General features: G+C 42.3%; 1 protein-coding gene and 1 long non-coding RNA gene across 5 annotated transcripts; one reads left to right on the top strand and one right to left on the bottom strand.

Annotated features, from left to right (window-relative positions):
- Window positions 1-11,588: 11,588 nt before the first annotated feature.
- Window positions 11,589-49,050, bottom strand: DDI2 (DNA damage inducible 1 homolog 2). 4 transcript variants are annotated; one of them, XM_069078443.1, is made up of 10 exons: window positions 48,680-49,049; window positions 42,229-42,358; window positions 36,076-36,309; window positions 34,669-34,795; window positions 31,671-31,798; window positions 30,428-30,556; window positions 28,679-28,782; window positions 27,152-27,341; window positions 24,454-24,516; window positions 20,165-20,302 (listed from the first exon to the last, which is right to left on the bottom strand). In XM_069078443.1, exons 1-9 carry the CDS (start codon window positions 48,815-48,817, stop codon window positions 24,500-24,502), a joined length of 1,197 nt encoding a protein of 398 aa, XP_068934544.1. In that variant the 5' UTR covers window positions 48,818-49,049; the 3' UTR covers window positions 20,165-20,302; window positions 24,454-24,499. The 4 variants fall into 4 exon arrangements, with proteins under 4 accessions (XP_068934543.1, XP_068934542.1, XP_068934545.1 ...); XM_069078444.1 differs by lacking the exon at window positions 27,152-27,341 and having other exon boundaries at window positions 20,069-20,302; window positions 48,680-49,050; XM_069078442.1 differs by lacking the exons at window positions 27,152-27,341; window positions 30,428-30,556; window positions 31,671-31,798; ... (2 more) ...; window positions 42,229-42,358; window positions 48,680-49,049 and having other exon boundaries at window positions 11,589-20,302; window positions 28,679-28,697.
- A 170-nt stretch (window positions 49,051-49,220) lies between these two features.
- Window positions 49,221-50,992, top strand: LOC138153956 (uncharacterized). Its single transcript, XR_011166512.1, has 2 exons — window positions 49,221-49,501; window positions 50,880-50,992. It is a non-coding gene; the product is annotated as an uncharacterized lncRNA (long non-coding RNA).
- Window positions 50,993-72,089: the final 21,097 nt, after the last annotated feature.

Here is a 72,089-nt window from a genome sequence, read left to right on the forward strand (position 1 = left end):
GGCTCACTTTGAGAAGTGTTCTGTTGATTTGATCAGATGAAACTCTGAGAAGCCGTTGTCCAGGGCCCCCCTGCTTTGAAAAACCCAGATGTTGATTTGGTATGGATGTAATGGTTGGACAGTTTGGAAATCTGTCTACTTGATCTGTTTCTCTGTCTTGATAATTCTGTCTGTATACTTTGAAGTTCGGGGTACTGACCTTTTTCCCTTGAACTAGGTAAACGATACATATTTGACTGATTAAAGTAAGCTTGTTAACCCATTTTGAGTTGCTTTCCTTTATCAAAGCAGATCCAAAACCTGTGTTGGCAGCTACCCTAGAGACACTGGGGGTGCTTGCTGCTACAATATATGAGAAATTAGGCCTTTATCATGGACACTTTGTATAAAAATTTCCCCCCAGTTTTCTGTTTTCCTTCTAATCTTGGTTGCATTGGTTTTGTTTGTGCAAAATCTTTTATAGTTGAATATAACCAAAACATCCATTTTACATCCTGTAATGCTCTCTATCTTGATTGGTCCTAAATTCTTTCCTTCACCATAGATCTGACAGGTACACCATTCTGAGTTTTCCTGATTTGCTTTGGTATTACCCTGTATGTCTAAATCATTTTGACCTTATCTCAGTATATGGTATGAGATGTTGGCCTATGCCTAGTTTCTGCCGAACTGCTTTGCAGTTTTCCCAGCAGTTTTTTTGTCAAATAGTGAATGAATTCTTGTCCCTAAAGCTTGGATCTTTGGGTTTATCAAACATTAGATTACCATGGTCATTTACTCCTATGCATTGTGTATGTACTCTATTTCACTGATCCATCATTTCTTAGCCAGTAACAGATTGTTTTGATAATTACTGATTTATAATAGTTTGAGATCTGTTACAGCTAGACCACATTCCTTCACATTTATTTTCATTAATTGCCTTGATATTTGTAACTTTTTGTTCTTCCAGATTAATTTTATTATTTTTTCTAGCTCTATAAAATATGTTTTTGGTCATTTGATTGGTATGGCACTGAATAAGAAAATTAATTTAGGTAGAATTGTCATTTTTATTACATTGGCTTGGCCTACCCAGGAATAATTAATATTTTGCCAATTGTTCAGATCTGACTTTATTTCTGTGAAAAGGGTTTTGCAATTGTGTTCATATAGTTTCTGGGTGGTTTTTTTTTTTGTGGGGGGAGAGGGCAGGTAAGTTCCCAAGTACGTTATGTTGTCTACAATTATCTTAAATGGAATTTCTATTTCTATCTCTTGCTGCAGAACTTTGTTTTTAATATATACATATATATATATATACACACATATATATATGCTGATGATTTATGTGGATTTATTTTACGTTCTGCAATTTTGTTCAAGTTGTTAATTAGTTCAACTAGTTTTTAAAGTCGATTCTCTAGGATTCTCTAAGTATACCATCTTATCATCTGCAAGTGATAGTTTTGTTTCCTCATTGCATGTTCTAATTCCCTCAATTTCTTTTTCTTTTCTATTGCTATAGATAGCATTTTGAGTACAATATTGACTAATAATAGACCTTCTTGCTTCACTCTAGTTCTTATTGGTAGGGCTCTTAGCTTATCCCCATTACTGATCATGCTTGCTGATGGTTTTAGATAATTACTCCTTATCATTTTAAGAAAAGCTCCATTTATTCCTATGCTTTCTAGTGTTTTTAATAGGAATAGGTCTTGTGTTTTGCAAAAGCTTTTTCTGAATCTGTTGAGATAATCAGATTTCTGTTGGTTTTGGTACTGATATTGTAAATTATGTTAATAGTTTTCCTAATATTGAACCAGTCCTGCATTCCTGTATAAATCCCACCTGGTCATATATGTATGATCACTGTGATATATTGCCGTAATCTCCTTCTTAGTATTTCATTTAAATATTTTGCAGCATTATTCATTAGGGAAATTAGTCTATGGTTTTCTTTCTCTGTTTTTGTTCTCCCTGTTTTAGGCATCAAAATCATATTTGTATCATACAAGGAGCTTGGTTTATTGGCATATAATTGTGAAAACAGCTTCTAATAATTGCTTTAATTTCATCTTCATTGGTGATGAATTTGTCCCTTTTGTTTTTTATACTGGTAATTGGTTTTTTCTTTCTTTTTGTCTATTTTATTATTTTTTCCATAAAACCAGCTTCTAATTTTAGTCATCAGTTTAATGGTTTTCTCATTCTCAATTTTATTAATTTATTGATTATTAATGTGACTATATTTTATTATATATTTCTATTAATTACTCCTTTGATTTTCAGATTTTTCCAATTTGGTGTTTAATTAGGGATTTTTGGTTTTTTGGTTTTAATTTTTTGTTACTTTTCCTAGCTTTTTTAGTTGCATGCCCAATTAACTGATCTGCTCTTTCTCTATTTTATTGATGAAAGCATTTAGAAATTTTAGAAAATTTCCCGTAAGTACTCCTTTAGCTGCATCCCATAAATTTTTGTATGTTGTCTCATTGTTGGCATTCTTTTAAATGAAATTATTGATTGTTTCTATGATTTGTTCTTTTACCCACTCATTCTTTAGGATTAGACTGTTTAGTTTCCAATTATTTTTAGTTTTGTTTCCACAGCCCTTTATTGAATGCAATTTTTATTGCATTATGATCTGAAAATAACACATTTAATATTTCTGCTTTTCTGTGTTTGGTTGTGAGGTTTCTGTGCCTTAATACATGGTCAATTTTTGTGTAGGTGCCATCTACCACTAAGAAAAAGGTTTATTCCTTTCTATTCCCACTCAATTTTCTCCAGAGATCTATTATATCTAACTTTTCTAAAATTCTATTTATCTGTTTAATGTCTTTCTTATTTATTTTTTTTTCACTTAGATTTATCTAGTTCTGAAAGAGGCAAGTTAAGGTCCCCCCACTAGTATGATTTTACTATTTCCTCCTATAACTCATTTAACTTTTCCTTTAAGAATTTAGATGCTATAGCACTTGTTGCATGTATGTTTAGTATTGATATTATTTCATTGTCTATGATACCTTTTAGCAAAATGTAGTTTCCCTGCTTATCTCATTTAATAAGATCTATTTTTGGATGGCTAGGTGGTGCAGTGAGTAGAGTGCTGGCCCTGGAGTCAGGAGGACCTGAGTTCAGATCTGTCCTCAGACACTTAACACACACAAATAAAAACCTAGCCTTGTGATCTTGGGCAAGTTACTTAAATCCAATTGCTCTCCAAAAAGCAAAAAAAAAAAATCTATTTTTGCTTTTGCTTTGTCTGAGATCATGATTGCAACTCCTGCTTTTTTTTTTTAATTCAGTTGAAGCATAATAGATTCTGCTTCAGCCCCTTATTTTTACTTGTGCTCTGTGCTTCAAATGTTTTTCTTGTAAACATATTGTAGGATTTAGTTTTTTAATCCAGTCTATTATCCAATTCCACTTTATGAGTGTGTTCATCTCATTTACATTCACAGTTATGATTACTAACTTTTTATTTCCCTTGATCTTCCTTTTTTATCCAGTTTATCCTTCTCTCTGTCTCTGTCTGTCTGTCTCTCTCTCTCTGTCTCTCTCTCTCTCTGTCTCTGTCTGTCTGTCTGTCTGTCTCTCTCTCTGTCTCTGTCTCTCTCTGTCTCTGTCTCTCTCTCTCTCTTTCTCTCTCTCTCTCTTTCTCTCTCTGTCTCTCTCTCCTACAAACCTGTCCCTCCTCAAAATTATTTTGTTTCTGGCCACTGCCTCCCCCAATCCACTTTCCCTTGTATCAGCCTGCCTTTTTCTTTTATCCCCCTTCCTTCCTACTTTTCTGTAGCATAAGATGGATTTCTATACTTAACTTAGTGTGTATGTTATTTCTTCTTTGAACTAATTCTGATGACAGCAAGGCTCAAGCATTGCCTGCCACCCCCGACCTTCTCCTCTACTGTAAATGCTCTTTTGTAACTCTTTCATGTGAGACAATTTATCCCATTCCGCCTCTTCCTTTTTTCTTCTCCCAGTATATTCCTTTTCCCCTTAAATTTATTCTTATTTTTTATATCAGCCCATCATAATCAACAGGTACCCCTGTCGATGTATACTCCTTCTAATTGCCCTAATAGTGATAATATTCTTAAGAGTTACAAGTATTGGGGCGGCTAAGTGGTGCAGTGAGTAGAGCGCTGGCCCTGGAATCAGGAGGATCTGAGTTCAAGTCCGGCCTCAGACACTTAACACAAAAAACTAGCCGTGTGGCCTTGGGCAAGTCACCTAACCCCAACTGTCCAAAAAAAGCAAAGAAAGTTACAAGTATCATTTTCCCACATAAAGTCCTTTATGATTTCTCTTTCCTGTTTACCTTTTTATACTTCTCTTGAGTCTTCTATTTAAATGTCAAATTTTCCATTGAGCTCTGGTCTTTTCTTTTTAATTCTTTAATTTATTAATTTGTTTGTTTCCTTTTAGTTTACAGGATTCAATTCCACAATTCCTTGAATTTCACATTTTGTCCCCCTCCTTTCCCTTCCCCCCCCATGGCGTCTTATAACCAAGTATAGGATCTGTAAATACTTTCACATTATACATTGGTCAGGTTATAAGGACGGATTGTACCAGCTGGAATGAAAAATGGTAAAGAGGACATAAAACCAAATAAGAGAACAAAAAAGATCAGGTATTTTGCTTCCACCTGGATATAAACTTAGTTCTTTCTAGTTCTTTCTCTGGATGCACGTTTTTCTCTCCATCATGCGTCTTTTGGGATTGACTTATATCCCTGCATTGCTGAGAAGAGTCCAGTCTATCAAAGTTGGTCATTACACATACGTTGTGTCTGTAATTGTGTACAAATTTCTCCTGCTTCTACTCTTCTCACTCAGCATCAGTTCTTTTAAGCCTCTCCAGGTAAATATGAAGACTGCCTGCTCCCCATTTCTTATAGCGCAATAGTATTCCATAACATGCATATCCCACAACTTGTTCAGCCATTCCCCAATTGATGGGCACCCCCTTAATTTCCAATTCTTTGCCACAACAAAAAGGAGCTCTGGTCTTTTCATTAGGAATGTTTGAAAGTCCCCTATTTCATTAAGTACCCATTTCCCTCCCTGAAGATTTATATTCAGTTTTGCTGGGTAGGTAATCCTTGGTTGTAATCCTAGTTCCTTTGCCCTCTGGAATATCATATTTCAAGTCCTCCAATCCTTTAATGTAGGAGCCTTTTTGTCATATTGACTGTTGGCTCCATGATATTTGAATTGTTACTTTCTGACTGTTTACAATATTTTCACCTTGACCTGAGTGCTCTGGAATTTAGCTATAATGTTCCTGGATGTGCATATGGGTGGTGTAATAGAGTCCTGCACCCAGAGCCAGCAAAAGATTTCCTGTAATTTCTGTCTGACCTGTTTACCATCTGTGGACTGAGAGCTCCAGAAGTTGTCAATGTCAGTGGCTCACTACTGGCTGCCTGGTGCAGAAGAGATAATGATCTGAGATCATGACTGCTATCCCTGACTTTTTTTTTAACTTCAGTTTGAAGCATAACAGATTCTGCCCCAGATCCTTATTTTAACTCTATATGTTTCTTTCTGTTTCAAGTGTGTCTCTTCACTTTCAACATACTGTTGGATTCTGATTTCTAATCCAGTCTGCTATCCTCTTTCATTTTATGGGTGAGTTCATCCCCTTCAAATTCAGTTATGATTGCTAACTGTGCATTTCCCTCCATCCCATTCTCTTTTATTTATCATTATCTGTTTTTTATCCTGTCCCCTCCTTTGTTTTGCTTAGACCACTGCCTCCCTTCATCTATCTTCCCTCTTATCAGTCTCATTCTTTTTCTCTTAGCCTCTTCCCCTCCTGCTTCATTGTTGGGTAAGATGAATTTCTATACCCAACTATGTGTGTGTACACATGTGTACATATATATGTATGTACACATATATGTATATAAGTGTATGTTTGTGTATATATATATATATATATATATATATATATATTCTTCCCTCTTTGAACCAGTTCAGATGAGAATGACATTCAAGCTTCACCTGCTTCATTCCATCCATTCTCCCCTCCATTGTAAAGACTCTTGAGTGCTATTTTATGTGACATAATCCCCCCCCCCATCTAGCCGTGTGACCTTGGGCAAGTCACAACTCCAACTGCCCTCCAAAAAAAGCAAAAAAAAAAACCCTAAACAAACTGATTTTCTTGTATTACTCTCATTTCTTTTCTTTTTTTTTTTTTTTTGTTTTTTGGAGGGCAATTGGGGTTAAGTGACTTGCCCAGGGTCACACGGCTAGTTTTTGTGTTAAGTGTCTGAGGCTGGATTTGAACTCAGGTCCTCCTGACTCCAGGGCTGGTATTCTATTCACTGTGCCACCTAGCCACCCCCTACTCTCATTTCTTTTCCTAGATTTTCCTCTACTATTCTTATTGATTAAAACTTTTTTTTTGTTCTTTGTTCTTTAATTCTTCTAGAATTCTTGTACAGATTGTGTTCAATCTGTTAATTTTGCTTGTATTTTCAAGTTATCATCTTCTTTTGAAGGTTGTTGTTGGTTTTTTTTTTAAAGAGTCTTGAGCTTCCCTGTCCCCATTTTTGTAGCTTTTTATAGTAAGGTTCTTTTTTTTAGTTTGCTAGTTTTTTCAGGCTATTTCTTAACTTTGGACTTTATGTTACAATTGAGTTTTGCTGACTTCTAGGGTGAGTGGGTGGGAGTGAATGACCATCCTGAGTTTAGCCTTTTATGTTCTGCTATTTTTAAAACTGGGTCTGAGGATGTGTAAGTTTTCAGTGCTTCCAAGGTGGTATGTTCTAGGGACATCTGTCCTCTTGTTCTGTGTTTTTGTCCTTACCCAGGTATGGCCCATACTGCTTTGCAGTTAAGTCCTCCACCGTATGACTTCTACCTGTTCCCAAGAAGACCCCTACTCCCATGTGACCAAAAGCACTCCTCTCTGCCCTCGAATTACAACCAGGATCTGAGTAACGGGCAATGGAGCTGCCAAATGGTACCTAATCCTGCTCTAGTGTGAGCACAGGGGTCTCTTACGATCTCTTTTTGACCCATTGTTCAATTCCTTTACCATCTCTGGATGCCGAGAACTCCTGTTACCACTGCCACTCTTGCTGCCACCACCTCCAAGGCTCACAGTCCACTCTGCTTCCACTGCTCCATGCTACCAGTCAGCCCCAACCCCAGTGTCCACAGACCTTTCTTTCTGTCCTCTTAAGTTGTCCTGGACTGAAAAAATAACTCAGTTTGACTTTTTGTTGTTTATGTTGCTTAGAATTTGACCTGACACAGGTTTTAAATTTTTTTTATTTTTTAGTTGTTTAGAGAACTCAGCAAAAATGCTCAGCTTAACACTATCTTGGCTCCACCTCAAAGCTAGGATTCTATGAAGAAGAGGGAAGAAGGGTGAGCATCTTGGTCTTAGGAGACAACCTATGAAAAGTCAGAGAATGGGAGGTGGAATGTCATGTATGAGGGACTGTACAAAGGTCAGTTTGATCATCTTCTAAAATGTATGAATGTGTCCCAAGCTTGCAGAGTTAGGTTGGATATAGTTTGTGAGGTACTTTACATGCTGAACATAATTTATATTTCATCCCAGAGGCATAAGGAGCCATTGGAATTGCTTGAGCAGGTGAGAGACATGGTCAGAAACATCACTTTGGTAGCTGTGTGCAGCGTGGATTGTAGAGAGAAGACACTTGACCCATTAGGAGGCTGTTACAATAGTCCAGGTGAAAAGAGATGAAGGTCTGAATGGTGGCTGTATGAGGAGAAGACAAGGGGATGGATGTGAGGCATACGTAGGAGTAGAATCAGCAAGACTTGGCAACTGATAGGATGTGGAGGGATGAGGGAGAATGAAGACTGAAAGACAACTTTGAGATTTTCAACACAGGTGACTAGTGGTACTTCCCACAGGAACTGACTTGGGAATAAGGATGCATTGGGAGAAGCTGGGAATTCTGTTTTGTTTTGGACCTGTTGAATTTGTGAGACCTATGGGGAAATTCCAATAGGTAGCATTGGTGATTTCGGATTGGAACCTGGGAGCCAATTAGATACACCTGGATGGAATGAATAATTTAGTCCACGGGAGCTAATTAGAGATTCAGTCCAAGGTGGAACCTTGGAATCCATCCAGAGAAAGGGTCAGGACATGGATGTTGATCCAGCAAAGGAGACAGAGAGGTCAGACACATAGAAGAACCTAGGCTTGCAGTTCAGTAAGTGTCAGAGATGGGATTCTAAGCCAGCCCTTATTATTGAATTCCCCATTTCCATTGATGGTAGTTTTCTAACTTCTGACTCCAAATCCATTTTGTGGATTTGTAATGGAAAGTGCTCTTTCCATTACACATCACTACTTCTCATCCCTTTGCCCTTCATGAGCTTCCCAAACTGAAGTGGTACAGCCTGAGGCTTCAGGCTCCACCATACCTACTACCAATGTGAGTCTGGGTAAATCAAAACCTCTCTAGGTTTGTTGCTACATCTTTGTGAAAGGTTTGAAGATGACCTCCCAAGTCCCTTTCTAAATCTATGATCCTTTCAACCCTAGCATTACACAGTGAGGGGTTCTGTGATGAAATAATTCTAGTGACGTTTTCCCCTCTGAAATAATTATAGATAGCCAATTTTCAGCAAGAAAATAGGTTTGGTTTCCTCAGCTGTTCTCTAAACATCTTGTGATCCCTTAAAAGCTTAAGTGATATCCTAAACTGTCCTTTAGAGCCTGTGGCCCAGAATTAATAGGTTCCATCAATATACTCAAACCCTGGAGAGTTTTGCTGCAGAATAAGCTTGGAAAATGCTGTCCTGGAGGAACATGATAGTCAAACAACTTTAGGACTGAGAACTAAAACTGAAGTTCTCACCACTGACCCCCAACCAGTTTCTTAACTGCTGGTTAGTCACCTGAGTGGAATGGGGAACAAACCTTGGCTCTGGACATATCTCATAGTAAAACTTAAACTGTGATGTACATTATTTGCTCATTTGATGTAGAAACAATGGACATATGCAAGGCTACTTCTCTTTTGCCTGCAAATATGACTGAAAAGGGAAATAACTAATAAGTCTATTAAATTAGGAACAGAACTGAATATGAGCTTATTCACCTGATTGGACAATAGTATATGTGTGGGAGAACTCTGAGACAAAATTTGATCCATGTCTGGAAAAAATAAAAGGCAATACACCAGAAAAGCTAGTAAGCACCTAATAATGTCTTATGTGATCCTTTTTAAAGGTTGAGGTGATTTTACACAATGGAGACATAAATATCCATTAAGGAAGAGTGTGTTTGGGGGATATATCCCTTACCTTTGGCAGCAATATCCAGAAAGAGAATGAAATGGAGACTAATCTAAGCTCTGCCACCAATTATCCATGTGACCTTGAACTCATCATTCCCCCTAAACCTGTTTCCTTTGTCCTTGTCCTAAAGAGCTGGACAAGATGACCTCTAAGGACTGCAATCAGCTCCCACAGGTTTAATGATCATCTCCCTGCAGATGACTCCCAAAGCATCCTTTGGGGTCAACCTGTGGTTTATAAACTTAACAGAGTAATATTTAAATTCCTCTGACCTGGGGAACAGGGAGAATACATGGGTTTGAGTCACCTCAACCTGAAGGTGGCTGTGTCCAGCTATAGGGGAGATGTTTCTTCTTGTTTTTTTTGTTTTTAATTCTATGACTCCAGTCTGTTTTCAAGATTAAGTCCTCCTTTTCCATCTAATTAGGAAAGGAGGATTGGCTAAGCCAATTATTATACTCATGAGTTGTCAGTAGGGATTACTTGGTTGGTCAAAGTTCACTGGCCTGACACAAAAGGATCCAGTTTATAGTCAGGTTCTGCTAGAATTAGTAATGCCACATTCTTTATGAAGTTCTCCTATTCTGCTTTTCCTCAGCAGCTGGCCCAGTTTTTTTTTTTAATTCCTTCAGCTCTGTAATGCATCCTTAGTCAAAACCCACAACTGCCAAATTTAACTAAAGACTTTTCCTTCTGATTTCTAAAGAGATGAATTCAACTAGAGACAATGCCATAAAGGGATTAAGAGGATTTCAGTTGAAACCAGGGAGACAGACAGTGTTGACCAGAGTACTGGGTCTGGCATCAGAGGACTTTCGATCAAATCCCAGCTCTTTATCTCTTACATATGCAACTATGGTTGGTGAAGAGTCATTCACAGTAACTTTGCTAGGACTCAGTTCCCTGCTGGGTGAAATTAGTTAAGCTAGATGACAGCAAAAGTTATTCCCTCCTTCCCTTAAATCTGTGATCCTATAAATGAAATCATTAAGAGATTTTTTAAATCACAGGATTCGTGGTAGAGAAGGAACTTAAAAATCACCTAATTGTATCCCTTTCATATTGTCTTTATTCTTTTTTGCTTTTAAACCACTCATTTTGGAAAGTCTCTCCCCTACCTATTGAGCCTTTCCTTTCAAGATTAAAAAAGTTAAGCAAAACCTGGTCCATCAATCCTGTGTGACCACACACGCAACATTCCACCCCCCCCACCCCAGTCCCCACCTATTCAGTGAACGCAAGAGCATCTCCTAGCATCTAAATTTGGTCATTACAATGACACACCATTGTTGGTTTGTGACAGCGATGCAGTCACTGGGCATGTGGTTCTACTGGTTTGGTTCACTTCCCTCCTCTTATCATGTGAGTGGTTTCAATGCTCCTAAGTCACCTGTTTTCATTGCTGTCCAACACCAATATTGTTACAGTTATGCACCATTCATTGCTTATCTATTACCCAACCAATGGATACCTACTTTGTTTCTAGGTCTTTGCTACTACCAAGTGCAGCTGTGTGCATTTTGTCATACATAGGACTTGATCATCTTCAACCTCCAAGCCCAGCAATGGATCTCTAGGGCAGAGTATAGACATTTTAGTCCCTGATGGAGTAGAAGTTGGTTAGGAGTGTTTTGATAGTTTGTGGAATAAAAAAGTTAAGTTGATAAGGGAGTGACTTCCACCTTTGCTTTTGCAATACTCCAAGGAGTCTCTCAAACATCGGGACAAAATGCTTTTTTACTCCATTAAAACAACTATAAATAGTATGCGGTACTTAAGAGAGGATGAGGAAAAAAAGAGGGTAAGAAGTAATCAGTTATGAAACTACATTAAATCAACTCCAAAAACCAGGCACCACTGGCCCAATGGGGAGGGTGGGTTCCTGTAAGTCAGCCAAATGAGTACTAACTTGCCTATGCCCCTTTACTTTTCTCTATCAGCTTCCATCCCATCTCACAGGAAGGCTCAACCTCTGGGAAGGTCTGTTTAGGCTTCAGAAACTGATACTACACATCTCACTAGTATTATTTCCCTGTTGCATGTGGAATATTACCCAAAATACACACCATTTTCATCAATCAATAAGCATTTATTAGGCACCTAATTGTGCCAGGCACTGTCACTTAACAGCAATCCTTTTACAATATATATATATATTTTTAACATTTTTCCCCATGCTACACAATCTCTCTCAGAACTTAAGACTGAATGCCATGGTATCTCCATGCACAAAGACAGCACCTTAACAGGCAAAGGAGTCAAGCAAACTACACTTCGATTTAAAATAAACTAACCAAACAATAGTATCATGATAAAAGTTTTTATTGTCTTTAAATATCAAATTTTTTATACATCAACTTCATTTTCCTCAACAAAGTCCTCATTTTTTTCCTTTCTTTTTCCTTTTTAAAAAGAATCAAGTGTTTTCCCTACTCCAGGCTGACATGTATTTCATATACTGAAATATTTCAGTATTTGCCAAAAGAAACTCAAAGCCCAACTTGGCTACAGACAAAGCACATGGTCAGCCAGCCCCGAAGGTCGACAGCACAAAGGGATCGACTATGGGGTTCCTGAGCTTGGCTCCTGTAAGTTCTCCAGGAGAGTTTTTCTGACTTCTCAAAACCAAAGCATTGTGGGGTGAGAGGCTGAGCTACTGGCAAGCATGGGTGGACTGCAGATGAGCCCAGTTCTTGTAAAACACTGATGCTGTTTCAATGATTCGAAAGAAAAGTCCATAATCACCTTTGCTCAATCACCATGCTCAAGCGGAAAATTCAAGGGCAGTTGTAAAAGGGGAAGGGAAAGGAAGGAGAACATGGCAATCTCTCCTCAAGGTTCCCTGCTCCCATGCACAACCTGCTCACAGAGTTGGAAAATAATAAAAACATGCAAACAAATGTTTACATATAAGGTTGTAGTGAAGGGCAAGACCAACCACTGCTAGCCCTTGAAGCATTCTGAATACAAGTATCCCCAGAGCTTTGGGAACACAGATTGGGAATAACATTCCAAAGGAAGCAGTCATAAAGGCCAGATGACAGCTCCAATGGCCTTGAAGAACGGAGCTTAATTCATGGAAAATTAAAACAAATAACCAGAGTAGTAACCTTGAAAGACAGTAACCTGAAAATGAGGAAAAGGTCAATGGAGGTGTACCTTTTTTATGCTAGAGACAATCATTGAAAATTATAAAGTAAAATTTTGTAAACAGTCATTTCTCGGCTGGTTGAGATTTCTATGTGGAAAAAACCTGATTACCCCCATCTCCCCTTAACTGCTCCCCCCCTCCCTGTATCCCATGATAAAAAGTCATAGTTCATGCAGCAAAGCTCTTAAAAGTGTATATTTAAAGAGATTATTTGGGGGGAAGAGGGAAAGGGATGGCCAGACCTGTGATTTCACTTGTGACAAACCCTTGGTATATGAGGAAAAAACCCAAATCATGATTTCATTGCTGTAGATCTCCAAATTATCTGTAGCCTTGTCTTAAGAGTTACTTGGGGCACTGAGAAGCTAAGGTGACTTGTACCCACCAGGCCCTCCTGCCTACAAGGCTGGCCTCTACCCACTACGGCATTACTGCTTCTCTTAAAAAGGGTATTCTAATTCTGCAATGGTAGATCTCATGAAGGGTGGGGTATTTCAGGGCTGTTGGGTTTTCCCCCCTAAAATAGGGAGGTTTCAATGCTTCATTTCCTAGTATTTTGAGGTTAACTTCACTTTTTTAGGTTTGTTTTTTTAAAGCCTTACTATACCAACCCCCACAATAACCTCCAACAAACCCACTGGGTTTTTGCATTCCCAAACTCAACACCACCAGACCTGAAGCTTACTAAATGGCCCCCCACATACACACACACCCTAGGCAAATAGAGCTGGGATGGGTAAAATGAGGCCACTTCATCTAAACCAGGCTTCTTACTATGTCATGAACCCCACTTTGGAAGTCTCATCAAGGCTACAGATCCTCTTCTCACAATGTTTATAAATGCCTAAAATAAAAGGGGATTACCAAGGAAATCAATGATATTGAAATAGTTATCACAATATTGAATTTTAAAAAGTTCACTGACCTCAAGCTAGGTAAGAACCCCTGTGTTAAAGACTCCTTTAGTCAGGCTCTTCTAACAGAAAATCATTGTAGCTTTCAGGGTCTAAGCATTGCCAACTTCTCAGCGAGTTTCATCAGCTGCCTATTACAGTAATACATAGCTAATTGTATGTCAAAGCACGTCTCTTTTTGAGCTGCTGGCTTAACTCATGAATGGAAAGCCAAGACACAGAACAAGAACGCCAATTCTTCTAAACTGCTCAGCTAAGCGCCAATTATGGCCCTACTTGTTCTTTGGACCAATGGCTGCCAACTAGTCCAGGAACTTCTGGATTACCTGTTTCTATTTAAATCTGGTTTTTGAGAGTTTAGTAACATCTACAGCCTCAAATTTCTATCAAACTTCTCTACCAGTTCAAAGTCACAGAATCATGCCATAAGCCAAAGCAGACTTTGTTCCTGAGGTTAACTAGGAGGATTATTACAAGGATGTTAGGGTTCAGTCCAACTCTGGGAAGAGCAAGGACTGAACTAAGTTGGGACTATCTCCCCATCTGCCCCTTCTATATTCTACCATGTTGATTACATACACTCAATTCCTAGAAGGCAACATTCTGGGGTATGTGGGAGCTAGGGACCCAACTTGGAGCCATTTATCATGACTAGAGATGAGTATTAGTTTGTACCTCAGAAATGATGATTCGTCCTTGACCTCCCCCAAAGGAATAACTTCAATTTTTCTCCTCTACCACAATATCCTATCAAATGCCTGACTTATTTGTAGAACCATGGCACAAAAAGCAAACAAAAACTTCACCCAACCACTTCCTTCCTCCTCTCATTCACTCAGTTACCTGCCAAAGTTCCATCTCTATTTTCACTGTTGACCATTTAGGTCCACAAGTTGGACCACAAATCATATCAAATCCCTACCATTATTTCAATATACACTCTAAATATGTGTGCTGGGAGTGTATTTTAAGTCCGTCAGTGGAAAAAGAATATTTTTTTCCCTCTCCCTCAGTTAAAATTAGTTTTCAAGAAATAGCAAGGCTGTTTCATTTGCTTTTTATCCAATCCCAAATCATCCAAAGACTATCACCCTATCTGCTCAAAAAGAGAAATCAGACTTCTTAGAGAACATTTGTAGTGAGAGGAGAAGCCAACCAAGCAGTATCACAGTAAAACAAGTCTCCATTACCACAAGGAAACACAGTGCTAATAGAAATGTAAACATCTACAATGAAAACTGTAGATTGGCCTCACAAGAGTGTACAAACCATTTAGCAGCTCAATTATTTCAGTTTATACTCTATCTAGATGGCTTATGAAAAGCAAAAGGAAACTGGAACATTTGCCAATCCCCTTACATGAACTGCTGCTTATCCTTTGTAAGGTTTGCTTCTGAGGCAGAAGCTGGCATGTCACTGGTCGGCAGACTGTAGTTGGGTCATCTGTGGGTAAAAAACAAAATTTGCTCTTATTTTGTTTCACTCTTGTATTAGGATGTGGAACCTTTATTTAAATTTTGCCTCATCCTGTGTATTTATATATTACTTTATATATAATATATGGAATCATAAAGACAATCCCATGTATTTTAAATAGATATATGTGTATGCTCATATATGCATGTCTAAGTATATATACGTGTATATATGGTTTTAAAAAAAGAACATCTTATGGCTCACATCATAGGTTGGGGACTAGGGAAAGAAGGCTCCACTGTGGTCGCTGGACTCCTCAAACTGCCCTATAAACCTCCCAGACCACAATGAACTGGGGATCTGTGAATGTAATATCATGTAAGCTAAGGTTTAAGGAAAAAATAAGAGGCTACATGAACTCAGCAGAGACAGACTCATACAACTTCAAGCAAAGGTCTGTAGACAAGAATTAACGTTTTCATGGATCTCTTATCCCTATCCCTTTTCTAACCAAAAACTGGCTGGTGTTAACAGCCCAAACAAAGTCTAGCAGGGGTAGGAAACCTGGAGCAGTGAGGTCACGAGGTCACATGTGGCCTTCTAGGTCCTTGGGTGCAGCCTTTTGACTGAGTTCAAAGTTCTGAACAGATCTTTTTATTAAGGGGATTTGTTCTGTGAAATCTGGATTCAGTCAAAGGGCTGCACTTGAGGACCTAGAGGTCCATGTGTGGCTTGAGGACACAGATTCCCCACTTCTGGGAGACTGACCCCTGATGACCCAGTATTTGATACAATGCAAATGGGCTGAGGATGCCCCCTCAAGGGGTCTGCCCAGGAAAGACTGCCAGAAAGTAGCAGAAAATGCAAGTTGTAGAAGGGTTACAGGAAGAGATAGGAAGTTTCTTTTCAAATTACAGAACAGTGTACATTTAAATAAAGAGAACTACAAGGTCAGCTCTGCCCACAATTTTCCGAGTCAAGTTTTTGACCCTGAAGGTTGATCATAACCGATAAACAGTGAGCCATCATTGGCTCTACCCATCATCGGAACACTCACCTAACAGTCACACCTACGAATGTTAAGTTTGAAAGTCACTGTAGTCACTGTCCTTTCAGAGCTAACTGTACTTTAATGGATTACATAGTAAGAAAAAAAATGCAAGGTTACATTGCTAAGCTAAAATATTCCAAAGTGTCTTCAGCAAATCTGATAGGTTTCTAGTTCCTGCTGAATTAAAACACAGCACACACAATTTTAACACAAAAACATTGATGGGTTTTTGTTCACACAAATGGATTAGGAATAATCATATGTTGAAAACAAAACAAAAATTAAGGATTTTGGCAGATGCCCTTCAGGGCCAGAATTTCATTCAGTGTTCTTTAGATGAAGACCTGCATAATTGCAGGCATATGTAATTTTTCCTAAAAATCAGGCACAAAAGTCCCCTCCACCCAACCCCTCAGAATTCTCTGTGCCACTGATGGCCACTCTCGAGTGCCTTTAAGATATGGAATGTCTTTTGTGCCCCCAAGGAATGGTTTTGTGCCAAAGTTAATTTCTGCTATCCTCAAAACAGAAAATTATCTTCAAACAGAAGGCCTTTGGGAAAAAGGGTCTGTTGCCATTAATCATTGTCCCCTTTCCAGAAGTCTGTGCTCAGAAAATAGCCCATGATCACCATTTTTATTCCTTAACCATAAAGAGCAGATCCACAGGACTATTACTTGATTTTGCACTAATTACAATATAAATGACCTAGTTCCAATTACAGCTCTAGAAGGGGGGGGGGTCATGAAAAGCCTGTAAACAGTTCCATATTGCATCTCAAATCTTTGGTGTGGGGACAGGCATAGGGGTCTATAATCCAAACCAGTCTACAATTATTCAACGGTGGCCTGACCATTCTACTGGAAAGTTTCATGCTCCTCGGCTAACCATTCTTTTTGCCACCTGTTCAATGTGTGATTTATAACCCGCCCCCCCCCCTCCCGCCACTAAAGCCTCTTAAAAAGAGTAGAGAAGGGTATAGGAATGAAACAAGAATATTTCTCAAGACCCCCAAATTAAAATTTAAAATGCTCCTGAGAAAATGAATTCTCCACCTACTATACTCAATGGACTTGGGTTTGGATGGAAGCAGCAGGTCTTTAAAAATATACACATGAAGCCAAGCGACTTCAGAGTTTACAAACTGGATGCAAGGCCTCCGTTTTCATTTACAATCAAAGATCCTGATTTGTCATGTTCATAAATCTTAACAGTCAATTCCCTCTTCCAGGAGTAGAAGGACTAAGACGAGAACTCCCAAAGGGAGTGCACAGTGGGGCCCACAGGACAATGAGATCCCAGGGGCTGGTCTTCAACACAAAGGCCACAAGAAAGGTATTCTCCATGCCCTATAGCCTGCTCTGACTCCGTGCTTCCAAAACCAAGATAGCAAATTTTAAATGGGAGGCTTCTGGAAGAAAAAGATGGAAAATTCAGATTTACCAAGGCCACTTGAAGAGTCAGAAACAAATACTTCATTCACACTTGTACATTAGTGAAGAACACGGGGCTCGAATTATCACTGGGGTTGGGTCTGTGCCCTCTAAAGACCAGGATAAATAAGTGCCGAGGTTATCGCTGCATGCCTCACTCAGTTCACATAGAGCTCAGTAATTATTCAGTAACAACCATCAGCTCAGAGGGCAAACAGACCCCAGGCATTCAGGATTAGGGTGCAGTCATCTAACAAACCCAACCTCTAGGGACCCCTGGGGTCTCAGCTATTGCAGCTTCTTAGTTTAACATGTCAGCATGCTCATTGCAGATGGAATTTTAGGGCTCTTGGTTTTTAAATTTTTCTGACAGAATTTTAGGGCTCTTGGGTTTTTTTCCTTAATTAAAAAAAAATCTGGGTAGCACCAAGTTTTACTTTAAAATGAAACTCCACTCCATCAAGTATTTTTTGCAAATTGTGCAGGAGCTAATCATGTATGAATTAGTAAGTTCTGAACCTACTTTCTCATGCCCATAAAAACGTTAGGCCCCGTGCTCAGAGCTAGGGACTCCAGCAGCTACACTAGCATTGTTCTTTCATTTCCCTGCAGTATCGGTAGAAGACACCACTAAGAGTGTTGGCTAACACTTCCAAACACAGCTGTGGGGGCAAAGCAGCTTTCCCTCTAGTCTGTACCTGGACATTCTGCTTCACTGCATTCTCTGCTTTGCCTTCATCCAAACATGGACTGAGCACACCAAGGGAGGAAGCCAGTCTGCTTTCAGCGGGACAGGTGGTGGGATTTCTAATAGCTTCTGCTTTTCAACATGTTCAACTTCCTCCTAAAATGTTACACTTTATGTAAACCCATCCATTTTATTCCAGAATGCATCATTATTGAGAATAAAAAGCTCTTGTGCACACATTGCCAATACATTAAAAAGGCCCAAATTTTAAACAAGTGTGACAGACAAATTCATTAGACAAGAGATCATAAATTACTTTGGCCGAAAATAAAAATCTTAAAAAAAAATCTGGCTCAACATTCTGCTTGCAGGTTTCTACGTACACCGTCTACATATATATATATATATAGATATATATCTCTAAATCGATATTTATTTTTCAAAGGAATGGGGACTAGTCAAGTCCACCTTTTCTATGGTTATGTAGGAACGATGATATTCTTTGCCAGCAAAATGAGAAGCGCCAGGTCTACATTTCCGCCACCACGCTGCAAAGCCCCGAGAGCTTCTCGCAGAGTAAAACCCGCACGAAGGATCCGGTCCACATCTGCAGGAGGGAAAAGGTGGCTTGGGAGAAGTGAGGGGTTTGATGCTGGGGGGCTGACTAGTTGCTCAAGTCTGTGAAGGGGCCTTGTGGCTTCAGGACAGACGACACTTTCCCTGATTTCAGGCATGCCTGTCAACGGGTTCTGAGAGTCCTGAGAGAGGACTGGTGCGAAATCGGACGGCAAGGCCTCAGTTTGCTGAGAGGTCTGAAGGATGGTACCCCCCTCACCTGCTAGGTATCTGGGTGCAATTTCTGCCCCTACCGAGTTTAACTGATCCATTGTTTCTGCAGATGTCCCTGTAAAAGAACGGTTTTCCCTCTTTGATTCCTGTGACTTCCTGACATCCTCTGGGGCAGCTGCCAGGCTTTCATCCAAATCTCCACTGATCCCATTCTCTCTGCCAGCACCTGGGGACACCCGAGTCAATCTCTCAGTCTTCACTGGTAGAGATGTCAGCTGCTGGGAGGACTCTTGAGAGTCCTGCCCCTCCAGGACCGCCGGAGGATGTTGACTTGGAGGTAGCTGCTCAGAGCTCTCCCTAACGTGAGCTTGGTCTTCAGTTGCTGTTTCCTTGTGATGGAGTACTTCTTCAGATACAAGACTTCCCGGAGATTCTTGACAACTAATGACCAAAAGTTGGTGAAGTTCCTTCAAAGCAGCTGTTACAGATAAGCCAGACTCCTCTGTAGATGCTGCAGGTTCTGTGGAGACCAGTCCATCACCAGACAGACTTAATGAAGAGCCATTCTCCCTTAATAAACACGGCAGGTCCCTATCTGTTTCTGACATTTCAACATTACTTTCTGGGGGCTTCAAATCGCCGGCTGACACAGGATTACTCACTATAATAGAAGAGGAGCTATGCTTTGATGCCTCAGCTTCCAGCCAAGGATTATCTAAAGTGAGGTCGGAAACACTGGCATGCTCCATGCCAGCACTGTGACCACTAGCCAAGCTATGCACAGCTACCAAGGCCTGCTCAGTCATGTCTATCTCCATGATTGTTTCCATGTGTGAGCTCCCCGATGATGCTGATGATGGAGTCCTGTCTTCTAGACAAGGAAGGCCCAGCTTCTGTTGCTCAGTCTGGTGATTCTCGGTTTGTAAATCAATAGATTTTGGCTGGGGGGGAGGAAGGCTGGGCTGCAATGCAGTGCCAAGCCCAGTGCTCCAGGGGAGCTGTGGACCTTCCCCTTCACTCTGTGCTTCAACCTTGGGCCACTTGAGCCCTGACTGTGGGGGTTGTTGGAGGCCAGTTCCCTGACTTGGTTCTTGGTGAGGTGAACATGAGCCATTCTCACCTAGAAATGGCTGTGGATTGGGCCCCTGGGTGGTTAAGACAGACAAATCATCTAAATTTTGTTCTATATCAAGAAGCTCTTTGATGCTTTCCTTAGCAGGAGATTTCTTCAGATTATCGGCCGTGATTGCTTCTTTTGATGAATTCCAGAGAGGACAGCCTGCAGGCTGGTCTTCCATGGTGCTGTCTGATGAGGCCTGGCTAGGAAGGTCCAGGAAAGGAGAAGGACATTCTTTCTTGTCCGAGATTATCTGGGATTCAGCTTTTGGATCCACGATCTCTCGTAAACTGGGCTTGTAGGAGCAGATGGAAGCAGGAGCAGAGACAGAGCGATCAAGACTTACGGGGTGACTGATCTTAGAACTGAGTCCTAATGAATGGGCTGCACTGTCAGATCCACCAAGGGTTGGTGACGATGATGTTCCCAGTGAGGTAGTTTCTTTATCACTTTTCTCTACATGAGAAGAAAGGGAGGAGAAGCTCATTAGCACCTATTAAAGAGAAATTACATGAACCTCAAAGTGCAGATTAGGTGTAAATGTGTGCTTCCTAAAATACATTCAGTTCAATCTAATATTACGTATGCAGGGTCTCATGAACAGACGTTCAAATAATGACTAATGCCCAGTGCTGAGGTGACACCTGCCCAGCTGTGCAGCCACTGGGTGCTCAGAAGCCAAGATGAGATCTTGGCAGATCAGGGTGGGAAAACTGCAGAGAAAAGCTATTGCTCCTCTGGGGACCTCCAGAGGGCCATGTGTGGTGGAGTGGATCAAGTAAGACTAGGCATAGGGAAGCCCTGAATTACAATTTTACACCAACTCTAGCTGTGGGATCCCAGGCCAACTACCTCATCTCTGTCTCAGTTTCCTTATTCTCAAAATGGGAATAACAGCATTTACCTCCTAGGATTGTTATGAGGATCAAATGAGATAATCTATGTAAACAGTTTGGAAAATGCTACATTAATAGAAGCTATCATTAACTGTTTTATTAATCTTGGCCTTCAGCATACACTATGGCAGGAAAGAAGAGTTTCAGAGGAAATAGAAAGATGAGGTAGTCAGAGAAAATCCTAAAACCTATTTCTGCAGAATGCAGCTTTAAAGGTATCTCAGATAGTTACTTCATAAAACAACATGGAATGCACATGGGAGGCATCAAGCCAAGGTAGTCAGAGAAATCAGCCTGGGAGGCCAGCATCCAAGACTGGTATTCATGAGGGGCCTTCTATGTGCTGGGCACTGGGGGTAGAGAGACAGAATGAGGAAGTGGCCATGCTCTGGAGGAGCTGAGAGTTTACTAGAGGCCACATGTATATGTAAGTATGCACAAAATCAGTAACAGGTGACTTCTGGAGGACACAGTGAGCTGGGAGTCAAGATGCCGAAGCAGAGCTAGAAAGGAAGCTTGGAATCCTGAGAGGGCTGAGGAATGCATTCCAGGTATGGGGACAGACAGCCCATGTCACCAAAGGCAAGGCCAGGTGGGCTGGAATCCACAATGGAGCTGGAAAGGGAATGTGAAGGAAGGTTAGAATGGACTTTAAAAATGCCCAACAGAGGAGCATGGGAGCCGTGAGAGCTGACTGAATATGGACATGGCATGATGAGAAGGGGACCTCTGGAAAATCAGGGTGGCAGCTATGAAAATGGAGGGGAGACTAGCAGAGTATTCCAGGTTCAGAGGGGATGAAGGCTTGAATGAAGGTGGCAGCTTTGTGAAAGGAGGGGAGGAAATGTCGAAGAGGGCAGAAATGACAAGAATGGGCACCTGGGGGAGAAGGAAAGGTGATGGAGAGGATGACTTCACAAGGGTGTCTCAGAAGTCAGGAACCTAGAAGGAGTTTTAGATTCAACAGGATTTAGGGAGTCAAGAAAAGCAGGGTTTGGGTTTGTTTTTTTTAAATAAGTTCAGCTTTGCGCAGACTGAGTCTGAGATATCTACAAGACATCCAAATGGAAATATCCAATGGGTAACTGGTAAGGTTGGCCTTAAGAAAAAGGGATAGGATCACAGATGGAGGAATCATCAAGACAGAAAGATTTAAGCAGACAGGAGCTGAAGTCCACAACTCTTCCTCTGACATATATGCAGGCTGTGTGCCTCTGGGCAAACCACTGACCTCTAAACTCTCAGACGACTACAAATTGTAGATGAGTTTGCCCATTTCTAATTAGTGGGGAGGGTAAGTGGGTTCCAAAAACTATGAAATCACAGAACTGGGCAAAAAAAATATTGATACAAAAATGCAGGCAATTTATTAAACAGTTGTTTGGGAAAAAAAAGGATATAATCCTGCAAACATTCATGCATATGTGTGTATTTACACACTTAGATTTTTTCATTTCCTGATCACTGACAAGTGGGAGGCTTCACAGTGAACTTAAACCTGGACCAATATACAGCCTAAGTCTCTAAATAGCTTTGGTCCCACTTTTCCAACTAGATTTCCTTCCCACCGAGTCACACCCATCTTATCAGGGATTCAGTTACAAGTTGGTCTCTCTGCACTAGCTTAAAAGTTATCTACTGGGGCCGCTAGGTGGCACAGTGAATACAGCACCAGCTCTGGAGTCAGGAGGACCCGAGTTCAAGTCCAACCTCAGACACTTAACCACAAACTAGCCATGTGACCTTGGTCAAGTCATTTAACCCCAACTGCCCTCCAAAAAAAAAGTTGCCTATTTCTGTGGTCCTGAGGCTAGTCATGAGAGTTCACATACCAGCCAACCTGTTAAAGGAGGCTCAGTGGCTCAGTTAAGGTGAGGGCCAGCCTTCATCAAGCATCTCAAGCCCCAGAGGTTTAATGTCCTATTCAGGAAACCTGTTCAGGGTTCATAAGTGAAGGGGAATAAAATACCATAAGTCTGACTTGGATGCCTCAAGATGTCTCTAATGAGACCATGTGGTTAGGCTCATATACCCTGGGGGGCAGATTGTAGGGCACTAACAGCCTCCTGGCTCTGGATATAAAGCTTGGCTAGAAGCCAAAGGTGACCCTGGCCGTCAGCCTCACTGCCAGCAGCACAGAGAAAAGGAAGTGATCTCTGGCACTTCTCGGAGGCCTGGCTTTGTACTGGAGGACTCTGTGTAATGGGAATGTAAATTTTGAAGATCTTCCCTGCCCCTAGGCTAAAGTGCACCAGGAGCCTGGGGTGGGAGGCTTGTTTTTCAGTAGATACTTCTTGATTGGCCAGTGGGTCAATAAGGTTGTTACATTCTCTGAGCCAGGAGAAGGCTATATAAGCCCTGATGTGTAGCTTTGTTTTGGGGCTCACTTTGAGAAATGTTCTGTGATCTGATCAGATGAAACTCTGGAAAGCCGTTGTCCAGAGTCCCCCCCGCCCCAGCTTTGAAACCCAGATGTTGTTTGGTATGGGTGTAATGGTTGGACAGTTTGGAAATCTGTCTACTTGATCTGTCTCTGTCTTGATAATTCTGTCTGTATATTCTGAAGTTCGGGGTGCTGACCTTTTCCCCCTGAACTAGGTAAACGATACATATGTTTGACTGATTAAAGTAAGCTTGTTAAGCCATTTTGAGCTGCTTTCCTTTAACAAAGCAGATCCAAGAACCTGTGTTGGCAGACACCCTGGGGATGCTGAGGTGCTTGCTGCTATACCCTGGAGGGCAGAGGGAGGAGAGTGGGGTATCAACAATCAAATCATGACTGGTTTTTTTTGTTGTTTTGCTTTTTGGAGGGCAATTGGGGTTAAGTGATTTGCCCAAAGTCACACGGCTAGTAATTGTGTTAAGTGTCTGAGGGCAGATTTGAACTCAGGTCCTCCTGACTCCAAGGCCAGTGCTCTATTCACTGCACCACCTAGCCGCCCCATCCACGACTGTTTTTAACAGGACAGTGGCAAGGGATAAAAAACACCATGTAGCTAACTACAACCAGCCAGCAAACATGCTCATGGGACCCTGAATAGGCACTTGAAAGATGGTTTCTTTCCTGGTCCTGCTAATAGCTCCCATGTCAGGACAGGAAGAACAACATCTTTCCGGAGGGTCCTCCATGGCCAGGCTGGGATCCCAGTTAGCACTTGAAGAGGTGAAGGCGGCTGGTTCCTAGGGCTGTCAACGCCACTGACTCTGTGACCAGATGGAGGTTTGGGGTCCAAGGTGAAAATAACTCCTACCTTGGCATCTTCCAAGGAGTTATTCTGCAAGGAGGGATCAAACCAAGCACTTTTGGCTTTTCAGAGGAAAGGGACACAACAAACCCAAAGGAGAAGGTTATCACTATTCATGTTTTTTATGCTGGCTTAAACTGTTGTGTTATTCATCACTGTTAGTTGTTAAATTTTTAATTCATGTGGTAATTTCCTTGGGCAGTTCCCACAGAAGACAATGATAAAACCATGAACTGATATACATACATATATATTTACATGTATGTATGTGCGTGTGTATACAACACTCGTTTTCCAGCATACATATGCTCCGTGCAGGCTAGCTGTAATGAGATTAAACAAGGTGACATGGCGAATTAAGAAGCCTGCATATCACACCTGTGGGACACACAAGTGAGATCCCAGCTTTCCTCAGACCAATCACATGAAGACTGTATTGAAGGCTTAGAGTGATGGCTATAAATACCTGGTCTGAGGCCCATTCCAGCTGCAGTACACACACATTACATGCATCAAGGCTTCTGACGCTCTGTTTGAATTAGGAAACAGACAAGCAAACGTGGGTTAACAACTCAAACCACACTGCATGCAAGGTTACAGTTGTCACGCCCGCCATGATTTGAGCCAGGGAGGGGCAGGGACAGAGTAGGGCAGGTGTGGGGTCCTGGTCACCCGAGAGCTCTGCTGGATGGTCCATGACACCCTTTGGGCTGTTTCTCCCATCACATTGTGGCTTTCCAGACGCCCCATGTCTCTCTCTCACACACACCCTCACACACCTCTCTCTGGTAGAAGTCACAGGCACCACGGGGCAAGGAAGATCAGGTAAGATCTGCTGCCTTGGGGGATGGACAATGATTAGGTGAAACAAAGTCTGTGTGGTAGTAATGGGGAACCACCACGTGCAGTCCTAATTTCTCTTACTTTTTCCTCACCTTACATCCATCTCACAAAATAAAGCTAACCTGATCTGAATCAAGCCCCACCCTAACTTGCTGCCCTGCTTCTGGCCCTAGGATCAGGGCCAAGTCCCAGCCCCAGGGACCAAGATCAAGGCTCCCTTCCAGGCCAGGAGCCTGGCCCTCAAAACCTTTGCTTTTAGCACCAGAACTCTTAAGTCTAGTTTTCCCACCAGCAACAGGAAGTCAGTGAGCCTAAGAAAGGAGAGACAGAGGCAATGGGCAAAGCAGAGAATCAGGTCCATTTCCATCTGAGATGGATGTTATGGCTGAAGTAAACCAGCTACATTTTGCTAATAGGAGGTAAAGAGCAAATGCGATTCTCTATCCCCTTCTTTATAAATTACTGTTCTGATACACACTAAATAGGGTGTCTCACCCTACAGGAGAGTAGGGGGAAGGGGATGAGAGGGGGGATGATTGGAAGGGAGGGCACGCTGGGGGGGAAGGAAGTTGGAAGCACCCACTTTTGAAAAGGGACAGGATCAAAGTAGAGAATAGAACAAGTGGGTGGTGGGATAGGAGGGAGGGAAATGTAGTCAGTCTTTTACAATATATCTACTATGTTAATGTTTTGCATTAGCTACACATGTACAATCTATACTGAATCAGCTTATCTTCCCTGTAAGGGTGGGTGACAAGGGAGGAAGGGAATGAATCTGGAATTCAAAGTTTTAAAATCAAATGTTTAAAATTATATATACTATTATTAATACTATCTGTCATGTAATTGGGAAAGAAGATATACAGGCACTGGGGCACAGAGATCCACCATGCCCTACTGAAAAAGTCTAAGGGGGTATGGGAGAAGATATGGGAGAGAGCAGATTGGAGAAGGGGATATCCTGTGGGACTGCTATTCTGGGGTGGTGGGTGGGGGAAAAACAGGGAGAAAATTTGTAACTCAAAATCTGGCTGAAATTAATGATGTAAATCAAAAGTTAATAAAGCATTTGAAAAATGAAAAAAAAAAATTACTGTTCTGTTTGCTCTTCCCAAAGGACTTAGCCCAACTTCTCTTCAACCATTTCCCTTCACCATCTAACAGCAAGGCTAACTGGTAATGGGCTGGAAGATCAAAAACCACCATGATCATCAGCTACTGTTCCCCAAGTCAAATCGAGGGCCAAGGAAGGAATGTCTTCATAAAAAGACATAATTCAAAATGTGTGTGTGGGGGAAGGGTTTGTACAAAGTCACTTGTGCTTGAGCTATAAATTGCCTATACTTCCCCTTCTGCAGTGCCTATTCTGAATAGTTTTCCATTTGCAGCTCCTCAGAAGGCCCCACCTCTCTGCAAAACACCAATACTAGAAATATGCTCCATACAGGCATCTCTGGCCCAACCCAGCAAGAAAGAAGTAAAGCCAACAGAGCTCATCCCTCTGCTCCCACCCCCAAATGGACCAGGTTACAGTGCTGGCTAGTATTCAGTAACAAATCAGAGGAAAATCTAAAGTCACTTCACTATTAAAGTTTTCCTTTAAGACACAGGTACATCCCCTTATCACCTGTGGTCATGTGAGACACAATTCATTTTGCCCTGAAAATTCTGGCTAAGTGACTAGTTTCTAGCCTTACCAGGTCACAATGCAAAAGACTAAAAGGACAGGAGACAGTTCTGACCTGTATGTCACTGTTCAGCCATGTCTCATCAGAGGCCTCCAAAATCCCTTGAATTTTCAATCACTTCCCTTGCTATCTCTCCTTCTGATTCTGGCAGTATTTTCAGGGAAAACACAGAGGATAAAGGAAAGGGCATTCCTTTCCAGATAGAGAGCTACTCTTTTCACTGAGTCCAACTTCCTGTCAAAAGGGCGCAGGGGGGAAAGGAGAAGAAGAATGATTGCAATCACACTGGTTTGCATCTCCTCAATAAGAAGAGAGGCAGGTGTTTGCAAGACATATCACTGTTATAAAAAGGGGCTTTTCTCTGAAATACAGGGGCTTTTAGGAAAAACACAAGAAATATAAGACACCCAGTAAAAGATTCATGAGGAAAGAACTCCTTAATAGACGTTACCCCTAGCAACAAATTTCTTCTGCGTCTGACTGAACCGCTCTGCTTTCCTTCACTATATTAAGAAATGGCAGTGGGCTGTGGAGGCTGAGGAGAAGAATCAGAAGGGACCTACATTCTAAGGCCTGCCCTTTCCTGGCTCACCCATCAGTCCCCAAAGTAGGAAATGCAGCTGGCTCAAATACCTGCATCCTCGACGGACTTCTGAAGAGCTGCTGCTAGTTCCTGGTCTGCGATTTCCTCTGGCCGAATGTCATCTCGCCCTGAACCATATGCTAACCTTGCACATTCTGGGAGCTCCCCCTCTGGAAGGAAGCTGGTTTGTGTGCCTGTGGTGCCAATCACTAGCACGTTTTTCTTGAGGTCAATGGAACACTGAGAGAGAGATGAAATCAAACCCCAAATGAAAAGGATTCTGCTTGGCAATGCATAGGCTGGAGCTGATTTTGATTAAATGTCATCAGAAAAGCCCAGCTCTTCAGATGCACTTGAATGGAAATTATCATCTGCTAGAAGCAACACTTATAGGCTCCAAAGAAAGTCAAGTGAATCATTCTGGCTAAAAGGGTTAGAGCTTTGTCCTCTAAGATTCGGCTCATTAACGGAGAGTTTTCAGGTACTGGGAGTTAACAGCAATCATGTTAAGATATAAGAATAATTTGCAAAATTATTTTGCTTAAACATATTCTGCTTCAACATAAAACAGCATTCTCTGCCCTGTGTCTGCTATGCCTAGAATCCAAGCTGATGCTAAGTGGACACAGAAAACCACAAGTCTGTTTCTGATCACTCTGAAGGAGAGATGGCCCTGAGTTCAAGTGCCACCTCGAACACACAGTAGGTCTACATTCAGCACAGGGCAAATTGCTGAGCCTCTTGGGGCCCTCAGGAAGAACAGGTGCTGTTTTGAAATGGCGAACTCCCTGGGAGTTCTCTTTACCCATGGAATCATAGGGCTACCCTAAGCATTTATTCACTTGAGTAAAATTCTGTATCTTGCCTGCAGGTATCAGCTCATATACATAAGTAGGTCTGTGTCCATAATATAAAGGCAGCACCCTAAACTCATCCATCATTGCCTGCTTGCTGAGAGTGCTGGTTATCAGACTGTAAGCTCCTGGAGGGGAGGGACTAATGCCTTCAACACAGATACCCTGACATGAGCACAAGCAGTATTCAGTGAACGATTGTTGGGTTTCATCAGCAAAAGTAGAGCATCCTGGAGCCCTTACAATGTCAGTGCACCGGGGCATCCTCTGTCCCAACAAATGTATTCACATGACTACAGACGATTCGTTAATCTAAAGGCAAGGTTGACTGACGTTTTTTTTACCTAGTAGAATCTAGGAATCAGCGTTCTTAAGCTCCTAGAGCAACCACCTTGCATAAGCTCCCTACAAACAAATCGCAGAATTATTTTAATAAAAATTACAGCTTGTATGGGAAAGGATACCATTTCTACTGGATATATCCCCTTGTGCTCTAACCAGCCCGTCTTCTCCAGCAGGCTAGGAGGTCTAATCTTGGCAGGCCAGGAAGGCAACAAGCAGAGAGAGCTTTCTGGTCTGAGCCCAGCTCTCCATCTCTCCATTTCAAATACTCAATCAGGACACAGATTCAAATAAACATTTTGTATTATGAGCAGATGTTGTTATACCTCCCACCTCTGCCATGTGCCACTAGACCACAAAAGAACGAACAGCAGGAGTTACCTGATGTCTCTTGAGCATGTCTAGGCCCAGAAGCATGTCCATAGGTTGTTCCTCAAGTATAGAAAACGAACACGGCAGGAAATCCCCTTCAATCTGAACTTGAGCTTGAGCAGAGAGTAAAAAAAAATATTGCTGTTAGTTTCATAAAGGCCTAGGACACCCTTTGGAAACTGGATTGCTAGAAATACGGCCCAGCAGTTTCCTTTAGCAGATTCTGAAGTCAATGAGAGTTCTAAATGACAAAACTTTTGAGGCAATGTCTGTGATTATATATAAATTAAAGATAAATATATACAAATTATACACAAATCTCTGTGAGTATATTTAAGTATTTTGGAATCATCAATGATCATTTTTGTTTCTTGGTTTAAAAACTAATCTGGGCTCCAGCTCAAGCGATTCCTTGGGGTAAAACAAGTGATGGGGGTGCTCAGTCTAAGGTAGAATGATGGTATTTTGAGGAGATGCAGAACTTGTGGGGAAAACTGTGAAAAAAAGCCATTTCTCTGCCATGAAGTATTTTCTCGCTCATAGCTTTTAAAGTTATGCAGTAAGATGTCGATCTCGTCCGAGGCAAAAAGAAGCCTCTGTATCTTCAGACCCTCCTTCTGCTCTTCTGGTTTCCGCCCCACAACTTACCCCCTGGCATACACAAACTAGCTCTGCCTCCACAGTTTGCCTTTGGAGCAGCATGCTCGTCAAATGTAATGGATGAAATGCCTGCAAATGACAAGCCTCTTTCTGGAGCTTCTGGATTTTACAAAAATGGAACATGACCCATTCTGGAACATCCGCCCTCCTTTGGGATAGCGATGTTTCCAAAGGCAATTTATCTGCTGTTAGTCTTTTCACTTGTGTGTTTACTTAGCTATCTGGCTGAGACTCAGTAATTTTATACTTGACTTGAGTATCAGTTATCCTCCATTAAATTTAAGAAAATAGTTAACATTTTTATTTTTTAAGCAGTTTTGAACATTTAGATGAGAGAAGCTGGTCATAGGAAAAACAGACATGACTAAGAAGCCTTGGGCTTCTAGAGAGGAATGGCCCAAAGGACTGACTGGCATCCACAAGGAAACCTTTCATGTATGTAAACAGATATCTTAATCAGGTCTACTTAATCCCTTTCAACTTTCAAGAAGAAAGGCCAAAGGGAACATAGTATTTCTTAGCTGCTCCTTTCTATCAGCTTTAAATTTACTCTTGGGAAAGAAGCTTGGAGTCATGTAGCTTGGGCTTTGAGAACTAATCATTTCTAAAGCTTCTGCCTCCTCCCGCCCTCAAGCCTTCAACACAGCTTCCCAAGTAGCAAAGAATATCCTCCTAAATTTTAGAAATTTAGGAACATGGGATCTCAGCACTGGTCAGGAGGGCCCTTATCAGAGGCTGTCTCTGGAGCCTAACCCATACTACATCCTTCCCAGGAAGTCATGAAGCCTTCGCCTGGAGACATCCAGCAACAGGGACGTGCTCTTCCTCAGACTGCAAGCAGACTGTGAGATCTAAGAAGCTCACCCACCAGCTAACAGGTGATCTCTATAAACAGAAGGGTGAAGTTCTTTTCCTCCAGTGACTGGTACTGCCATGCCAATACTAGCAATGACAAAATCAATCATTCTTCTATGAAGAAAGTGACACCCCCTCCCTCATATACAGGAAAATGACGACAGATTCTATTTAGCAGAATTAGTGTATCTTAGTACCATAAGGGAAAAAAAAACCACACTAAGCTTCTGGGTCTTTACTTACCCAGATGCACTCTGCCGATGATCTTCTGGGTGCCAACACCTTTGGCAATTCCAGCCCACCGGCGATCCACAAGTCTCATTATGTTACACCTTTCTGCACAAGCTTGGCTCATAATGGTCATCTGGGCTCCTGGGAAGAGAGATCAGCACCACAAACTCTCTGAGAATCATTTAACAATCTCTATCCTTCAATTCACTCCCTAAGTCATGGTGTGCATGAAGTAAAAAGATCCATACCATCATTAAGTGGGATGGAGCACAAAGCAAAAGACACACCACACACACAGAGCGCATCCTCTGAGATCCTGACTTGGCCACTTCCTCCAAGAGCACCTTCACTAGTTCAGGCACCCCAAATCAAACCCTTGCAGTCAGTCACTAAAACCCAGGGGTTGTCCTTGGATTTCTTTTCTCCATTCCTTCTTTCCCACAAGCCCTTCCAGTACAGACTTCAGGAGCTCAGGACATTATACCTCAACTACTCAAATGTCAAGCAGTCTTACTGCGACATGAGGACAGTGGCCTACCTGCTTTCAGGTTCAGCAATCCATCTTCACAGAACCTTTTAAGACTACCCAGTGACAACTTGGAGATGTGAGGCGTAGGATCAAGCCCAAACTCCTAAGACTGGCTTTCAAAGTCTGTCACACTCTATCAACCCTACCTTGCCAAGCTGATCCCACACTACTTCCATGAGCAAATGTGACAGGTTGCCCCAGACTGTAATTCCCCTTGCTCATTCCCTTACCCTTCAGTGAAATGGCCTTTTCTCTTTTTTCTCTGAATCTCATCTTCCTGTCCTAGCCCAGGCTAAAGCTCATCTCCTACTTCCATATCTCATACCACAATAATCTCCCCCTTTCCTAAATTTGAGCCATCATGATGGCAACAATACCGACATTTCTAAAGCTCTGTAAATATTAAAGTAATAGAAAAACTGGTACAAGTGCAGTCACTCCCGTGTTACAGAAGCTATGTGTTTGCCCAATCAGACCCACTAAAGTCTGCAACCTGGATTTGAACCTAGGCCTCTCCTAAGTCTGGAGCTCTTTCTACTTTACAAACCACTGCAGCACAATCTGAGTTTGTAGAAAGTACATTCACTTAGAGGGCTTTAGGAATGGCAGTGCCTAGAGTATAGGCAGGACTTCACCGGACTTCCTCAATGCTGATGTAAAGACATCTGGGACCTTCTCATTGCTTCTATCTTGTCAAGAAGGAGGAGAGTGAGAAGGCAGGATCACCTGAATCCACGAATGCTTTCACAGGATGTCCATTCACTTTGCAGTTAATATAGAGCATAACAACTTGGCCAAAGCTCTCGGGAGCTTCCTCCATGGCTATTGTCATGTTTTCCTCAATGTTCTGTTGCCTACAATAAATCAAAATCAGGAACCAAGAGCATTATTTCCATGAACAGAAATCTAGGTCTTTGAAACAAACAGTTAAAAACAGATTTGCCCATTTCTCCTGGCCCCAAGTGCAGACCAGTTATGAGCAGCTGAGTGATGGCTTTGGAAAGGAATGCTTTTATCCAGTGGAAGGCTACTTAACAGAGTTGAAATGTATGCTGTTCACAGAGATCTCTTCATAATTTGAAGATAAAATTGCATTTATGTAAGAAGAGGCCAGATTTTATTTCTCTTGTAGAAACTGAGGCTGTAGACTACAGTAGGAGGTAGGCTGAATTTTGCAGCTAAGTGGCTTGAAATGTATTTAGGACTAAAATCTGGGGTCAAAGTTAATAGTTATTCCAAAGACCATAACTCCAATAAGAGAAGGGTCATGTAGCCTTGGGAACTTCATCTAACAGATGAAAAGATCACTTGGTGATCTGCTTATCGTCACACACCTTTGAGGGCCCTTACAGGGAAACCAGAATTTGGCTTGTCTTCAGTTTCCCAGGACAGTACTTCTTTACTGTACTCAGCCTCCATGTTGCACAGTGGCCACAAGAGGCTGCAAAACAAATACTAAGAATGGACTAGACCAAGCTGGCATCTGAGTCATCTCTTACACAGTCTTGAAGGGGAGTCTCCTCTGTAATCTTCACACCTGGATGTTTCCAGCACTCATGGCTAATGAAACCAAGCACCGTTCTAGTCACAGACACAAGATTATGAAGTACTGTATAAGTGCATTCCAATATGGCTCACTGCTTTATGGCTCTAGATACATCACGGGGCAACTCACATCCTCCAAAACTAAGAAAAGGGAATGTTTTAAGGCAACTGATGAGCTAAAAACATGTCTGTCTTTTGTGAAAATATGAGAACTGAAGTGACCTGGTGGGGAATGGTCCCCATGCAATAAAATACTCCTCTTCTTGGGCAGGCTGAGAACGGAAGGTCCCAGACACTTGATCTGACATGTGGGGTCTCTCAAGTTTCCCACAAGATCTTATGATGCCTCAGTGCCCTAAACCTCTGCAATCACCCCAGTGGCACACCCCAAAAAATCTGATGGGTGCAATGCCAGCATAAGACGGCCTCCTCACAAAGCCAAATCTGTGGGGGAAATTTAGAAAGAAAGCAAAGCGTGCTGTACAATGGTGACTTTGTATTAACTGAACAAAGATGAAGCTCTGCTTCAATCCCCTGTAAAGTAGTACTGGTCATTCACTTATTCTGTGCATGCTACACAGGAAGCTATTCAAAGCATACAAGGTTTCCTTTTTAAAGGAAGAGATGTCTTAATTTTCCTCTGGGAAGCAATATGAGCCTTACAGATACCCGTGGCTACTCTCATTTTTCTTTTTTTCCAATGGCCCAACATCATGGTGATATTTCAAGAGAACTGTTAGCAGTGCTTTGTAGCTGACAAAACTCCCAGGCCAGGCCCATGGCAGCCCAGGCCTCCCAGGGTACCCTAGGTAGGGGAGGCCTTCTGTCTCGGGCCTAATCACTACTGCCTTCCTATTTCACCTGGTCTATCTGCTAGAGATGTTTCTAAAAGTTACTTACTGGTGTCTGATAATGCTAAAGGGGACAAAACATCAAAGTCTAGAACCAAAAGTACACATACATTCCTCCTATTTCTAGCTCAATGAAAACATATGATGTGCTTTCAATTTTCACAGAAAAGTCTAAAAAATAATTTAATTCCTTGTTACATGAGCTGTGCATTTAATTTACTGCCCAAACTGCTCTCTGCTTCTGTTAGGACAAAGCTCATGAAGGAAATGAGGAATGAACTCAGCCTTGAGCACAGGCAGAAAAGCGACAGTCAAACTGGAAGCCTGATCTTCATCACTGGGGACAACACAGGAATCTGCAAGAACACAGCTGCTTTTAATGGAGTTCGCGAGGTTAAATTAACAAGGTTGACACGATAAAAGTCTTGGTACCGACTACAAAATGCCCAAATATAATGTGGCCCTGGAGAAGTCTGAGCAGGATACCTGTCATACAGTCCATCCCCTGAGGGCAGAGCAGGAAGCATGGAAGCCAAATAGATCTAAGGGCTCCAAAATATTTTTTGCATAGCTGCTGTTCTACTACACATAAGCTTCAACTAAATCACAAGGAGTCAGGCAACCTGTTGAAGGATATTCAGAATCAAAGGAGTCTATTTAATTGACCGGAGCATCCCATCAGCTGGAGAAGTTCCTCTTCTATCTCAGGGAATTCCCTTGCACATCATCTTTCTTCTTCAAAAAATAGTTTTGCAGGCATTTATTCTTTCTCCCTTTCACTGCACCCATCACTGAACAAAGTATCGAAAAGCAAAACCCTCCTAACAAACATCCATTGCTCAGTAAAACAAATTCCTAAACTGATTCTGTCTCAGCACATCTGTCCCAATGAGGGTTTAAGTCCGCTGCCTCTCTGGCAGGAGCAGGGTGGTGTGGCGTGATTCTTCTTCGAGCCCCTGGATTTGGGTTTTTTTTTTATCAGTGCATGGATCAGAGTTCTCAAGTCTCTCAAAGCTGTCTCTGTATGTGGGTACATCTGAACACCATTTTAGGGCTACTCTTTGCTGGCCACAGAGATGCTTATGGAATTATTAGGAAAGAAAATAGTCCTCAAGTTGTCATCAAATTATACGAAAGAAAGAACCAACAATTGTATTGATATTGCATCAGACAGTGGGGTAATGGAACAGGACACAAAGGGCCTGCTGGACTAATACCTCTACTGCAAGCCCTGAGACTCTGAAGAGCCCCCAGACAAGACTGTCTGCCGTCTGAGAATCCTGCCATGCGCAAAGCCTCCTTTTCCTTGGGCTGAGGCGGTTTGTTACCTTATATCTTCTTCTATCTTGGCCTGAGCTTCCAGATCAAAGGGGTCAGCCGCAAAGAGACGGATCCTCTCCTGCTCCCTCCGGGCTCGGTCCTGCTGCTGTTCTACCAGGACCCTAGTAAATTTCTCTGCAAAAACGAGAAATGTAAACGACCAAACTCCGAGCTGATGGAATTTTATGCCTTCCCACTGTTTGTTATTGTGTGTAAAACTTTTCAAAAGGCATCTGCAAGACAGACGTAAAGAGCCCATCTTAAACATGATTTGGAAAGCTCATTTTGATTTAGTCACTGCCTTGAAAGATGCACTCAGCACCAGAACTTTCAATAAAATCTATTTCTTTAAGCCAAGCATTCAGCAAGATCATTTATTCTCCTAAGAGTTTAATTATACCTGCCTCTAGTCTGATACAATGAACAGTTTGAGGTTAAATTAATGGAAAACTATTATCTGACAAATAAGTGTCTCAGGATTCTCTGGCTGGTTCTCTTCCAACCTATCTCTTGTAAATCATATAAATCACTAATAGCGTCTATTCTTTAACAACCTCTGCCCTAAATCAGAGAAATTAAATGCAAATGACAACATCAGCCAGTGTATACTGTACTACGTAATCATGTTGAGCAAGCATCAGGAGGCAGGAAGATCATCAGAAATGGTGCTTGGTTTCTAACTACAGAATCCTTACTCTGACATTTCTGAACATTTCGTTTTTTAGCCATGCAACCTTTATGATACATTAGTGCAACCTCAAACAATTAATCAGCCATGTAATCATGAGAAATAAAAACAAGTTCCTCCAAAACAAACATCTCAGTACCATGAGAGCTCTTATCAAGGTCACAAATGTGAATGGAAAGAAATATAAACTATCAAGAAAATAAAGTTTGATGAAATGATCCTTTCAAGGGATGCCTTTTAGAATGGCAATGCTTAATAACAAAGGGAGATATGTGAAAAAGGATGACATCAGTTTCCTTTGATTTCTCCGGCACTGGTAACAATATAGCTCCAAGCAACTAGACCCATTACCACCCCAAATCAAATTTGGGGGATTAAGCCAAGAAGGGGCACTCACAGCTCTACATGGTTGCCTGAGGCAAAGTCACAGAACCACTTTAATTGCCACCCCCTGGCTTGCTGGCTGACTTTCCATAAAGGCTTCCCTACTGAACAGGCCTGAAAATTGTTATCTATTACAGACACGCTAAGAACAATTAGAAAAGATGTCCAGGCTTAATGCCTACTAAGGTGCCCCTTGACACTGGCACCAAGTTGCCTCCACATCACACAGGACTCCAGGGCTGCCAGTGGGCAGCTGATTCTTCATCCCACACATGAGGAAGGCCTGACACAACTGACTTTCCCTCGAGGTCAGCTTGACAAAGTGACAGCCACACAGGCTTACCAAGGTCTCCGCTGAGCAGGGCTTCTGCCAGGGGTGGGTTTCGCTCCTTGAGCAGAGAGAGCTCATGGGGATTGGCAAGCAACATGTCTCGGAGTAATGCTGGATTGTCCAAGCCCTGTGGGGATGAAACTGTGTCTGCTGGGGATACTCGGGGTGGCTGGGCTGGGTGCTGGTGCATTCGGGGGCCTGATGTACCGGGCACAGCTATGCTGCTGAAGTCTATCCGGGGCAGGTCTGTCAGGAGAAATAATTTCAAAGTTTATACCAAATGACAACATGAAAAGAAAAAAAAAATTCAAGACAAATGAAGAAATAGCTTATTCCAAGCAAGATGGTGGGTGGGCCAACGAGATCCTGAGCCCTTCCCCTGACATTATATCTCCCCCCTTCTCAGCTACTTCTGTGGTGTGAGGATCCAGGTCAATGAAATGATTTAGCTGAAAGAGAACAAAGAAGTAAACTGTGATCCGCAAACTACTGTTTCAAAATCACCCAAGAGGGAACCTCTCTTCACACTGTTGCCTCAGCAGATACGTGGAATTTTTTTTCTAAAGCAATTATGCTGTGGATCTTCAGATACCCAAGAGGTGGCCCTAGGCAAAACCTTGGTCTGGTCCCGCCTCTGCATTAAAAAACCCCGACACCTGAAATACTCTAATTGGCAAAGAGAGACAAAGTTGTTAGATGCTAAATTCTGCAAGTCTGGGCTGGACTGCTGTACTGGCTTGGGTAGGTTTCTAACAATACTCTGGACTTACACATTCATCTGAGCCTTCTAAACACCAACTCACTGACTCACCCAATGCCCTGAGAGGTCAGAGGGTAGCAATCAGCCTCATTTTATGGGCAGAAAAAGGAGACAACAGTGAAGATACTTCACACAGAGAATATACATAAACTATAATAGGGTTCTTAAATATAACTCCCATGAGCATGACTGATCCCAAGCTGAGCTGTCATCATTCAAATTAAAGGTAAAAAAAAAGTTTAAAAAAATTTTTTTTAAGTTCAAAAGAAAACAAAGGCGTTTCCCTCAGATCATGGGTAGAGTGGTCTGGTCCACCTGAATTCAGATTCATTTTTTCCAACCATAACCATTTTTTTTAAGACTGCAGACTAATTACATTAGTCTTAAGTCTGAGGAGCTAAATTATCTAAAGGTAGCTTATGATCTCACTGAATTTCCACCAAGATCCAAAGAGGTACACATTAAAAGCAGGATTCTCTCCTGAAATAGCTCTCTCGGAGGTCACTAGGAGCCTGCTTTCCTGGTAAATCCCAACAGCCCATTTTCTGTCCTCCACCTCCTCGACTTCTGTGGCGTAGGACACTACAGCCCATCCCCTCTCCTTCAGATACCATGACAGTGCACTCTCATGGTTCTCTCCCTCAAGTTTCTATCCTAGGGCTTCTCCTTCCTCTCACTCTCTCCCTTGATCTATCACCTCTATGCAGATGGCTTCTAAACTGTTTGTCAAGCATCTTATCAGTCCCATATTTATTTTTTCCTTCTTTTAAATTTTTATTTTTTTATTCTGAATTTAACAAATAAAACCAGCATTTCCAGAAGAAGACTGTACATGAAACCACAAATCTCTTGTATGCATATATATTTTGCTTTTCATGTATATAATAAATTCAGCATGTAACTTTCAAAGCTATCTTGCTTATCTGTGATTCCTTCTGGTCTTCCACATGAAAAAAAAAAAACTTAAGACAAAAGAAGAAATAGCTTATTCCAAGCAAGATGGTGGGTGGGCCAAGGAGATCCTGAGCCTTTCTTAAGGGCCTCAATGTTTCTTTCTTTTGGCAACCTTTCCCTAACCTCCTCGATTTTCCACTTTCCAACCCTCAACATCTGCGTGGTCAAACAGAAAAGATTCTGACAGTGGCCATGTCCAAAAATGGCCATGCCTCATATTTCTCGCTGCCTGCCAGACAGCTACCACCCAGATGGCTCACTTCAACATGTCTCAAGTTAAAGTCCTCATCTTCCCCCTCTAAACATGCCCTTCTCCCAATTTCTTTTTTTCTGTTGAAGGTACCCGCACAGTCAGTCACAGTCAGGTATAATCTCAGTGTTACGTGGGATAGCTCCCCATCTTTCACTGCCCAAATCCTGTGGTATGAGAGCCCCATCTCTTGCATCTGGTCCTTCTTCTCTATTTCTGTATCCACTCAGACCCACCTTCTTGTTTCCACTCTACCTCTGGTTCAATTCACCTACTGCCAAAGCAGCGTATGTGATGTATGGCTACAAACAGTAAGTCCCCACCTTTAATGGTTCAGGTTAGACCACTAATTCTGGTATCCAAAGCCCTTGACAAATTGGCTCCAGGCTAGTTGCCCAGGTTTCTCCTTCACGTTCCCTAAGTCCCAGGAAAACTAGATCACTGTTCTCTCCTTAACTATGTTCCAGCCATTTCCCAGACAGAGCAAACAAGCCTCCTCATGCATCTGTACCAAATGAAATCCCTCTCTTCCTTCATGGCCTACTTCCTTGCCCCCATCTAGTCCATGAAGCCTTCCTTGATTTCTCCTTCCACAAAGGTCTCATGGCACTTTGCCAATGCCTCCTCTGACCCCTCACATTTATGCCGTATTGTATGTAGTATAGACATGTCACATCCCCCTCAAGCCTTTGCAGGCAGGGATTATGTTATTTTATATACAATGTCTTGCATGCTGTAGGTATTTAGTAAATGTCTGTTGAATTTTGCAGCTTAGGAAATCAGACCTCAGAGGAGTTGTGACTTGTTCTTGAACACAGGGCTCCTAAGTACCATTCAAGTGCCTTTCCCATCTGGCAGAGAAAGAAAGTTAACCTCTGCCCCCAGTGTGAGCTCATGTAACCACACCCATCAGCTGGGTTTCTGCCTGGGCCCAGGGAGAGTTATCCCCACTCTTGTATCTGCTTTATCTACCCTAACTGGTAGAACATCTGTGGGCCTTCTAGCTTGGGACAAGTTTTCTTTCCATTTTGGCCACACTCTATTTCGAAGTACATTCAAAGCAGGGCATTTTTAAAGAAAATAAAAACAAAAAACCAAATAAACAAAATGGCAAACAAGCCAAGTCTGCTTTGCTGGGCTGGTAGCTTGTGGAGCCCCTGTAAGGTCACAACCTTAGGAAGCACGAGAGGTTTCTGTATGTGTGCTGGCTGAGGACATAAAGGTTAGCCTCCACAAGACCATACAGTTCAAAAGTCCTTACAAGCAATGCAAACATGTTGTAACCATCCTCAGCAACCCACTAGCTCCCACAGAAATGGACCCAGTAAAATTAAGTTGCACTCTATTTTGATTTGCTAGCAAAAGCATCAAACAAAGTCAGTCAGTGGCTTTCCTGGAACCCAGAGAATATCAAATCAAATTGTAGAAAGACTTAAGTCAGCTGCTTCCCTCAAGCATGCTTGTATTTCCTCCTAGCCTCAGCAATGACTCTTTTGCAAGTTTAAAAAAAAAAAAAAAGGGTTACTATGCAGTGAGGAAGCTTGAGGGGCTTTCTGTCTGACGAACATTATCAAGATGTCAGCCAGCACCTGAGAGAACACCAGTCTCCAATGAGAATTTCTCAAACTGAGAGGTCTGGATGCTTTAGGTATGGATCCAGCCTTCTCCAAACCAACAGCTTCTTTGACACTTTTAAGTTCTACCACTGTGCAAGGGGTGGGGTAGTCCCCCAGAACCAAACAGGTTATCACTCCTGCCCTTGGATGAGCACCTGCCATCATTACCATCAGCTTGGGGAGCCAGGAGACTGAGAGCTTGAGCAAGCTTAAAGAAGTCTATGAATGGCAGGCAACCCTCTGGCAGCCTTTGGGGAAACCTACAGACCCCTTCCTCAGAATCGTATTTTAAAATAACTGAAGGAAATATGCTAAATTACAGTTAGAGATTAGTGAAAAGAAAGATCTCATTTCTTCCCCCTTCAAGTTCATAGGCTTCCTGAAATCTATGGGAGTCTGTGGACCCCCACTTAAGAATCCCTGGTGTGAGTTACTGGGGTGGGGGGGAGGGGGTATTGCTTGAAAGAGGGGAATAATAATAGTCCAGGAGGAAGCCCTGACCAGGGCTTCTGAGACAGATAAGAGCCCCTGCCTTGATGGGCAGAGCAGGGGTGAAATGATGAGAAACTGACCTCTGATCATTCCAAGTGGAATCATAGAAAGGGTGTGAGCTAGAGGAACTCTGGCCCCAGCTTCCCTGCCTGTCAGTAATGTGACCTCACATCAGGCCGGCATCACTACCACAAAAGGCCAAGCTTAGGGATCTTTGATTGGACTGGGCTGTTAGGAGGATCAAATGAGACCATGTCAAAGTGCTTTCAGAAATAATCAAACAGAAAATGCTGTTTGGCATTTACAATCCTCTATAACCCAACCTTGTCCTGCCTTTCCAGACTTCTTACACTTTGCCCAGCCTGCAACTCCTCAGGACCTACAGCAATGGCCTCCTTGCTGGCTGGCCTTCCCTCCTCTCCAGTGCCTCCTGGCTTCTCTGGCCTCTTTCAAGACCTGGCTCAGATCTCTCACTGCTTTTTGGGGGTGGGGGGTGCCTTTCTGCCCTCCACTGGCTCCTCCTCTCCCCCCATTGCTAGTGCCTTCCCTCTCAAGATGACTTTCATTTACACTGTAATTGCCTTCTATAAACAGAGTGGTTTGTATATTGTCTCCCTTGTAAGCTCCCTGAGGGCAGGGGCTTTTTTTTTTTTTTTTTACCGCCAGTCCCTCAGCACACGGCCTGCCTGACCCACACCATGTCCTTACCAAATACCTGTTTACTGAGGGCAGCACCTTGATCACATCACTGTTCAGAAGGCTTCAGGGTTCCTCACTGCTGGACTCCTGACCCTGACACTCAAGGTCTTCCATCTGGGGTTAAGCCTTCCCAGTTTCCTCCCACATCCTCTACAACAGCACCCCCGCTGCTCCTCACATCAGCCTTTCCATCTCCTGACTCTGGGCCTCTTTGCTGGAGGTCCTCCAGGCCTAGACCTCTCTCCCTGACATCTCCACCTGCAGGCCTCCTTGGAGACCCAGCTAAAACCACCCTTTCTTTGAAGAAAAGCCTTTCCCAAAATTCCTTAACACTCCTGCCTCCCTTCAGAGCAGCTCCCATTTATTCTGCAAGCAGCTTGTCTATGGGCAGTATTTTGCACATCGTCTTCCTCGTTAGAAGGTGAGGGCAGGAGCTGTTTCCACCTTTCTTTGTATCCCCAGAGGTTAGTGAGGTGTCTAGTACATACATACAGGTGCTCCACAAATGCTTACAGAGTTGTCTGGACTCCATGACCTCAACCTTGACCTCCTCCTCCCAGTTTCCAAATTCCAGTCAAACTAGTCTGTCTCTCCTCCCTGTTCCTGTGCCAGCCTTGGCTGCTTCTGTGGCCTAGCTGACACCTACCCCATGTGTAGCAGAGCCTATCCCAATGTCCATCCGCTGAAGTCTCTCTTTCAAGGCCAGTGGGGATGCTGACCTCTTCCAGAAAGTGACTTCTCCCAGCCTTTGCCACTGATCTCCTTTACCTTATCACAAACTACCTTAGATCACACCATGCTTTTGGAAGGGATGCCTCATTCGTTTGTGTTATTTGTCATCAGACAGCAAGTTCTTTCAGCCTGGGAACTGTCTGCTTTTTTCACTTTTTTTTTGCCCTGAACACAGCTCCTCACATGTAATAGGTTCTTAATGATGGTTTCTCAAATTGCATTGGTATCACTGTCTTCCATGGAAGTGTTACTCTAATACCTCACAGTGTCATTTCTTGATATCTATGCCAACAGAGCTCAAAGGCTAACTGATGCCACCAAGGGAAGGCTTTGTGTATGGCCCAGAAATGACCCATCATCTGTGGGCCCAGTCTGCTGAAGCTCAGAAATATAGCCACAGCCATCCCTAAAAGCACCTGCTATAAGAGACAGGGGCCACCACTCTCTGCAAAGGGTGTGGGAGTACCCACACAAAGAAAACCAGTCATATTCTTCAAGTGCTATTTATTACTCTTCTCATGCTGGCTACTGAGATGAGTAAGGGCCCAGGTGGCCACACAGGCATAGAGATGGGAATCAGGAATGATGTCACCCAGGAAGGCCTCCTTTCTTACAGACAGGCTAAGGGAGCCAGCTGGCCACCTGTAAGGGAGATAACTTACTTGGGAATTGAACAGGAGCTCGTGGTTCTGCATTCTCCTTCTGTCTCAAAATTACAACATCCCCGTCCTTCAAGCCATATGAAGCCAGTGATCTGTGGTTGTCAGTGAGAGGCCTCTCGGCATAAACAATCTGCAAAAGGAGAATCTAATTTAGTGCTGATTTAGGTAGCCCACATGTAGCCCAAAGAGAGAATACAATAATCCCTCACTTCCCTCGAACATTTCTAAAACAGTGGATACAAGGCTGGGCCTGTTTCCAAGTTAGGCTACAATATGGAAGCAACTCCCTCTGGGAATGGTAACTGTATCAACATTATATCATCCCCCTATCATTCACTAAGCAGTCTTTTGTCCCTGCTAGGATAAGTTTCCTAACCTGTTCCCCTTCCCCTCTCTCCCTATCCATGTAAGCACCCAGGAGCAATTTCATACCAGATGATAAACCAGAGGGCCTTCAGAGGCTAAAGGATTTAACAAGAGACAGGTTAATCAGCTTCAAGTACTTTTAAAAATGATCCTCAGCCTTAAATACAGCAGTAAATGTCTATGAGCATAGATAAGGGGAAACAATGAGCTGAAAACAAGAATGAGAATAGCAGCCAGCATTTATTTGATAAGATTTACTGAGGTCATCTCATTTTATCCTCACAACAACCCTGGGAGGGAGGTGCTATTATGATACCCCTAAGGATCATAGTAAATAATAAGCAGAGGCAGACAGCTGAAATGACTTGCTCAGGGTCACAAAGCTTGTAACTGTCTGAAGCTGAATTTGAACTCAGGTCCTGTGCTCCCTTCAGGCCCAGCACTACCTCATCATGTCCAAACAGAGGGAGAGAGGACCTTGCTCTGGGCCCTTCTGAGTGTGTGGAATCTCCACCGTCAATGCAGCCTCTCAGAATGGGACTTGATAGCAAAGCAGAAGGAAGGAAGTTAGACTCTGGTCTAGATCCACAGACTCAAAGGGGAGGATTCCAAGCCCTTCAGTGCAACACCTGACTCACAAAATTGAAAAAAAAGTAAGCTCTAAGAAGACCCCTTCCAAGGCTATGACCCTGTAAGATTATGAAAAACCAGCCAAACAAAAATGCTTAAAAACACCACTGCTCACCACAGTGCCTGCTTATCAAATGGCTGACATTCAATTGAATAACAAAATGTTTCCTGTTACTTCCTACATAAAACAACAAGCTTGATTTTTCTTTCTTGGTATAGATTTGTGATTTTAACTTAGTTCCCAGCAGACATTTGTTCAAATTTTATAATCACCAAAGAGCATAAATTCTCATAAGAGGAGAGGTTTGGGACTTTCCCATTATTCAAAACATTCATCAACAAGTGTGCACTTACTGTAGGGCAAGGCAAGGGACAAAGCAGTGGGGAGAAAAGGAAATATAAAACCAAGTCCCTGACCTCAAGTGGCTAACAGTCCAGTTGGGGAGATTCTTGTTTTACTGGTGTCAGAGGAAAGAAAGTCTGCAGTGGCTCCTATCAGTCTATAGCAGGGGTGGGGACCTGTGGCCTCCAGGTCCTTAAGTGCTGAATGGGCTTCACTGGAGGGCCTTGAGGCTACAGGTTCCCCACCCTTGGTCCTGAAATGATTGTCCAGTTCTAGTCATTTCCTTTGATGGTCTGTTAAATTAAGAAAGATACACTTAGCCTTCCTACATCATACAAAACTGACTCAAAAGAGACATCCCAGTTTTACTCACTAAGAAATGCACTTCTGAACAAACTTCCTCCCCTCACATGTCTTTAAGAATTCAGGCTGGAGGAAATGGCCATTCTAATCTGAGGGGAAGCATTGTTAAGAGAGCAATCTATATTACAGTAAATTAGATATGAATAAACATTCATTTGCAAACAAATTCATACCCCGCCCCCCCATACAATTGCTGCACACTGCAAATACAGAAACTCGGGAAGCTTCCACTTTAATTTAAGCTGCTAAATCCTCACCTTCACCTCACAAAATGGAAACATGGCCAGAGTACAGAGGGCACCAGGCTCTTCCCTTCTGCTCATCACAGAGCAAACTACACTACAGCCAACAGACATTTTCTTTTCTTTTCTTTTTTTTAGAGCAATCTGATAATCACATTAGTAATTAGGCAGAGAAACTGTAGACTTGACTGGAATACACTCAAACCTACAAATGTAAAAGTGCCATCTTATTCCTTCCAGTGGTTACAGATGCAACTTAGTCTCAATTTTTTAGAGATAACCCTAAAATTGCTTTCACTAAGTTTACAAACCTTCCAAAAAATATATAACTAAGGGTGATCAACTCCAACAGGTAGCTATCTGAAATGAACTGAGCCACTGCTTACTGCATTCTTTAAATCAAAAATCTAACAAAGCTAGGCAAGTGTGGTCTGGGATTTGGTGTTTTAACTTACAAATAAGCTTGTCCCTTAAAGATAAACAACTGAATGGGTATAAATATAAAATTGAGAAGGTACTTTATAACACCAGAAGATCCCTTCTTAAGTAGCCAAGGTGCCAGAATTGTAAATCCATTTTGTGATAGTCTGACCATAATATTCAGACCAGTGGGTTCCAAGTTGGTGCTAGAGGAAACAATCCTACCTATCAGAATAGTACTTTGTGCCTTAGTGATAAGGATCTATGATCCATATTATTCTAATTAATCTACAGCTACTCAAAATTCAAGTTGTGTCACTGGTAAGAAAATACAATAGGAAGCTTCTATAACTAAACAGCTCATCTACAGAACTGGCAAAACTGCCTTGTAATCACTCTAGAGGAGGCAGGGACCCAAGAGAACAAGTTCTAATCTGTAATTAACATTGGAAATTAGACCAGCTAATCAAACTCTGCAGTCCTTTATACAAAGAGATAGCAACTATTTTTCCATACCTGGGTGGAATGTTTAAATTAACAGAAGTTCTAATATTGCATGTCAGCATTAAGTGACTAACAAGGCTTCTCTGGGCCACAATGGAGCTGTAATGTCTTAAGTAATTTTTCACACCGTATCAATTATTAACATAATGGCCAAATAAATTACCTTTTGATCATATTAACAGGAAATTTTAAAAATACAACTACACCAAAACAGTATTCAATAGGCACTTGTAGTTTTTCCTAATTTCCCTTAGTCTAAAATACTGTTTTCATAACCTAAAGGTCTTGCTGTGTATAAGGCTGCAGTCTAGCATTATAGACAGTAATTATCATTATCTGGCACTCAGCATAATTAGCTCTACCTACAGAGATAGGTTACTTATAACATGTTTTAACATATGGCAGACATAAAAACTAATTTAAGTTCTGAAAATTGCTTGGATTAACCAAACAAGTCAGAGTCAAAGAATCAAACAGAACTGATGGCTGATTTCCTGTCCCACCTTGGATTAATCAAGATAGTATGCCCAGCCCAGATCTAATCACATGCAAGACAGCTTCTCCTCTAAATGTTCTCTCTGGCCATGGAATTGCCATAATCTGAACTATTACATTACAAAATGCAAAATGTTTAAACAGAGGATAGAGAGGTGTAGGAATGAGGCATCCACAGTAAAAGACTGAAGACTGAACATGGAGTAAAAGTGAAAGATATTAACTCTAGAGCACTTTGCAGGCAAATGAATAACTACTCAAAGAGAGAGAAGGTGTGAGGCAAAACTTGAGAAAAAATAGGTGGGAGAAGAATGTACCCTAGAGGAGACAGATGAAGGTACACTCCAGAGTAGACAGGGTTGTTTACTATTAGAATTTGAAAGGAAATGACTCAGTGTCTGGGATGTTCCTGATTGATGGGCAATGCAAATGAAGGAGGACCACCCAACACCTTAAAATAGATACCGGGTCATCAGGTTACAAGGCAGCCAGCAGAACAAACTTGAAAAACAGAAGGTGTTTATAGTTAGCTGGGAATCACAGGTTCTCCGTCTCTAGCAGCCCTAGGGTTACTCCACATTTCCATAGACTTAAATTAGTTTACCAAGGACCAGCATACCAGTCGGAAGGATGAACAAGGAAAGAATTTGAAATTAATTTAATCACTAGTGTAAAGCCGTCTAATCCTGTGAAGTCATCAGCTGTAACAAAAAGTATTCTTTATCTCTACTCTGGCTACAGAATACTGTCTTCTTCCAAATGTGATCATTCAGTAAAGAGTCTTCCTTTCATTCAGGTACAGCCATCTCAATTATCTGGGGAAACGTAAGCTGAAACTGTTTCAGACATTTGTCACTCTCATCTCTCCCAACAAGCAAATCTGAATAACCCACATTTAACCATTTTAAATGTGCCTACCTTTTGATAAAGGTGAGTTTACCTCAAGTCAAAAAAAAAAAAAAAAACAGGAGGATAAATCAGCCTCACTTGGGCAATCTGCCCCGTATTTTAAAGAGACTCTTGGGAAGCAATAATCCATTTTATCTAGAATTCTTGCTGCTCAAATTGTATCAGGTTATCCACCGGAAATAGTGCACTTCAGAATACACTGCCCTTTACATAACTTTATGCCAAAGGGCTAAAGTCTACACTATAGGAAGGACTTCCGATTACCTTCTGAACAAAATATTGACACAGTTGTTTAATATAACCCAGAGGAGAACAGAAAGTTTGGTTTCACTGGGCAAGAATTTAAGGAACAATTTCATAAGTGCACCAAATGACCCTAATGAACTAAGTTCAACTGTGATTAACCTGAAATGCTTTGAAAATATTCCAACAAGTACAGCACAGGAGTCTCTCTCTATGCACACACACACATATCAATTATGTTAAAACAGTTAACAAAAATTCATTTTAAAGTTCACAGATTTCCAAGTTAAGGTTTCTTTCTATAGAGCTACTGTTGCCAAATGTTGGATGAGACAGTTCAGTGGGCTAGTAGCAATCCCAGTGTTAAGCCAATTTATGGGATTTTAAATGTTACTAGGACCTTACCACTCTTTTGGTTAAGTGAGAAAAGGATAAAGAAGGATTTACAAAACAAATACTCATAAAGCAAATGTTTTGCTGAAGCCCTACAACAGAGCAAACAGAGGGGATACAGAAGCCATTAGCTCATTAGATCATAGGATTTGGAGCTAAAAGGAGCCTAAGAGATCACTTACAATCCAGCTCCTTTATTTTACAAATGAAAAGAACTGAGAGTTTGAGAGTGTATAATTTGCCCAAGGCAGGGGTAGGGAAACTGCAGCCTAGAGGCCACATGTGGCCCTCTAGTCCCCAAGTGCAGCCTTTAGACAGAGTCCAAGTTTTACAGAACAAATCATTTTATTAAGGGGAACTGTTCTGTGAAGTCTGGATTCAAAGGGCCACATGTGGCCTCGGGTCCCTAGGTTTCCCAGGCCTGGCCCAAGGTAACACAGGTGCTAACTAACAAAGCCAGAGGAGTAAACACATTTGAAGACTCCAACGATTTTTTTTTTTTAAGGAGAAATGCTCAGGGAAGATAATGGCAGCACATTTCCTCAGGTCACAATTCACACAGCAAGCCCCAAGCAGATCTGTTTTTGTAACTATCACAAAACAATCCTGGGTTATAGGAAAAGCAGGTACCATCTCCCCTGTGCCTCGCCTAGCACGGTGCCTAACACTGACCACTGTACACGACCAAGAAAGGAGGCTCAAAGGATTTAAGTGACTTGCCATGGTCACATGGTCGCCAACAAGAAAAGTGTCTGCGCTGGGGATAGAAACTGAGATCGCTTAATGCACTATACTCCTAGAATCACAGCTTAAGAGCTAGAAGAAACATTAAAGGTTATCTAATTCAACCCCCTCATTTTACAGAAGAGGAAACTGAGACCCTGAGATAACCCATGACTTAAGGTTACACACGAAGGCAGTAGCAAAAGAGAACTCTGAACTCGGGTCCTTTGTCTTCAGATGGACCCTTTTCACTATTCCATCTTTTATCAGCCAAGCCCATCTATTAAGGCAGTAACTTTTTCACTTTTTGATGGAGGAGGTGAAAGGTTCCAACATCCTTTAATGGTAAAAAGCCCTGAATTAGGACATCAGTGGATCTGGATTTGAATCCAGCTTCTAACTGCTACTTAATTCCTGTGACCTTAGTCAAGTTATATCTTTCCCCTCTGAGCCTCAGTTTCCTCTTCTGTAAAGTAAGAAGGTTCTTGTAGCCTACAATCTATTACTTTGGGGCAAATGGATATTTCTAATGAAGGAAGCCGGGGGCGGGAACCTAGCAAAAGCGTCAGGCAAGGATGAGGTGAGATGGAGATCAAACTCTGCATGCTTTGGGAAGGGGGAACCAAGAGGACTCCGGGGGCACGAGACCGGAAAGCGGAGAAAAACTGGCATAAGCCATGGGTTTGGAGTCGGAGGCCCTTCTTCGGGCCTCAGTCTTCACCTCTATAAAAGGGGGAGACGGAGCAGTAAGGCGGCGGCGGTAACCCTTTGGACATGGGGGAGGGGGCCTTTCCCTCCCTCCCCACTTCCCCCAGCTCACCTGGCTCTCAGCCGCTGGGATGCCGGACTCGAGCTCACAGAGTGCTCGGAAGTTGTGTAGCTCGAAGTCGGCGTCGACCTGGAGGGAGAAGGTGACCTCGGAGAGGTCCCTCCGCACACAGTACACCGTGAGCAGCATGGCCCGCGGGGCGCTGCCCGCCCGCAGCCCGCAACCTGCCCGCACGCAGCCGGCTCGTTCCTCGTCCCGCACAGCCCGAGCCGAGTCGAGACGACCCGCAGCCAGGCACTAGCAGCACCGCAGCAGCACGTCCGCCTCCCAGCCGCCGCCGCCGCCAAGCGAGCCGGCCGCAACGCACCGCACCGCACCAACCCGCACCCGCACGCCCTGCCGCTGCCGCTGCCGACGCCGCCGAAGCCGAAGCTGCTGCCGCCGCCGCAGCCACGACAGCGTCGTAAAGGCCGCTTGCCCCGCCCCGCCCGTCCTCGGCGCCACCTGGGCGGGCGGGAGCAGCGGGAAGAGGAGGGGCCAGAGAGGGGGAGGGAGAGAAGGAGGCTAATGAAGAGGGAAGGGGGAGGGGAAAAGCGGAAAGGGGGAGGGGGAGAGAAATTAAGTGCAAGGAAGACGAGGAGGAGGAGAAAGAGAAAGGGAAGGGTAGAAGGAGGTGGGGAAGGAAGAAAGAGAAAGAGGAGGGAAGAAAGGCAAGAGAAAAGAGGAATGAAGAAGAGGAGGGGAAAGGTTAAAAAAACAACAACACAACCAACAGCCCCTGCTGGAGGCTGACAGTTTAACGGGGAGACAACATGCAAAAAAACTTTGTACAAAGAAGCTATAGACTGGGATAATTTGGATTTAATCAACAAAGTGAGTTACTATGACGAAGGGGGCCTGTAAAAGGCTTCCTGTAGAAAGAGGATTTTATCTGGGACTTAAAAGGAGCCTGGAAAGCCAGGAGACAAGAGTTGGGAAACAGAGCACAGTAGGAATAGTAAGGAGGCTTATAGTCACTGCATCATGGAGAATATGGGTGGGGTGTGAGAGAGGTAAGAAGACTGGAAAGGTGTGGGGGGGGGGGGCCGGGTTATAAAGGGCTTAGAATAGGAAATTGGATTTTATATTTGATCTTGGAGGCAATAGGGAACCACTGCAGTTTACTGAGTAGGGGTTAACACTTTAGGAAAATCACTTGGGTGGCTGACTGGAGGATGGGCTGGAGTGGGGAGAGACTGAAGGTGGGCTGACCCACCATCAGGCTATGGCAATAATGCAGGTATGAGGTGGTGCGGATCTTCAGTAGGCAGGTTAAGTGTCAGAGGAAGGAAGAGATTTGAGAGATACCGCAGAGATGCTGCAGAAGTGAAATAAACAAGAGATGCTGAGGAGGTGAAATAGACAAGAGATGCTGCAGAGGTGAAATGAAGAAGAGATGCTGAGGAGGTGAAATAGATGGTGAGATGAAATAAGTGCTGTAGAGGTGAAATTGACAGGCCTTGGCTATAGCTAGAATATAGGTGGGAAAAGAGAGTGAGGAGTTTGACTCCTAAGTTGTGAACCTGAGGGACTGGGAAAGAGAATGAATTCTGTTTTGGACATGTTGAGTTTAAGATGTCTACTGAACATGCAGTGGAAGATGTCCAGTATGCAGTTGGAGATGTAAGACTGGAAATCAACAGAAAGGTTAGGGCTGGATAGATAAATGTGAAAATCATTAGCATAGAGATGATAATTGGGTAGCACAGGTGGCTCAGTGGCTAGAGCACTGAACCTGGAATCAGGAACACCTGAGTTTAAATCTGTCCCCAAACACTGTGTGACCCTGGGCAAGTCACTTAACCTTTGCCTCAGTATCATTCTCTGTAAAATGTGGACAATAATACCACCTATCTCCTAGGGTTGCTATGAAAATCAAATGAGATAATAATTGTAAAGTGCTTAACACAGTGCCTGGCACATAGTAAGTGCTAAATAAATGTTAGCTATTATTACTGTTGTTAATTGAGGAGAAAGGGATGAGAGAGAGAAAGGAGAAGGAGGTGTAGAGGGAGGAAAAGGAAAAGGGGATAGGGGAAGAAGAAAAGGAGAGAGAAAAACAATAGAAAAAAGAGGGAGAAAGGAAGTGGGATAAGAAGAGGAAGAAAGGAATAGGGAGTAGATAAACGGGCCACTACAGAATAAAGAATAAGGTACCCAAGGTAAGCCAGGACCTAGTAGCTGACCTTGATTCCATTTATTCATTCCACAGGCACTGAATCCTGAGAAATTCAAGGCCCCATAAGGTGGAGAATGGGAGGCATATGGCAAGACTGGAAAAAAGGAGGGAAAAAGTTGATGCAATTAAAAAAATGGAGAAGAAAATAGGATATAACAAGTCATAGGTCTATAAGATTATTTTATATTCCCAGTAAAATTCTAGAATTATTGTAAGCTGAACAGTGAACATCAAGAAATGAAGGCAGTGATGACAGAGCCAGTGATTTCTATGAGCACAGTTTATGGCAGCCCATATTTCCTGTTTTGGAGAATGCTAGAGTAAAGTCTAGATTTTAGCAAAGGATTTGACTAAAAAGCTCTCTTGCCATTCTTGTAGTAAAGATTAAGAGATGAGGGGCAGCTAGGTGGCACAGTGAATAGAGCACCGGACCTGGAGTCAGGAGGACCTGGGTTCTTCAAATCTGGCCCCAGACACTTAACACAAAAACTAGCCATGTGACTGTAATAGTAATGGAATTTAAAGATCCCCCTATATTGGCTTGGTTTTCAGGTTGAGTGTTAAAACCCAGAGCTAGTGAATCCCACTTGTAGGATTGACTTGTTGATGTGAAAAGAGAGGGCTTAACTGGGAGGAGTTGGTGCCAGGGATATAGAGAGGCACAAGCAGAGGAAGAAGAACTTTTGGAAGCAGCATTGTGGAGACAGAGAGAGAGAGGACTGCTGAAGACCAGTTCAAGCTGCCCAGGACTTTTGAGAGCTGCCACCTAGAGCTGCCAAGGACTGAGGAGACATGGCTATGATGCTGGTACGTTGTCTGTCTGTTTTGGTGTTGTTTTGCCAGATTTTTCCGCTGGTGAAGGGCAGTGCTGTTGTTGCAGAGGTCCTGGAAACTTGTTCTTGGTTCAGAAGCCCTGAAGAAGGATTTTCTTGTTGTATGTTTACAGAAATCCTGGAAGAGGGTCTTGCTAATGTTTTCAGGGGTCCTAGGACTGTTCTGCAGACAGAGAATGAATAAATGAGGACTGATACTGGCAATATATCTTATGGCCTTGTTAAGCTTTGTCTCCCCAGGAACAGAGATTACTGAGAACTTGCCTCTGGTCAAGATGAAGAAAAGACGTATCTTAATTGTAATTCAGTTGTGACCCAGGGGTGGGAAACTTTTGACTTTTTTTTGTGCTCTGTGACTGACCAAATGAATGTACTTTGTTTATTATTGAAAACTAATCTCATTTGAGAAGAGGGACTTTGTGATTGACTAAATGAATGTACTGTCCAGGGGTGGAGTAGTACTTGGAAGTTATTGAATTACACATGGTGAATGCTGTATTTTAAATTATGCTGTATTTTGATTTTCTCTGTTCTTAATTTGTCACTGAATAAAATGGAGAGCTGCTATGCTGGTATTTTGAACCTTGGAAGTTGCCTTTGCTTGGCATTACAGTGATGTTGGGCAAGTCACTTAACCCCAATTGCCCTGCCCTCCCCCCTCTAAAAAGCAAAACAATAAAAAAAAATAAAAAGATGAAGAGACAAGAGCTGTAACGGGACTGGCCAATGATCCCAGTCTTTATGGATCTGCTTGAACTCATACATACAATAATGTAGTTGAAATCAGACTTGGTTGAATGGTGGGACCCAAAGAGTAGCTCTTAATGGTTCCTCCTCAACTTGTCCTCTGTCTTGAAGTTACTTTGTATATACTTTGTATTTATCTACAGATCTTTTACCTAAACTAGTCCTGTGTGGTCAATTGTGAACATCTCCACGTGGGTATACCATAAGCCTCTCAAACAGAACTCGTTACTATTCTCTCTCTCTACCCAACCTGCCTCTCCTCTGCTGAAGGTACCACCATCCTCCCCAGGCACCAGGTTCACAAGTGCTGAGTCATCTTTGACTCTCCCTTAACGGGAATGGGCTTCCTCAGGAGTAGTGGGACCCCCCCCCCCACCTTACTGTACATCTTCAAAGCAAAGGCTGGATCACCTTTTCTCAGATACGTTGTAAAGGAGATCCTTGGTCAGGCATGGTTTGAACTAGATGGCTTCTGAGTCCTTTTCAATTCTGAAATTCTATGAGTCTGTGAAGAGAAGGAAGGGAAGAGGAGTCAGGGAAGGAGAAGAAGGGAAGTAAAAGTGAAAGTAAAATGAGAGTTGAGGGAAAGAGGAGGAAGGAGAGAGGAAGAAAAGAAGAGTGAAGTAAAGGGGAACAAAGAAGGGCAGAAGGAAAAGAACCTTAGGTCAGGCCCTTATTGCCTCTTGCCCTAAATTATTGTGACAGCCTCCTAATTGGTCTCCCTGCCTTAAGTTTCTCACCACTCCAGTCCATCCTACACATTGATGCCAAAGTAATTTTCCTTGGGCTCAGGTCTGATCATGTAATTCTCTTACTCAGTCACTCCACTGGCTTCCCTTTGACTGGAGGATAAACTATGAACTCTTCTGATTAAATCCTGAAGCACTTCACCACCTGGCCTCAACCTCTTTCCAGCCTTGTGGAACTCCCACAGTCTGAGACCTAATGAAGCTGGCCTTCTCTCTGTTTCTTGTTCCCAACACTTCCCTCCATTTTCAGTGCCTTTTTACTGGCTGTCTTCCATACCTGGAGGGCCCTCTCTTCTTAGCTCTACCTCATGGAGTGCTTCTTTTCCTTGTCATTTAGCTCAGCCACTATCTTCTGCATGAAGCCATGCCTGATTCCCCCCAATGTCAATGCCTTCCTTCCCAAATTATCTTGCATTTAATTACTTTTGCTACACAGCATATATTTATACATGTACTTGTCTCCTTCATTAGAATGTAAGCTTCTTTTGAGTAGATACTGTTTCATTCATTATACATGTTTCCCCAGCACCTAACCCAAGTGGCTGGCATAAAAGTAAATGCTTAATAAATACTGTATTGATTCACTAATTGCCAGATCCCTTAGCACACTTAGCAGCCCCTACTTCTTTTCCTTCTCACCTCATCCCACTGGTGCAGAGAAAAAATCTTCCCCAGAGCAAAAATGAGATATGAGAATAATGGCCAACCAACTTCATTCCCCTGAACCAGGTATCCAGTGGACCAACAATGGATTACAGAAAATGTGCATGTTCTTGTAAAGTGAAGCTCATTGGAGATGACCCAGGCAATAGTGTGGGCTAAGTTCATTCCAGCAGGGGGAGGCCACAGGAAATACTTTGGAATTCCAACAGGAAGTGGGAGGCTTTGGAAGGATAATACTATTGTGTTAGGCTTCTTTCCTCTTGGTACAAGACCATCCCTATTTCTAGAATACACTCCCTACTCACCTTATCCTTTAGAATCCTTTCTTTCTCCAAGGCCTAGCTCAATCACCATCTCCTGCTGATGTCTTGCCTAATCCATCCTTACCTCTATCTCCCAACAAAAAAATATTCTTTCTCCCTTCAAATATACCTAGAATATGTCTGGATCTCTCTTTTCCCCACACCCATATCTATGGATTTCTCATAATCTACTGCCAACCCCCAGTCTGGAGTATAAGCTCCTTGTGGCCAGGGAATGACTCATCTATCATTTGGCTTTGCAGTCCTGGTGCCTTACTTACATTATGTGCTTACTGTATAAATAAGAAAAAAAAATTTTAATCACAGAAACTGGTCCTAATTCTGACTTCCAGGAGCTGTACAGAATAATATCCCTTACCTACAAGACAGTGTTTCATATAAGGTATCCCAAAAGTCTTGGTGCAGTTTTTGGCTATTAAACTGTACCAAATCTTTGGGGACACCCTATACAATTAAGATATAATTATATTATTCTTTGAAAAGTTTTAAAAAATTGAACTAATAAATAAAACTAGGAGCTGATTTTATTTAAAAAAACATAATAAAGTAAACTGTTGGTTAATTTGATAAAAAAAAAAAACAAATTGCCAGTATCAAAAATGAAAAGGGTGAATTCACCACCGATTACATTGAAATTAAACCAATTATTAGGAACTGTTTTGTCCAATTATATGCCATTAAACTGACAATCTAAATGAAATGGATGAATATTTATAAAAATATAAATCACCCAGATTAGAAGAGGAAATGGAATACTTAAATAACCCGATCTTAGAAAAAATAAATTGAACAAGCCATAAATGAGCTCCCTCAGGGAAAAAACAAAACAAAACAAAAACGAAGGACCAGATGGATTTCCAAGCAAATTCTACCAAACATTTAAAGAACAATTAATTCCATTAAACTATTTTGGAAAAAAAAGTGAAGGGGTACTACCAAATTATTTTTATAACACAAATATGGTTTTGATACCTAAAGCAGGGAAATTAAAAATAGAGAAAGAAAATTATGGACCAATTTCCCTAATGAATATTGATGCAAAAATTTTAAGTAGAATACTAGCAAGGAGATTACAGCAATCAATCACAAAGATCATACACTATGACCAGGTGGGATTTATACAGAGCTGGTTCAATGCAGAGGAATGCGGAGATAAACTATCAGCATAGTTGCCCATATCAGTAGCAAAACCAACAGAAATCATATAATTATCTTAACAGATGCTGAAAAAGCTTGTGACAAAACAAAACACCTATTCCTATTAAAAACGCTAGAAAGCATAGGAATAATTGGTGCTTTCAAAAATCTATTCTATAACTAAGACAACATTAGGAATCCCTTTAGACTTCTCCTTTCCAAGGCAAATAGAAAATGGAAAATTTCTGAAACAGAGGAACTGCAACCAAAAGTTAAACCCTTCCCAAACCTAAGTCTGGCTGGTGTTCCCATCTTTCAAGAATTGGGCAAATCCAACCTCACCCAAGAATGGATCTGATATTCTGAATTCCCCAGTGTCTTGGGGGAGGATTGGATAACAAATATAATAAAGCGTAGTGGAAGGCTATGTCTAATGATGCTTAAGCTTGGATGGAGTTATTCAATAATAATAACTGGCATTTGATTTACAGGCATATCCTTTATGGTCAACAAAGCATTTTTCCTGAGGTATCACATTTGAGCTTCATAACTACCCTGAGAAGTCAGCAGGGAGGGATGATTATTCCTGTTTTGCAAATCATGAAACAGGCTCATCAAAGTTGAGTCATTTTGTGCAAAGCCTATGCTAGGTACTAAGGGCCTACCCACAGATTCGGGATCTGAGCCTAGGTATTTTGATTCCAAATCCAGTGGTCTTCATAACACAACACAACTGCATCTAAGAAAGATTCTGAACTATGAATGGGAGCATCTAGGTTGCAAGAGCTGCTATGGAGACATGAAATGAGCAGATGTAATCCCAGAACTTAGCTTTTTGGGATTGTTTTTGAAATAGAGGAGCTGAAAAGAAGAGTAAGATCATCCACCTTGCTGGTTCCTCTTTCTCCCCCTCAGGAGGGAGCGTACCAGGCAGAGTAGAGCAGTTTCCCTCTCCCCTTCCTCCATGACCCCAGGTAGACAACGGGAACCAGAAGCAAAGGGTTGACCCCTTCCCCAAAAGAACTGATTTTGCCCTACCTCCATTAACCTGGTGGGTGATTTCTTCTTATCCCTCCTAACCTTAGGAGGAAGCAATGCCTAGGGGAAGAAGCCAATTCTCTTCCTCATTCACAGGTAGCTAGTTCCTTAAAAAAATGATTTGTTCCTTAATTGCTGATCATTAGTGATTATGAACATGTTGTCGTCCCCCTCCCCCCAATAAAAAAGAAAAAAAAAACAGGCAAGAAACCACCAAATCTTTGTCTGTTGTAATTAATGATGGCATCAGGTAGAGATTTTGGTCCCTAGAGGGAAACAGGAGATGTCCATCCTTGACTCAGAAACACAAGGGGAGAGAGTGATACTCATCCCTGATGGCAGGCTCCAAAGCAAGACAGGAATACGGATATATCCCCAGGCACAAGCTTTTATAAACAAGAGAGCTAATGAGCAGAATTTGTGTGTGTATACACATATATACGCACATACATATATGGTGTCCTGAACATCTTTGTTGTCGTTCAGTTGTAAACCTATTTGGGGTTTTCTTGGCAAAGATACTGCAGTAATTTGCCATTTCCTTCTCAAGCTCATTTTACAGATGAGGAAACTTAGGCAAACAAAAGTGAAGTGACTTGCCCAGGGTCACACCTAGGAAGTGTCTGAGGCCACATTTGAACTCAAGGGAGATGAGTCGTTTTTTTTGTTTTTTTTTAAGCAATTGGGGTTAAGTAACTCACTCAAGGTTGCATGGCCAGGTGTTTCTGGGTGGGTGTTAAGTGTCTGAGCCCTGATTTAATCCCCAGGTCATCCCGACACTGGGGCCGGAGCTCTTACTCACTGTGCTACCTGGCCGCCCCGAGATGAGTCTTTCTTGACTCCAGGCCAGGTGCTCTATGCACTATGGTGCCCCCTAGTTTTCCCATCTTGGTGCATGTTCTTAGCAAGTATCAATGCAGTTTTAAATTTTAATTAAAGCTGAATGAACTTAGACAGTTGGAACACCCTGTATATATGTGTGCATATTTCTATATAGAGACATATAGCTGGTCATGTGTAGAGACAGGTAGGATAACATGCAAGTGCTAGTTATAATGAGATATATATGTATATCTATCTATCTATCTATCTATCTATCTATCTATCTATCTATCTATCTATCTATCTATCTATCTATCTACAAGCCCTTGATATCAAGGCAGGAGGACTAGCATCATGAAGGGGAGACTGGGCTACAATTGAGGCATCCACACCTTAAACCTGCTACAAGGGAAAAACAAACTTTACACAATCCTTGCATGTGGGGCCTTTACCTGCTATTTGTAAATGAGTCATATATTTACAAATTTCAACAGCTACTGAGATTTTAATAAAGATTCTATTTCATGTAACAATCTCTTGGGAGAGTCTCATAACTGAACACTGGGACCCCAGTGACCCTCTTGCTCATTTGATACACACACAAGAATCCATTTGATAGCAGCCCCAACAAGTGGTAAACCTGTCTTTGCCCACAACTTCTAGTGAGGGGAAGCCTCTCACCTTCGGAGGCAGTACCTTCCACTTTGGCATAGCTCTAATTGTTCAAGAAGTTTTTTCTTATATGGAATGTGTCTACTACTCCAAAACTTTCAGCCATTGTTCCTAGTGCTGGTCCTGGGAATAATCAGATCAAATCCTGGTGGATAGGGTGGCATACTTGGAGTCCAGAAAACATGAGCTTAAATCCTGCCCCTGATATATTTAGCTATGTGACCCTGGGCAAGTTACTTAACTTTTCTAGGCCTCAGTATCCTCTTTCATAACTGGGGATAATACCTGAAGAACCTGCTTCACCAGTTTGTTATGAAACCCAAGAGATTATTTTACATATATGTATATATATTAATTACTCTGACTTTAAAGTATTACATCAGCAATCACCCCACAAGAGAGCCTTTAGTCAGTCAGTTAACAAGTATTTATGAATCACCTACTATGTGTCAGGCACTGTGGTAAGTGCTGGGAAAGAAATGCAAAAAACAGTCCTGATCTCAAGGAACTCACATTCTAATAGTAGAGAAAACATGTAAACAATTATGTAAAAAGAAGATATAGTTAGGATAAATTAGAGATAATCAAAGAGGGGAGGAACATTAAGGGATATTGTGAAGGTTTCTCATAGAAGGTGGGATTTTAGCTGGGACTTGAAAGAAGCCAAATGACCCAGGAGATGGAGATGAAGAGGTAGAGTTCCAGGCATGGGGGAGAGATGGTAGAAATGCATGGATCTGGGAGATGAGTATCTCATAAGAGGAACAAGAAGAAGGCTAGTGTCACTGGATCTGCATGTGTGAAGTGAATAAGGTATGAGAAGATGGCCAGGTTTTAAAGGGCTTTGAAGGCCAAACAAGTAATCTTATAATTGCTCCTGGAGGTAATAAAGGGCCATTGAGTTTAGTGAATGGTCAGATCTACTCTTCAAGATGCTTAATTTGACAGGTGTGTGGAGGGTGGATTAGAGTGGGGAAGACACTTGAGTCGGGGAGAGAACCAGGATATTATTGCAAGAGCCCAAGCATTTCAGCAGCTAAGTGGAGCAGTGAATAGAGCACTGGCCCTGGAGTCAGGAGGACCTGAGTTCAAATCTGGCCTCAGACACATAACACTAGTGTGACCTTGGGCAATTCACTTAACCCCAACTGCCCTGCCCTTTCTCCTCCAAAAAAGAAAAAAAAGAAACCAAGCATCATTATCAGCAGTAACAGCAACGTTTATATAGGTCTTGCTATGTGCCACTGTGCTGATTGCTTTATAATTATTAATTCCTAGGATTCTCACAACCACCTTGTGAGGTAGGTGCTATTATTATCCTCATTTTATAGTTGAGGAAACTAAGGCAAATAAAGGTAAAGTGACCTGCCCAGGGTAACAGAGCTAGTAAGTGTCTGAGGGTGGATATGAACTCAGATCTTCCTGACTCCAGGCTGAGCATTCTATCCACTGTGTTATGTAGCTGCCCCTAAGGGCAGTGGTTGCAGTATCTAAGGAAAGGGGAATATATAAAAGATGTTACAAAAATAAAATGGACAGGCCTTGGCAACAGATTGATACGAGAACTGAGAGGGTGAGGAGTTGGGCAATGTTACCTAGCTTAGGTAACTGGGAGGAAGGTGGTACTTTCAATACTAACAGGGAAGTTCAGACACTGGAAGGGTTTGGGGAGAAAGACAATGATTTCAGTTTTGGACATTTTGGATGTTTATACTGGACTCAATAGACAAGAGATTAGAATGAGATAAAATGATGTAAGTATCATCAGCATAGAGATGACCATTGAGTCCATGAAAGCCATCAAAAGAGAAGATCATCGAGAAGCCTGGTGGGGGCACCCACACCTAGAGAGTGTGATCTAAACTAGAAAATATCCAGCAAGGGAGACAAAGAGTGGTCACATGGGTAGGAAGAGAACCGAAAGAGATCAGTGTCTCGGAAACAGAGAGAAGAAAGTGGATCTTAGGGTCAGAGGCTCAGAGGCTGCTGAGAATTCAAGAAGGATGAGGACTGAGAAAAAGCCCTTGAATCTGGCAATTATCACAGAGGCCAAGACAATATAATAATGATAACCCTACCTAAAAAAATTCGCTTATTTTAAGCGGTGCTATACCAATCGAACTATCGAAGGTTTACTTGAGAGCTAATAACAACGACAATAAAATTCATCTGGTGGAACAAAAGGTCAAGAATATAGCCCACTTCTCATTTCTCCCTTTTTGCTTGGGCCACAGGGGCTTTGCTCCAAAAACTGAGGCTGGGTGGGCGTTCCCGGGGAGGGAACACTGGAGGTCAAATCTGAAAGACCTGAATTTGACTCTTGCCACAAACACCTCCAAGTTGTCTGGCTGTTTTTAAGTCATGTCCCCGCCTCTGGGGCTTCAGTTTCTTCGTCTGTAAAATGGGGGACTCGAACTCGACGACCTCTGAGAGCCTTTCCAACCCAAAATCTAAGAAAGATCTGGAGAGGATGCAGCGTCCACTTATTGCGCGAGCGCAGTAGGGTTACGTGACTGCGGCGTCACACCCATCCGGAATATTTAGCGGGTTAAACCTAGGGCCGGCTTCCTCACTGGGCTTGCGCTCTTTCCCCACGAGCCGCCTCAGTCCAGCATCTATTGGACAGCGGCGTGCCATCACGTGATCCCCCTACGTCGCTCGAAATCGGCTCTTCCGCCAGGATTCCGGTTGCCAGGAGGCTGGCCTCTCCTCGTCCCCGCCCCCACCTCCCATTAGTTGTCGGGGAGGCCGAGACGCTCTTCCGGGCGGCGTTGCCCATCCTTCCCCCGAAGACGAGTCTCGTGAGACCAACACTTAAGCGCATGGTTTCTGAGGTCCTCGCGTCGTTTAGCGTCTCTGCTTCCGCCAAAGGTACCTAGTTCGGCGAGAGAAGCCGGGGCGGGATCCCTGGAGATCTCGCGAGAACTGGCCGCCCCGGCTTCCGTCCCGTGGTCAGGGCAGCCACCTCCAGCCCCCAGACTTGGGGCGAGGGGCGCCCAATAGTTCTGGAATGAGGACGTGGGAGGATGGTCTCCGTGATTCCCACTCAGTCTGCTAGCACTTATTAAGCACCTACTGTGCTCCGTTGGGGACGCAAAGAAAGGGAAGCACGCAGCCCCTGCCCTCGCTTTAGAGCAGGTAAAGGGAGGAGGGGGAAGAAAAGAGAAAGACTGCTTAAGCACCGTCCTCTCATTGGAGCCTCACAACATCCCCGCAACACTTTTGATCCCTGTTTTATGGCTGGGGAAACCGAGGCAGACAGCGCTTAAGTCACTTGCCCGGGGTCACACCGCTAATAAGTATCCGAGGCCGGATTTGAACCCAGGTCTTCCTGCCTGAACGGTGCGTGCTCCTATCACTGCACCACCGAGCTGCCTCTAGGGTTTTGGTGGGAGAAGAAAACGGCTAAATTATGAAGGTTACTGATCATCAAACCCGAATTCCTGTTTGCTCCTGGAGGTAATAGGGAGTCACTGCATTTTCTTGAGGAGGGATGGGGTGGTCTGTGTGACGTGGACAGCTGAGTGGAAGATGATTGCAGCAGGGCTAGACTTGGGGCAGTCAGACTCACCTGCAGGCTATTGCAATAGGCCAGGCATGAGGTGAGAAGGGGCAACAGCAGGGTGGTAACAATTACATATATTATGAAGGCAAAATCTATAGGTTTGGGGTAGAGGGAAGAGGAGAGTGAGGAACTGAAGGTGATGGAGGCAGTTGGGTGACTCGGTGGATAGAGCTGTGGGCCTGGAATCAGGAAGACCCAAGTTCAGATCCAGCTGTGTGACCCTGGGCAAGTCACTTAACCTCTGTTTGCCTTAATCCACTAGAGAAAGGAAGTGCAAACCACTCCAGTGTCTTAGACAAGAAAACATCATGGGCAGTGTAGGTGTCCAGTGGGGTCGGTGAAGAGCCAGACTCAACTGAACAGCAGTTGAAGATGACACCTAGGTTTCAACCATGGGTGCCTGGGAGGGTGGTCACCTAGGACTAAGGAGGTAATGATCCTGCTGTCCAGATCTGCCCTGATCAGACCACTTCTGTAAGACTGTTCACGAGCATCAGAAGGACAAAAAACCGATGGAAAACACCCACAGAAGGGCATTTAGGACTGGGAATGAAGGGACTGCTGTTCAAGGATTAATGGAAAGATCTTGAGAAGATTAGGGGAAGACGTTAAATAAAAGACTTTTATGAAAGTGGAGGACAGATAGGGACAGGCTCAGACCCCTCTGGGCTATCTCTTCCTCCTGCTGCTTCAAGTGTCAGCCATTTGTAACTAATCTAGCATTTTCTGCTCTGGAGCAAGATGAGGAAAAAGCATTTTGAGTTTTTGGAAAAATCACTTCTCCCCAGACAAAGAAACAGGAATCTAGGGTAATGTCAATAGAAACCCTCCAGCTGTATTTTATTCTTATCTACTGGACACAACAGGATAAGCCAGATGATCTTGAAGCATTCTTCCAAAGTCCCTCTCAAATGCAACCATAGATAACTCTGGAATCTGGCCTGTCTCTCCCACCAAAAGGGAAATGTGATTCCGCCTTGAGAGGAACAGGAGAAGGAAGGGTCAGAGCTGGACCTACCTCAAAGAGATGTATCAGGTTAGATTTATGTCTTTGTACCCCCCTCAAATATCACTGGTCCATGGGTATGATTTTTGAGGGGAGGAAAGCCACTTCTCAAGTTTCTCTTAAGGGGAAGGATAATTCCAAACTTATTCCCGAAAGTATGGCGCCTTTCCATCAAAAGATGGTTACATAAAAGGTCCATCATAAACATGGAAAGTTAACCCTTTTGTCCAAATGAACATTGAATAGAAATCAGAGAGATAAAAATTAGAAGGTGTCAGAAAATATAAAAGAGTGAATGAACCTTGTCATTTTGTGTGGGTGTTAAGTATCTGAGGCCAGAATTGATCCCAGGACTCCCGACTCTGAGGCCGGTGCTCTTACTGCACCACCTGGCTGCCCCCTCAGTAACTCTTTACGAATTCTGGAGATGGTTACGAGGAATTTTGGGTTTGTCAGGTCCTGGATTCACCCCAAATATTTATGTTTTGGGTTATCATGCCTTGGTCTTATTTGGGGTCCACTTGGTTTGGGTGGTTCCACCCATGCTTGTGTTTTGACTTCCACCAGTTTTATTGAATGTCTACATTTACTAATATCTGTCTCAGTTGACTTTGTTTAAAAGTTACCTTTTGGCAAGATTGCTAAACTATGTACAAGTGATGCCTGTGAGGGGTACCCTTGTCAAAATCTTATATAATATAAACCTTCTAGAACCTAGGAGAGAGGGAGCCACACCTCCTTTCCATCTCATTCTACCAAATGACTTAATAAATTTCTCTCTAAACCTATTTCGAATTTTGTGGGTTAATTTCCTCAAATAACAACATTTTTGTTCTGCTCAGTATTCTCTCCATCAGTTTAAGAGTCATGTCTCTTTTTGTATGCACAGTGGCATTCCAAACTCCCTAAGCTCAGTTGGAAGACTGGTTATGATGCTTTAAGACAACAAAAACAAAACAAACCCCAAACAAGCTGTATTTAACAAAGATTTGAAATTTTATGTACAGTTACTATTAAAATGGGGTGCTAGGTGCCAAGGACTAACAACTCTGGGTGGCAGACGTCATTATTGCCCTCATTTTCCAGTCAAAGATACTAGGCAGACAGGTTAGGTGAGGCATATGTGTAGAGAACATATGTGGCTAGGGGATACTTTCCAACTCCTGGTTCTGAAAGGCCTTTTCTTTTTTGTGAAATCTTTATGAAGTTCACCTTAGGAGTAGCTCTTGTCTGGGCTTCTTTGTCTGGTACCTTTCATGAGTCCATTGGCCACTACTTCTTATCCAAAGACAAACTACTCAACTCCTACATACTTACTCCAGCAAAAACCAGAAATTAACACAAAATCACATTAATGATCAAGAAATTCAATGAGAACCTATAGTAAATGACTTCTTCCCAATTCCCAGAATACACAAATATATATTATAATTGCACAAAAAAATCATCCCATAGACAGTAGAAAACAGTCACCAGCAAAATCAGTTCTGGTACAGTTGAATAAGCTGGTAAACTCCCAGCATGATCAGGTACAGGTTTGGAGACATGTAGCCTGCTTGAAGCTATGTCTAGAGGCAGCAAGTATAGAACACTCCAAGGAAAAGGCCCCAGGGGGTTCAGAAATCCATAGTAAGGATCTTGAAAGCCAGGGGGATTGACATCCAGCAGTGCTCAGACCAGAACAAACCCCCATGTCCAGGGCTTCAAAGTCTGTCCTGAGATGCCCGAAGATCTGTCACTCTGAACCTTGAGGGCTCTATGAAGTGGATGTCTCACAGGAATTCAGATAACCCTGATGGAGACAGTGAAGGGCTACTACCGTGTTTCCCTGATAATAAGACCTATCCCAAAAATAAGCCCTCCCCTTACTGTGTAAGATTCCTCTAAAATAAGCCCTATTGAGATTGCTACTGTAGTGAAGGTGATCCCCTGCGCTACACACTACGGTACCCTCTGTATGCACTGTCCCCCCCCCCCCCAAACGCACGCTGTGCTTCGAGCTGCATCCAATCAGAGCTGCAGCAGTGAGCACGTCATCCTGTTCTTCCCCAGTGATTTGCTTATTGAATAAAGGTACATTTTTTTGCTCACATTTACCTGTTTATTAAAATTGCTGCCAATGTTCATTAAAATAAGCCCTCCCCTGAAAATAAGCCCTCTGGTGTTTTTCTGTCCAAAAAAAATAATAAGACAGTGTCTTATTATCGGGGAAACACGGTCCTAGTTCAAAGATTAAAATCAGGAATTAAAGTTGGTGAGATGTGTAAACAAAGAAAACGGTTGGTGTTTAAATTAAAATGTTTTTCTAGATCTGTACATATGTATATGCATGTGTGTGTGTGTGTGTGTGGCTTTAAATATAGATATATCCGGATTGGAGAGAGTAACTTTTAAGAACTGCAAAAAGAAACTCAAAGGAAAAAATGTATACTGTGATTTTTTAGTGTATCAGCTAGATTGTCACTTCCCAGAAAAGAGAGACTATTCTTATTCTCTGTATCTTGTTCAGCACTTAGAACAGTGTTGCACATATACCTGGTATAATAAAGATTTCCTGAATGAATGAGTGAATCTATTCATTGGCTTATTGTGTTTCTTTCCATTTTGCCAGCAAGCTAAAAACATAATGGGATTTTTGTGGCGAGTCCTCTTCAGCTACACTCATCCATAAGAAATATATGATTTATTTACCCTTTAAAAATCGATTTGACCGTTCCTGAGGCAGTGGAAAATGTATTCTATTGGAAAGTTAGAAAACTTGGGTTCTGGATTCAGTTCTACCCATCATACTTTGTGGCCTGGGAAAAATCGCTGAACTGCTGGCCACCTGCCCCCCAAACTAAGGGGTGGGGCCTGAGAAAAGAGGGATGAAACTAAATATAAGAAGGGGAAAAGGCAAGGTCTGAGGCAGAATACAGCTAGGTCATTTTTTTTTTTAGGATAATAGCATATGGGAATCCTTTTCCACATTTATCAATAAGATAATTAAAATCAATATATAATTAATTATAATAATGAATTAATATTCAATAAAATAATGAAACCAAAGGCCTCTCAGGCAACTACCTCCTGACAAGTAAGACCACTCAACTCTCAGTCCTGAGGAAGTATACCACTAGGTTTCTTCAGTTTCTACACTACATGTGACCAGTTGCCTCAGTTTTATTTCAGAGATGAAAATGACAGTGCATCATGGGAATTCAGAGGAAAGAAGGAAGTGGGCTAATAGGCGGCGCCTTATATTTAGAGACAACATGAGCTCCCTGAAAGCAGGGAATGTCTCAATTTTTATCATATAACAGGCACTTAGCACATAGTAAGTACTTACTAAGTATTTTTTCATTCATTCATCCTACATCTAGAGCTTGAGGGAACTTGGAGGCCATCTGTTCTAAAATGTCATCATTTTACAACTGAGGAAATTGAATCTCTAATAGTTTGATTCATAGACATTTCTGTATATGTTGATATCTTTGAATTCTCTGACCTTCCAGTTCAATTTCCTCAGATAACATGACTTACATTTTCATCCCATCCTCTACCACTCACAGGGATGGTCACATTTTTGACCAAATCGTCCCCCATAACTGCTGGATCCATGATCTTTCTCTCTAATTGTAAATTCCCATCTTCCCATGTCTTTCTGCCTTGCTCAGTGCATGGTTTGTCCTTTGTTTTTGAAGAGGACCAAGCTCTAAACTTTATCTTGGAAGGCAGAGCCAAGATGGCAGAATAGCAGGAAGAAGCACAGCAAGCTCTTTCACCCTCCAAAGTCTTCCAGACAGATCTTTAAGAAGCACGGGAACGAATCCTGATTGCCCCAGGGGGGCAGTGTGGAGGGGAGCATGAGTCATTTTTTTCTAGCCCAGATCAGCAGAGGGAGACAGTGAGATCTGTGGACACTGGGAATAGGGTCTGGCCAAAATCTTGGCTTTATGGACCCGAGTACTTCAGGGAGATACTGTACCCCAGGACAAGAGGGGCACCAGATCCATATTAGGGCACTAAGACCTTCTGCAGACTGTAAGAACAGGTGATCTCCTGCTATCAAGTTCCATGTTACAGTTCGAGGGCAAACTGAGGAAGGGACCTATGTTTAGCGTGTCCTATCCTGTGTAATGAGTAAGGGGAAAGTTCAGAAGCAAGTAGCAGTAGTGTGGCTTAGACCCCAGGAGCAGAAGGGAGAGTCTTAGTTCTAGCTTTTGCCCAATCTAAAGTCCCACTACAATCCATCCCCCATTCAGCCACTAAGTGATTTTCCTAAAGCCTAGGTCCAGTCATGTCACACACCTCTTCCCCTACCCCCAATCAATAAATCCCAATGGATGTTGCCTCCAAGATCAAATACAAAATGCTGTTTGGCATTCAAGGCCCTTCCTAACCTAGGTCCCTCCTACCTCTCCAGTCTTCTTACACCTTCCTCTCTGACACCTACTCTTTAACCTAGTAACACTGGTCGGCTGCTTGTTCCAGAAACAAAACACTACATTTCTCAGCTCCAGGCATTTTCTTTGGCTATTGCCCATTTCCTGGAATGCTTTCTTTCCTCCATTCCAGCTACCAACCTCCTGGCTTCCTTTAAGTCCCAACTAAAATCTCCATTCTACAGGAAGCCTTCTCCAACCTCTCTTAAGTCTAGTGCCTTCCCCTGTTAATTATTTCTTATTTATCCCATATATAGCTTGATATATATGCATGTGTGTGTGTGTATGAAAAGAGAGAGAGATCTGTATCCCTCTGTATCTATATAGATATTTGCATGTTGTCTCCCCATTAGACTGTAAGCTCCTCGAGGGAAGAGACTATCTTTTCCCTCTTTTTGTAGCCACAGCACTTAATAAAATGTTTTTTAATTGATTCCTGTTTATCCTTCATTCTTAAAGAGGATCATGACATCAAGGAAGTGATGCCATGACATGCAAGTGAATTGGATTTTAGTGAGGGAGGGCTGTACAAAGTCACCAGTCTCCCTTTCTCCTCTGGAGCCATCTGACCAGATAGAGATCAAGACAACTGGAGATAGCTCAGGATGCAGTAGAGGACCTTGGCCTTTTCAAGCTAAGGTCTTTAATAGATCTTGGTTTGACTGAGGCAACGCCCATTCAGTGATTAAGGCTTAATAAGGAAAATAAGAAATTAATTGATTATGGAAGAGTGTTAGTTGACTGTGGAAGAATAACCAAGGTAGACCAAAGGGAATATAACCCCAATCCAAAGGGAAGTCTAAGGTTTTGTCACTTTGAATCAGCAAGGCTGGGTCTAGGAGTAGTCTACTGTTGCTTAGACTCAAACCCTGGGCAGGAACTTGCAGAGTTCAGACCAATGGGACAGTGATACCCTGAATTATATCAGAGATACCCACTCTGAGAGCTCTGAAAGCTTGTAGGTCATCAACCTGAGCTATCTCTGAGGGTCTGGAATGTGCAACACTACTTCCAAAAAAGCAGCAGACTTTGCCTTCAGAAGTACTTAGAAACTGGCTCTAACACAAAGTCCAGAATCAGAAAATGGGCTGAACGAATGAGCAAACAAAAATCTCACCATTTGAAACCTATTATGGTGATACAGATGCTCAAGACACAAACCTGGAAGAGAATAACTCCAAAGCATCCACAAACAAAGCCTCAAAGGTGAACACAGCTTGGGACAAACTCAGAATTTCTGGGAGGGATGAATGAAGCAAGAGTTTTAAATTGTTTTTATAAATGAAATGAGAGAATTAAGGGGAAAAATGGAAAAGAAAAAGAGCCATTTGAGAAAGAATCAGAAAAAGGAATTAACATTCACACATAAGAGCATACAAAACCTTGTCCAAACAGCAAATTCCCTGAAAATTTGAATGGGCCAGATAGAAATCAGTGATTTTGTGGGTCAACAAGAACTGTGAGAAAGTCAAAAGACTTGAAAAGGTAGAAGAAAACTAAGTCATCTCATACCAAAAATAACTGACCGGGAAAATAGATCTAGGAGAAAAAATGTTAAGAACCACTGGACTATCTGAAAACCATGACTAAAATCAGATCAATCAATTAGTCTTTGTTATCTGATCTCAACTAGGCTTTCATTATTCCTTTTTTTTGCTTTTGGGAAGGCAATTGGGGTTAAGTGACTTGCCCAAGGTCACACAGCTAGTTTTTTTGTGTTAAGTGTCTGAGGCCAAATTTGAACTTAGGTCCTCCTGATTCCAGGGCCAGTGCTCTATTCACTGCACCACCTAGCTGCCTCCCACTACATTAGTTTTAAACCTTCTCCTCTGTCTTTGGCCTCCTCCTCCCCTACCAGGTTCTAGTGCCTTGCCCTCTGAGACAACCTATTTACTGTTTATATCTTGTATGTTATTGGCATATTATTTCTTCCATTAGAATGTTAACTCTGTGAAGGCAGGAACTGTTTTTACCTTTGTATCCCCAGTACTTAGTACAGTGTCCATCACATAGTAAATATTTAACAAATACTCGTTGACTGACTTTGGGAGAAGAATTTGGACAGGAAGGATACACTCAGCATCAGAGGGTTTGGAAGCAATAATTTATTACACACAACTCAGGAGGGTAGAATGCATGTGACCCTCCTTTTTGCCCAGCTCAGTCCCACTGAGCAAGCAAGAGGTAAGTGTGCTCCGAAAGTTGAACCCAGTACATACTGATGTGGACTTTTGGCAAAGGAAGAGTGTCTTTTGACCATCTGGGGAATTTTAATTGTGCCACAGCAAAGCAATGCTGCTCTGCCTTAGGCAAACATGCCTCATGTTACTGGCCAGGGAGGAAAGTGTTAGAGCCAAATCTGACCTATGACTACTGGGTGACCTTTACCCTGCCTTTGCAGAGGCAGGAACAGTAACCTCCTACTTTTTTTTTTTTTTTTTTGCTTTTTGGAGGGCAATTGGGGTTAAGTGACTTGCTCAAAGTCACATGGCTAGTAAGTATGTCAAGTGTCTGAGGCTGGATTTGAACTCAGGTACTCCTGACTCCAGGGCAGGTGCTCTATTCACTGCTCCATCTAGTTGCCCCACCTCCTACTTTCTAATGAGAAAATTCAGGTCATTATTCTGAACACCTTTTCTTTGCCTACCTCATATATCAGAATCCTCTCTATATCATACAATTCCATAGTGTTTTGTTCTAATCTCTGAGGAGTTGGTTCTCTCTAAAATAAAAATATCTACTTGTTCCTCTGATCAAATTTCTTCTCATTTCCTTTAGGAGTTTCCTCCTCCATCCTTCCTTTCATCTATAGTCTCTCCTTATCCAGTGGCTCCATCCCTGTTGTGTAGAAATGCTCTCAAATCTAACCTATCCTTAAGGGGCCTTCATTTTACCCCATCATCCTCAAGCTACCATTTTACATGTCTCCTCTTCACAGCCAAACCCCATTTCCTCCCCTCACACTCTTTAACCTGTTACAATCTGGCTTTGATCCCAGTGCTCTCCAAGGTTACCAGGTATTTCTTAACTGCTAAATCCAATGGTTTCTTTTTTTAAGCTAACAAAATTCTATTTTATCCCCCTCCCACATCCCAACCCCAATGAAAAAAGAAAAGTAAAACCGTTGTAATAAACATGTACAGTCAAGCAAAATCAATTCTCACATTGGCCAAGTTCAAAAAAGTAGATTTCATTTTGCATCCTTAGTGTTATTTCACAGTAATGAGATAGGTAGCCCACTTGCTTCACCATGCATCCTCTGGGATTGTATCTGGTCACTTCATTGATCAGATTTCTCAAATATTTAAAAGTTTTTTTGTCTTTACAATGTTGTCATTGTCTAAATTTTTCTCCTGGTTTTCTGTGCTCCCTTCTCTCTTCATCAACTCATACAAGTCTTCTCAAAATTCTCTAGTCACCTCTCGTCATTTCTTAGGATATTTTAGTATTTCATTACATTCATGTATCACAATTTGTTCATTCCCCAACTGATAAGTACCCCTTTGGTTTCTAGTTCTTTACCACTAAAAAAATAAATATACTATAAATATTTTTGTCCATATGTGTGCTTTTCCTCTTTCTTGGATCTCTTTAGGGTACAGGTCTGAGAGTGGTAATGTTGGGTCAAAGGATATACAGAGTCTGGTAACTTTGGGGCATAACTCCCAATTGCTTTCCAGAACTGCATAGTACCAGTATACTCACAGTATGCTAATATGCCTATTTCACCAGAGTCCTTCTAATATTTTTAACATTTTTCTTTTCTCGGTCAACTTTGTCAATCTTGTGGGTGTGAAGTGGAACCTCATATTTGTTTTATTTTGTGTTTCCCTGTTAGTAATTTTGAGCATTTCTTTCTTATGGCTGTTACCAGTGGTCCCTTTTTCATTGTCCATTTTATTTGCCTTCTCAGAAGCTTTTGACTCTGCTGACCTGCCCATTCCTCCTAGATTGCTCTCTCCTCCCTTGGTTTCTGTGAGACTGCTATGCTTGAATTCCTCTCATGTCCATCTGACCCTATCAAGTAATGAATGTTTTTGTCCAGCAACTTGGGAAGCATCTTTGTAATAGGTGACTGTCTTTTGCTTCTTTTTCTGTCCCCAGTACATAGGACAGTGCTGGCCAAATTGTAGGTGCTTAATAAATATTTATTGATTGAGTGATTATAGGTTGACTGGCATATGTGCAGACAGAGAGCCTTGAATGCCCCTCCTCACTTGAAAGAGACTAGGGATTTTGCTTCTGAGAGAGCTATGATATTTAATGGAAGTGCCTTGGAAAAAGTTGAGCATGCATGGGCATTTGGCAACTAGTTCTGGTCTGCTAACTGTATTATTAAGAGAAATATTTTTGGTTGCTTATCTAGATGGAACTGGGAGCAAAAATCATTAGCAACAAAAGTATCAGACATTCTCTTTCACAGCTTTGTCTTGGTTTAACTCCTTCCCTCACTGTGTCTGGTGAGATATAATATTGTATTGGAAGAGACTTGGGCCTTCTCCTCACTGAGGTTGACATGTAGCCCCACAAAGAAGCCTTATTTCTTTGTCTCTGGTTTTTTTTTCTTTTTCATTTTAGGTAATGGAATTTTGAAGACTGACCTTGTGAGTTTCTAAAGGTCGAGAGGGCTAACCTCAGGGAAGTCTTTGCTAGGTTTTGCAACCAGCCTGGTATTGATGCCCCAGAGAGAAAGGAGAGACCTTTAGGAGTTACCTTTGGGATCCAACCCAGTAGTAGTTTAGATTTATTCTGCATTGATGACACACTTAGATGTGAACTTGGTGAGACCAAAGTTATATAGAAACTGTGCTAAAAAATGACCCTGCTCTTTCCAGAGTGTGAGCTGGTAAAGGGGAGAAGGTGCCTTGCCTTCCCCATTGTCCGGGTTGGGAGTGGAGGTGGAGAATATTTGTACTTCTGTCCTTAGTATATCTTCATAGCAAGCAAATAAAAGTTAATCAACAAGCTTTTAGTAAGTGCCTTCATTGTGTTAGACACAATGCTAAGTGCTGGTTAGTGTTAGTCATTCAGATGACAGCTGACATTGAGGGGAACACACTGGTGGGGGCTTGAGCTGATGGCATTAGAGGAGAGACACATCCAGGCTCCTCCAGGGCCCTTAGAGCCCTAAGGTGGTCTAACAGCTGCACACACACACACAACTGCACACACACACACTCTAGCTTCCTGGAGTAGAACAAATGAATCACAATCTTTCCTTCTTTGGAACTCTGATGGTTACTAGTTTGTGCTTTTTCTGTCAG

The sequence above is a fragment of the Petaurus breviceps genome, unplaced genomic scaffold (genome assembly GCF_028583685.1).
Source record: "Petaurus breviceps papuanus isolate PSGF00001 unplaced genomic scaffold, PetGlider_PUasm1.0 91041, whole genome shotgun sequence".
Lineage (NCBI taxonomy): Eukaryota > Metazoa > Chordata > Mammalia > Diprotodontia > Petauridae > Petaurus > Petaurus breviceps.